This window comes from Triticum aestivum, chromosome 5D, assembly GCF_018294505.1.
Source record: "Triticum aestivum cultivar Chinese Spring chromosome 5D, IWGSC CS RefSeq v2.1, whole genome shotgun sequence".
NCBI classification, from domain to species: Eukaryota; Viridiplantae; Streptophyta; class Magnoliopsida; order Poales; family Poaceae; genus Triticum; species Triticum aestivum.
Window position 1 is genome coordinate 255400311 of NC_057808.1, and position 72089 is coordinate 255472399.

Here is a 72089-nt window from a genome sequence, read left to right on the forward strand (position 1 = left end):
AGTAAAAACCGCCCTTGCACACTGCTGATGTGACCAAAAAAACTTGTTGTAAGTTAGAAGATCAAAACTTAGGGGCTTCCGGTTCGAATACGACCAGAGAACCGTCCCAAAGGGGTTAAGCTAAGATTCGAATGCGATCATATAGCCCCCAGTGGCTTTGGCGATGCCGATCAAGAGGGTACCGACAGCTATGTTCTCTTTGGTTCGAATACGACCCATGTTTGAACAGGAAGCCCCCAAATGACCTTAAGAGTTGTTTAACGACGCTGATTCGAATACGATCCACGTCGGTTCCCAAAGGGGGTTGAGCTATCATTCAAATATGATCAAAGAAAACTCCCCAATGAGCTCGGCAATTTGCCAATCAAGTGGGTATCGACAGCTATGTTCTCTTTGGTTCGAATACGACCTATGTTTGAACAGGAAGCCCCCAAATGATCATATTGTTTACGGCTAGATTCGAATACGATCATAAGCCGGATCCACCTCCAGGAGACCATGTGATGTTGTAATGGAAATAACACGTTTACCTTTGGAGGAGAAAAGGACAGAGGTCCTGCTTTATTATTTATCATAATATATACATGGCTATAGAAATATGTACATTATGAGAGCCGGTGGCTCAAGTGTAATAAGGCCGAAGCTGAGCTATGTTCCACGGCCGACGGGTTTCTTCCTCCGACTTGCGTGAATCTTTGTGCTCCCGAACGTCGATAAGGTAGTATGACCCGTTTTGCAAGTTCTTACTGACCACAAAGGGCCCTTCCCAAGGCGGGGATAACTTGTGTGCATCTGTTTGATCTTAGATGAGCCGGAGCACCAGATCACCTTCCTGGAAGACCCGGGACTTAACCCGGCGGCTGTGATAACGGCGCAGATCTTGTTGGTAAATCGCCGAGCGAGCTGCTGCCACATCACGCTGTTCGTCCAACAAATCAAGAGCATCCTGGCGCGCCTGCTCATTATCCGCCTCCACATAAGCCGCCACTCGCGGTGAGTCATGACGGACGTCGCTGGGGAGGACTGCTTCCGCTCCATAGACCATGAAGAACGGCGTGTAACTCGTAGACCTGTTAGGAGTAGTATTGATGCTCCATAACACGGAGGGTAACTCCTCCACCCAACAACCCGGCGTCCGTTGCAAAGGGACCAAAAGCAGGGGCTTGATGCCCTTCAAGATCTCTTGATTAGCTCTCTCAGCTTGACCATTGGATTGAGGGTGAGCCACTGATGAAACATCAAGTCGAATATGCTCTCGTTGACAAAACTCCTCCATGGCGCCCTTAGACAGATTGGTACCATTGTCAGTTATAATGCTGTGTGGAAAGCCAAAGTGAAATATCACCCTTTTCATGAACTGAACCGCCGTGGCTGCATCACACTTACTAACTGGCTCTGCTTCAACCCACTTTGTGAATTTGTCAACTGCCACCAAGAGGTGGGTCTTCTTATCCTTGGACCTTTTAAAAGGCCCAACCATGTCAAGCCCCCAGACCGCAAATGGCCAAGTGATTGGTATCATCCTCAGCTCTTGAGCCGGCACATGAGCCCGTCGCGAGAACCTCTGACAACCGTCACATCTACTAACCAAGTCCTCCGCATCAGCATGAGCCGTCAGCCAATAAAAACCATGACGAAAAGCCTTGGCCACAAGAGATTTTGAGTCGGCATGATGGCCACAATCCCCCTCGTGAATCTCACGCAAAATATCTTGGCCTTCCTCAGGGGAAACACAACGCTGGAAAGTTCCAGTAACACTGCGGCGATGTAGCTCACCATTGATAATTATCATTGACTTAGACCGCTGGGTTATTTGTCTGGCCAAAGTTTCATCCTCAGGCAACTCTCCCCGGGTCATGTAAGCCAAGTATGGTACTGTCCAGTCTGGGGTGATGTGAAGAGCCGCCACCAACTGTGCCTCCGGGTCAGGGACAGCCAAGTCTTCCTCTGTAGGCAACTTAACAGAAGGGTTATGCAAGATGTCCAAGAAAGTATTAGGCGGCACCGACTTTCACTGAGAGCCCAGCCGGCTCAATGCATCAGCCGCCTCGTTCTTCCTGCGATCGATGTGCTCTACTTGGTACCCCTGAAAGTGTTCAGCAATGGCATCAACTTCACGGCGATAAGCCGCCATGAGAGAGTCCTTGGAATCCCACTTGCCTGATACTTGTTGAGCACTAAATCTGAGTCGCCAAAGCACCTTACCCGGCTCAAGCTCATCTCCTTAGCCATCCGAAGACCGTGGAGCAAGGCCTCGTACTCAGCCGCATTGTTAGTGCAGGGAAACATCAACCGTAGCACATAACGAAACTTGTCACCTTTAGGGGAAGCCAATACAACTCCAGCCCCCGAGCCCTCCAATTGCCTAGACCCATCGAAGTGAATAGTCCAATACGTATTATCCGGCTTTTCTTCGGGCACCTGTAGCTCTGTCCAATCGTTGATGAAATCCACCAAAGCTTGAGATTTAACAGCAGTGCGCGGTACGTATTTCAGACCATGAGGCCCAAGCTCTATAGCCCACTTAGCCACTCTTCCTGCGGCTTCTCTGTTTTGGATGATATCTCCAAGGGGAGCAGAACTAACCACAGCGATAGGGTGACCCTGGAAATAATGCTTAAGCTTCCGGCTTGCCATGAACACACCATAAACAAGCTTCTGCCAATGTGGATACCGCTGTTTGGACTCGATGAGCACTTCACTGACGTAGTAAACCGGCCGCTGAACCGGGTACTCCTTACCCTCTTCCTTGCGCTCCACCACCACAGCCACACTGACAGCTCATGTGTTAGCAGCTACATATAGTAATAAGGGCTCCTTGTCAACCGGAGCAGCAAGGACTGGGGGCTCAGCCAGCTGTCTCTTCAAATCCTCAAAAGCAGCATTAGCAGCATCATTCTAGATAAAGTCATCAGTTTTCTTCATCAACTGGTACAGTGGCATGGCCTTTTCACCCAAACGGCTTATAAACCGGCTCAAAGCAGCAATGCGGCCTGCTAGACGCTGGACGTTGTTTATACACACCGGCTTAGCCAGAGAGGTGATTGCCTTAATTTTTTCCGGGTTAGCTTCAATGCCTCTGTTAGAAACCAGGAAACCCAAGAGCTTGCCTGCAGGAACACCAAAAACACACTTGGCCGGGTTAAGCATCATCTTGTAAACCCGGAGATTATCAAAGGTTTCTCTAAGGTCATCGACCAGGGTCTCCTTCTCCCTGGATTTAACCACGATATCATCCACATAGGCATGAACATTGCGCCCAATCTGGTTATGAAGACAATTCTGCACACAACGCTGGTAAGTCGCCTGTGCGCTCTTGAGTCCAAAAGGCATAGACACATAACAGAAGGCTCCAAAGGGAGTGATGAACACCGTCTTCTCCTGGTCCTTAACTGCCATTTTAATCTGATGGTATCCAGAATAAGCATCCAAGAAACTTAAGCGCTCACAACCCGCCGTAGCATCAATGATTTGATCAATACGGGGGAGAGCAAAAGGATCAGCTAGACACGCTTTGTATAAGTCCATGTAGTCCACACACATCCGCCAGGTGCCATTCTTCTTGAGCACGAGCACCGGGTTAGCTAACCATTCTGGATGAAACACTTCGACAATAAACCCGGCCGCCAAGAGCCGGGCCACCTCCTCACCAATGGCTTTCCGCCTTTCCTCATTAAACCGCCAAAGGAATTGCCTGACCGGCTTAAATTTTGGATCAATATTGAGAGTGTGCTCAGCGAGTTCTCTAGGTACACCTGGCATGTCAGAAGGTTTCCATGCAAAAATGTCCTTATTCTCACGGATGAACTCGATGAGCGCGCTTTCCTATTTTGGATCCAGATTGGCACTGATGCTAAACTGCTGAGATGAGTCACCTGGAACGAAATCAACAAGTTTAGTCTCATCAGCTGACTTAAATTTCATTGCCGGCTCATGCTCCGTGGTCGGCTTCTTCAGAGATGTCATATCTGTTGGGTCAACATTGTCCTTGTAAAACTTCAACTCCTCTGTTGCACAAACAGATTCTGCATAAGCCGCGTCACCTTCCTCACACTCCAAGGCTATCTTTCGGCTGCCATGAACTGTAATGGTCCCATTGTGACCCGGCATCTTGAGCTGTAAATATACGTAACACGGCCGTGCCATGAACTTGGCGTAAGCCGGCCGCCCAAATATGGCATGATACGGACTTCTTATCTTGACCACCTCAAAGGTCAATTTTTCCGCCCTGTAGTTGTACTCATCTCCAAAGGCCACTTCCAGCTCGATCTTACCAACTGGATAAGCCGACTTACCAGGCACCACACCATGGAAAACAGTATTGGACTGGCTGAGGTTCTTATCAATCAACCCCATACGACGGAAGGTCTCATAATAAAGGATGTTGATGCTGCTGCCCCCATCCATGAGCACCTTAGTGAACTTGTATCCTCCCACCTGAGGAGCCACCACCAGGACCAGGTGACCCGGATTATCAACCCGGGGAGGGTGATCCTCCCTACTCCACACAATAGGCTGCTCAGACCATCTTAAATAGCGTGGAACCGTCGGCTCAACAGCATTCACAGCCCTCTTATGAAGCTTCTGATCTCGCTTACACAGACTGGTGGTAAACACATGATACTGTCCACCATTGAGTTGCTTTGGATTGGTCTGGTACCCCCTGTTGCTGTTGATGACCCTGGCCGGACTGCTGATTAAAGCCCCCTTGAACATTCTGAGGATTGAAATTTGAGCCGCCGCCCGGGCCATGAAAGCCGCCAGCGCCTGAGCCGCCGCCCGAGCCATTGTTGCCATTAAAGGCATTGGAATTCTTAAAGGCCTTCATGATTGCGCAATCTTTCCGTAGATGAGTAGCTGGCTTCTCCCTAGAGCCATGCCTTGGACAAGGCTCATTCAACAACTGCTCAAGCGTTGGGCCTGAACCGCCGGCTCGGGATGGTGGCCTCCCCTTACGTCGCTGGTTGTTACCCTGTGAGCTGGCATTGGCCACAAACTCCATGCTGCCATCAGCCTTACGCTTGTTACCTCCTTGGTTTGCCGGGTTATGCTGAGGACCCTTGCCATTGCCGTTCTTCTTTCCCTTCCCTGTCCTTTCATCATCTGACGCGGGGTCCTTGGTACTATCAGAGTCGGCGTACTTGACGAGAGCCGCCATCAGCGTGCCCATATCATTGCAATCGCGCTTGAGCCGCCCGAGTTTCATCTTCAGGGGCAGGAAACGACAATTCTGCTCCAACATTAAGACTGCAGAGCCGGCATCCATCTTATCAGATGAATGTATTATCTCTTTGACCCGGCGAACCCAATGTGTCGTAGACTCACCCTCCTGCTGTTTACAGTTAGTCAAATCCACAATTGACATAGACTGCCTACAGGTATCTTTGAAGTTTTGGATGAACCGGGCTTTCAGCTCAGCCCAAGACCCGATAGAATTCGGTGGCAGCCCTTTCAACCAAGTGCGGGCCGTCCCATCTAACATCATGGTGAAGTACTTGGCCATCGCCGCTTCGCTGACCTCCAGCAATTCCATGGCCATCTCGTAACTCTCAATCCAGGCTCCGGGTTGTAAATCAGCCGTGTAATTAGGCACCTTCCTAGGCCCCTTGAAATCCTTGGGCAGACGTTCATTGCGGAGAGCTGGCACTAGACAAGGGACACCTCCAGTCCTCGTAGGGATACCCACGTCGATGGAAGCCGTCGGATAAGCCAGGGGTGGCTGGTAAGCCGTCAACTGAGGCACCTGCTCCGCCTCTTGCCGTGCTCTGTCTTGGTCTGCTGCGTGAAAGGCTCCGTTATGAGCCGGGCTGTGGCCAGGTGGCAAGTTATGGCGTCGGACATTACTTGAGCCGGTCGCTGAGACCATGTGTCTGATGTAACTCAGGCTCCGGCCTGGACGAGGGGTTGAATGAATCCTGTCCCGGCTATAAGAATACACCTCTTGCCGCGCCAGAGCCGTCTGAAGGAGTTCTCTGACCCGGCGGGTTTCAACCGCCGTTGGAGAGTCACCATCAATTGGGAGAGCCGCCAGCCGTGCCGCCGCGGCGACCATGTTTTCCAACGGGTTGGCATAATGACCCGGTGGTATTGGCACGTACTGAGGCGGGGCAGGGTTCACCCGGGGAGGTCCCATCACTTGGGGCTGAATTGGCGTCCCAGCCCCGGGCACTATGATCTCCGGCGGGTTACTAGATCCTGCACCCGGCGTGTTGAAGAGGTTTCGAGGATCGTAAACCGGAGGGAGTCGAGATTGGGCCTTTTGATGCCTCCTTCTCATGACCTCATTGGACGCGTTCTGATCCATCGTGAGCCGGAAGGACTGTGCCTGAATCAACTGAGTCTGGGCGTCGAGAGCCGCCCTCTCTGCAGCCATCCTGATCCCCTCCGCCGCCAGATCCTCCTTGGCCTTTGCTAGATCCAACTTTAACTGTGCCACCTCCGCGTCATGTTGAACTTGATCCGCCGGAGCCACCGTAGCGGTCAACAGGACCGTCATCTTGTTTGTGAGATCCATCAGCACCTGAGCCGGCGAAGGCACCGGGCTTCCTGACCCGAAGGCGGGGTTTTGAACAGGTTGCGCGCCGGCCATGAAGATTCCAACCCGGCTCGGCGGTTCAAAGGGGTCCGGAATGCTGTCGCCATCGAAACAACCCCTGAGCCTGCCATCTTGAAGTTGATACAACGAGTTTGACTCATCCGTAGACGACTCGCCGTTAGAGCCGGCGGCCGTCTCATCACCAGATCCAGATCCTTCAGAGAGTCCTCCATGGACACATCCCACGAAAGCATGCTTCAAGGCAGGTAGAGCCCGGGCGGGTCGTGCACGCTGAGCCATCTCAATGAGATCGGCGCAGAGATCCGGCTCAGGGCCCGGCTCACCAATCTTGCCAATGAAGACATGAATTCTGCTGAAGGGGACCCGGTACCCGTACTCAATTGAGCCGGCGTCGGGGCCCCAGTTTGCATCGTCGATGTAGAGCTTGCCGCGACGACTCTTGGTCATCCGGCCCACAGCGTATCCCTTGAGCCCTTCGAAGCTGCCCTTCAAGAACTCAAATCCACCGTGCGCTGGCCCCACGGTGGGCGCCAACTGTCGTGGAATTGTCACGGCAGATGTCCTCGTGCAAGGACTTAGTCGTGGAGCCATTGCAGCTAGGAAGCTTAAAGGGGTTAAACGGGACAAGGAACACGAGGGTTATACTGGTTCGGCCCCTTACGGTGAAGGTAAAAGCCTACGTCCAGTTGAGGTGGCATTGATTAGGGTTTCGATGACCAGGAGCTAAACCGTCCTGCCTGGTTATCGATCTTGTCTTTCTTGTCCCTAAACCGCCGCCGGGTCGTCCCTTTATATAGAGAGGTTGACGCCCAGCGGCTCTCAGAGCCCCGGCCGGCTCATAATAGTGTCCGGCTCGGACTCTTAGCTATTCTTGCCTTACACTACAAGTCTTGTCGTACGACGGTTTATCACTATGGGCCTTAAGCCATCTCCGGGTCTTAAGCCCATTATTAACCCGCCGTCTTCAAGCTTGGTACTGGGCTTTACGTGATGACCATTATGCCATAACCCGGCCCCTCCTGGGCGGGTGACTCCAATGGTTATATCCTCAACAGGTCTCTAGTGTTCCGAGGCCATGTCTGTACATGCTAGGCTCGTCAAGTTTAACCCAAGTATTCCGCATGTGCAAAACTGTCTTGCGCTCGTTATATGTGAACGTAGAGTCTATCACACCCGAACATCACGTGGTGTCTTAACACGACGAACTGTAGCAAGGGTTCATACTCAGGGAGAACACTTTTACCTTGAAATTTAGTGAAGGGATCATCTTATAATGCTACCGCCGTACTAAGGAAAATAAGATGCATAAAATATAAACATCACATGCAATCAAAGTATGAGACATTATATGGCCATCGTCATCTTGTGCTTTTGATCTCCATCTCCAAAGCATTGTCATGATCTCCATCGTCACCGGCCCAACACCTTGGTCTCCATCGTTGCGTCATGGTTGTCTCGCCAACTATTGCTTCTACAACTATCGCTAATGCATAGTGATAAAGTAAAGCAATTACATGGCGTTTGCATTTCATACAATAAAGAAACAACCATAAGGCTCCTGCCGGTTGTCGACAACTTACAAAACATGATCATCTCATACAATAACATATATCACATCATGTCTTGACCATATCACATCACAACATACCTTGCAAAAACAAGTTAGGCGTCCTCTACTTTGTTGTTGCAAGTTTTTACGTGGGTGTTATGGGCTTCTAAAAAGAACCGTTCTTACCTACAGCAAAAACCACAACGGTGATTCGTCAAATTTACTATTTTAACCTTCTTCAAGGACCGGCCATAGTCAAATTCGATTCAACTAAAGTAGGAAAAACAGACACCCGCCGGCCACCTTTATGCAAAACTAGTTGCATGTCTGTCAGTGGAACCGGTCTCATGTGCGTGGACATGTAAGGTTGGTCCGGGCCACTTCATCCCACAATACTGCCGAATCAAAATAAGACGTTGGTGGTAAGCAGTATGACTATCACCGCCCACAACTCTTTGTTTTCTACTCATGCATATCATCTACGAATAGACCTGGCTCTGATACCACTGTTGGGAATCGTTGCATGGAAAATCGTTGCATAGCAACGAGGTAAGAGTGTGTCTACGTACCCTTGTAGACCGTAAGCGGAAGCGTTTCTTAATGCGGTTGATGTAGTCGAACTTCTTCACGCTTCAACCGATCAAGTACCGAACACACGGGACCTCCACGTTCTGCACACGTTCAGCTCGGTGACGTCCCTCACCTTCTTGATCCAGCAAGACGTCAAGGTAGTAGATGAGTTTCGTCAGCACGACGGCGTGGTGACGGTGATGGTGAAGTGATCCTCGCAGGACTTCGCCTAAGCACTACGAAAATATGACCGGGGGTGTAAACGGTGGATAGGGGCACCGCACACAGCTAAACAATTGTCTGGGGCCTGCTAGGTGCTCCCCCCCCCCAATATATATAGGTGGGTGATAACCCACAAGTATAGGGGATCGCAACAGTTTTCGAGGGTAGAGTATTCAACCCAAATTTATTGATTCGACACAAGGGGAGCCAAAGAATATTCTCAAGTATTAGCAGTTGAGTTGTCAATTCAACCACACCTGGAAAACTTAATATCTGCAGCGAAGTATTTAGTAGCAAAGTAGTATGGAAGTAACGGTAACGGCGGCAAAGGTAACAGTAGCAGTTTTGTAGTAATTGTAACAATGGCAACAGAAAAGTAACTAAGCAAAGATCAATATGTGAAAAGCTCGTAGGCATTGGATCAGTGATGGATAATTATGTCGGATGCGATTCCTCATGCAACAGTTATAACATAGGGTGACACAGAACTAGCTCCAGTTCATCAATGTAATGTAGGCATGTATTCCGAATATAGTCATACGTGCTTATGGAAAAGAACTTGCATGACATCTTTTGTCCTACCCTCCCGTGGCAGCGGGGTCCTATTGGAAACTAAGGGATATTAAGGCCTCCTTTTAATAGAGTACCGGACCAAAGCATTAACACTTAGTGAATACATGAACTCCTCAAACTACGGTCATCACCTGGAGTGGTCCCGATTATTGTCACTTCGGGGTTACCGGATCACAACACATAGTAGGTGACTATTGACTTGTAGAATAGGATCAAGAACTCACATACATTCATGAAAACATAATAGGTTCAGATCTGAAATCATGGCACTCGGGCCCTATTGACAAGCATTAAGCATAGCAAAGTCATAGCAACATCAATCTCAGAACATAATGGATACTAGGGATCAAACCCTAACAAAACTAACTCGAATACATGGTAAATCTCATCCAACCCATCACCGTCCAGCAAGCCTACGATGGAATTACTCACGCACAGTGGTGAGCATCATGAAATTGGTGATGGAGGAAGGTTGATGATGACAACGGCCACAGATTCCCCTCTCCGGAGCCCCGAACGGACTCCAGATCAGCCCTCCCGAGAGAGATTAGGGCTTGGCGGCGGCTCCGTATCGTAAAACGCGATGAATCCTTCTCTCTGATTTTTTTCCTCCCTGAACGTGAATATATAGAGTTGGAGTTGAGGTCGGTGGAGCCTCAGGGGGCCCACGAGGCAAGGGGCGCGCCCTCCACCCTCGTGGACAGGGTGTGGGGCCCCTGGTGTTGATTCTTTCGCCAGTATTTTTATTAATTCCAAACATATTCTTCGTGAAGTTTCAGGTCATTCCGAGAACTTTTATTTCTGCACAAAAATAACACCATGGCAATTCTGCTAAAAACAGCGTCAGTCCGGGTTAGTTCCATTCAAATCATGCAAGTTAGAGTCCAAAACAAGGGCAAAAGTGTTTGGAAAAGTAGATACAATGGAGAAGTATCAGTGGGAGGGGAAGGGGAGAGGCCAGGAGGCGCCCCAAGTAGGATTGAATCCTACTTGGACTCCTCCCAATCCCCCCCTCCCCCCGCCGCCGCCGCCATATATATCGGAGGGGGAAGGAAAGAGGGGGAAGGGGGAATCCTATTCCCTTTCTTTCCTTTCATCCTTCTCCACCTTGGCCGGCCCATATGAGGGGCGCACCAGCCCCTTGTGGCTGGTGCGTTTCCCCTCTTGGCCCATAAGGTCCATATCTTTTGCCGAGGGTGCCCGGAACCCCTTCCGGTGATCCGATATGTACCCGGTACCCTCTGGAACACTTCCGGTGTCAGAATACTATCGTCCTATATATCAATCTTTAACTCTCGACCATTTAGAGACTCCTCGTCATGTCTGTGATCTCATCCGGGACTCCAAACAACATTCGGTCACCAAATCACATAACTCATATAATACTATATCGTCATCGAACGTTAAGCGTGCGGACCCTACGGGTTCGAGAACTATGTAGACATGACCGAGACACCTCTCCGTTCAATAACCAATAGTGGAACCTGGATGCCCATATTGGCTCCTACATATTCTACGAAGATCTTTATCGGTCGAACCGTTATGACAACATACGTAATTCCCTTTGTCCATCCGTATGTTACTTGCCCGAGATTCGATCATCAATATCTTCATACCTAATTCAATCTCGTTGCCGGCAAGTCTCTTTACTCGTTCCATAATCCATCACCTCGTGACTAGCTCCTTAGTCGTTTTCTTGCAAGCTTATGATGTGTATTACTGAGAGGGCCCAGAGATACCTCTCCGATACTCAGAGTGACAAATCCTAATCTCGATCTATGCCAACTCAACAAACACCTTCGGAGATACCTGTAGAGCATCTTTATAATCACCCAGTTACGTTGTGACATTTGATAGTACACAAGGCATTCCTTTGCTATCCGGGAGTTGCATAATCTCATAGTCGAAGGAATATGTATTTGACATGAAGAAAGCAATAGCAATAAAACTGAATGATCATTATGCTAAGCTAACGGATGGGTCTTGTCCATCACATCATTCTCCTAATGATGTGATCCCGTTATCAAATGACAACTCATGTAAATGGTTAGGAAACCTTAACCATCTTTGATCAACGAGCTAGTCAATAGAGGCTCACTAGGGACATGGTGTTTGTTTATGTATTCACACATGTATTAAGGTTTCTGATACGTCTCCAACGTATCTATAATTTTTTATTGTTCCATGGTATATTATATTCTGTTTTGGATGTTTAATGGGATTTATTATGCACTTTTATATTATTTTTGGGACTAACCTATTAACCGGAGGCCCAGCCCAAATTGCTGTTTTTTTCCTATTTCCGTGTTTCGCAGAAAAAGAATATCAAACGGAGTCCAAACGGAATGAAACCTTCGGGAACGTGATTTTAGGAACAAACGTGATCCAGAGGACTTGGAGTCTACGCAAAGTAATCAACGAGGAAGGCACGAGGCAGGGGGCGTGCCTACCCCCCCCCCCCAGGCGCGCCCTCCACCCTCATGGGCCCCTCGTTGCTCCACCGACGTACTTCTTCCTCCTATATATACCTACGTACCCCCAAACTATCAGATACGGAGCCAAAAACCTATTTCCACCGCCGCAACCTTCTGTACCCGTGAGATCCCATCTTGGGGCCTTTTCCGGCGCTCCGCCGGAGGGAGCATTGATCACGGAGGGCTTCTACATCAACACCATAGCCTCTCCGATGATGTGTGAGTAGTTTACCTCCGACCTTCGGGTCCATAGTTATTAGCTAGATGGCTTCTTCTCTCTCTTTGGATCTCAATACAAAGTTCTCCTCGATCTTCTTGGAGATCTATTCGATGTAATCTTCTTTTGCGGTGTGTTTGTCGAGATCCGATGAATTGTGGGTTTATGATCAAGATTATCTATGAACAATATTTGAATCTCCTCCGAATTCTTTTATGTATGATTGGTTATCTTTGCAAGTCTCTTTGAATTATCAGTTTGGTTTGGCCTACTAGATTGATCTTTCTTGCAATGGGAGAAGTGCTTAGCTTTGGGTTCAATCTTGCGGTGTCCTTTCCCAGTGACAGCAGGGGCAGCAAGGCACGTATTGTATTGTTGCCATCGAGGATAAAAAGATGGGGTTTATATCATATTGCATGAGTTTATCCCTCTACATCATGTCATCTTACTTAAAGCATTACTCTGTTCTTATGAACTTAATACTCTAGATGCATGCTGGATAGCGGTCGATGTGTGGAGTAATAGTAGTAGATGCAGAATCGTTTCGGTCTACTTGTCGCGGACGTGATGCCTATATACATGATCATACCTAGATATTCTCATAACTATGCTCAATTCTATCAATTGCTCGACAGTAATCCGTTTACCCACCGTAATACTTATGCTATCTTGAGAGAAGCCACTAGTGAAACCTATGGCCCCCGGGTCTATTTTCCATCATATTAATCTTCCAACACTTAGTTATTTCTATTACCTTTTATTTTACTTTGCATCTTTATTTCTCTTTATTATAAAAATACCAAAAATATTATCTTATCATATCTATCAGATCTCACTCTCGTAAGTGACCGTTGAGGGATTGATAACCCCTTTATCGCATTAAATGCGAGGTTCTTATTTGTTTGTGTAGGTGTGAGGGACTCGTGCGTGATCTCCTACTGGATTGATACCTTGGTTCTCAAAAACTGAGGGAAATACTTACGCTACTTTACTACATCACCCTTTCCTCTTAAAGGGAAAACCAACATAGTGATCAAGAGGTAGCAAGAAGGATTTCTGGCGCCGTTGCCGGGGAGATTCGCGCCAAGTCAAGTCAAGTCAAGACATACCAAGTACCCATCACAAACTCTTATCCCTCGCATTACATTATTTGCCATTTGCCTCTCGTTTTCCTCTCCCCCACTTCACCCTTGCCTTTTTATTCGCCCTCTCTTTTCCGTTTGCTTGTTTCTCGCTTGCTTCATCGTTATGGCTAGTCCTTTATCTACTCCTTTATCTCCCGAGAATGAAGTTCTTAATTTTAAACAAAGGGAGGGAGAAAATCTAAAAGATGCTTGGTATAGAATCTGCAATGCTCAAAATAGATCTACCCGAAAGCAATCTACTACCATTCTTTTTCGCAATTTTTATGTAGGTGTCACTCCTTGGTATAGATATATTCTTGATACCATTACCAGAGGGAATTTCTTGGGTAGCCATACTTTCGATTCTTATAATGCTATGATAGATTTGTTTGGCTCACCACCTCTTTTGGTTAATGGAACTATGTTAACTTTGGAACATGTGATGCAAAGGCTTGAAATTATTGAAAATAAAGTTGCCACTACGGAATTGATTGAGAATTTGGATAAAAAGATCCATAATCAAATTAATCAATATGGATCTAAGGTAGGAGTCACTTTGAATTTTTTTAAAGAGAAGGAACCCATAGTTAATTGAAGAATAGTTCAAGATTCTACTAGAATTGATAAGCTTGAGGGTATTATTACCAACTTGGGGTCCGCCTTTTCTTCCGTTAGAAATACTCCATATACTTCAACCAAAATTGCCAAGCTTATGTATGTTCCTAAAAAGTGAATCCTCTAGTAAGGAAACTGCGGATCTCAAATCAATAAGTGTTCATCCCAATCTTTTTGCTATCATTAAGGAACCATTTGCTACAAATGATTTTTTCGAGTTCGTTCCTAAAAGTTTGATAACTAATAGAAAGAAAGGAACTCCTAAAGGTTATAAGTGTCTTATTGAAGAATTGCCTACCAAAGAAGGCAATACCTAGATCTATCCTTGCTTTTATGCCTAGCTAGGGGCGTTAAACGATAGCGCTTGTTGGGAGGCAGCCCAATTTTATTTTAGTTTTTTGCTTTTTGCTTCTGTTTAGGAATAAATATTTGATCTAGGCTCTGGTTAGATTTGTTTTTATGTTTTAATTAGTGTTTGTGCCAAGTTAAACCTATAGGATCTTCTTGGATGATAGTTATTTGATCTTGCTGAAAATTCCAGGAACTTTCTGTTCACGAAAACAATTGTTAAAAATCACCAGAACGTGATAAATACTGATTCCAATTGCAGTAGATCAATAAACAAATTGTCTAGGTCTTCCTATTTTGGTAGATTTTTTTGGGTTCCAGAAGTTTGCGTTAGTTACAGATTACTACAGACTGTTTTGTTTTTGACAGATTCTGTTTTTCGTGTGTTGTTTGCTTATTTTGATGAATCTATGGATAATAAAATAGTTTATAAACCATAGAGAAGTTGGAATAAAGTAGGTTTAACACCAATATAAATAAATAATGAGTTCATTACAGTACCTTGAAGTGGTGTTTTCTTTTCTTTCGCTAACGGAGCTCACGAGATATTCTGCTAACTTTTGTGTTGTGAAGTTTTCAAGTTTTGGGTAAAAGATTTGATGGATTATGGAACAAGGAGTGGCAAGAGCCTAAGCTTGGGGATGCCCATGGCACCCCAAGATAATCTAAGGACACCCAAAAGCCAAAGCTTGGGGATGCCCCGGAAGGCATCCCCTCTTTCGTCTTCGTCCATTGGTAACTTTACTTGGAGCTATATTTTTATTCACCACATGATATGTGTTTTGCTTGGAGCGTCTTGTATGATTTGAGTCTTTGCTTTTTAGTTTACCACAATCATCCTTGCTGTACACACCTTTTGAGAGAGACACACATGATTCGGAATTTATTAGAATACTCTATGTGCTTCACTTATATCTTTTGAGCTATATAGTTTTTGCTCTAGTGCTTCACTTATATCTTTTAGAGCACGGTGGTGGATTTGTTTTATAGAAACTATCGTTCTCTCATGCTTCACTTATATTATTTTGAGAGTCCTATAAAACAGCATGGTAATTTGCTTTAATTATGATAGGCATCCAAGATTAGTAAAAATATTCTTATGAGTGAGTTGAATACTATGAGAAGTTTGATGCTTGATAATTGCTTTGAGATATGAAGATGGTGATATTAGAGTCATGCTAGTTGAGTAGTTGTGAATTTGAGGAATACTTGTGTTAAAGTTTGTGATTCCCGTAGCATGCACGTATGGTAAACCGTTATGTGATGAAGTCGGACCATGATTTATTTATTGATTGTCTTCCTTATGAGTGGCGGTCGGGGACGAGCGATGGTCTTTTCCTACCAATCTATCCCCCTAGGAGCATGCGCGTAATACTTTGCTTTGATAACTTGTAGATTTTTGCAATAAGTATATGAGTTCTTTATGACTAATGTTGAGTCCATGGATTATACGCACTTTTCATCTTTCCACCATTGCTAGCCTCTCTAATACCGCGCACTTTTCACCAGTATCATACACCCACCATATACCTTCCTCAAAACAGCCACCATACCTACCTATCATGGCATTTCCATGTTCATTCCGAGATATATTGCCATGCAACTTACCACCGTTCCGTTTACTATGACACGCTCCATCATTGTCATATTGCTTTGCATGATCATGTAGTTGACATCGTATTTGTGTTAAAGCCACCGTTCATAATTCTTTCATACATGTCACTCTTGATTCATAGCATATCCCGGTACACCGCCGGAGGCATTCACATAGAGTCATATTTTGTTCTAAGTATTGAGTTGTAATTTTTGAGTTGTAAAGAAAATAAAAGTGTGATGATCATCATTATTAGAGCATTGTCCCAAGTGAGGAAAGGATGATGGAGACTATGATTCCCCCACAAGTCGGGATGAGACTCTGGACGAAAAAGAAAAAAAGAAAAAAAAAAGAGGCCATAAAAAAAGAGAAAAGGCCCAAATAAAAAAAATGAGAGAAAAGAGAGAAGGGACAATGCTACTGTCCTTTTTTCCACACTTGTGCTTCAAAGTAGCACCATGATCTTCATGATAGAGAGTCTCATATGATATCACTTTCATATACTAGTAGGAATTTTTCATTATAGAACTTGGCTTCTATATTCCAATGATGGGCTTCCTCGAAATGCCCTAGGTCTTCGTGAGCAAGCGAGTTGGATGCACACCCACTTAGTTTCTTTTGTTGAGCTTTCATATACTTATAGCTCTAGTGCATCCGTTGCATGGCAATCCCTACTCACTCACATTGATATCTATTGATGGGCATCTCCATAGCCCGTTGATACGCCTAGTTGATGTGAGACTATCTTCTCCTTTTTGTCTTCTCCACAACCACCATTCTATTTCACATATAGTGCTATGTCCATGGCTCACGCTCATGTATTGCGTGAAGATTGAAAAAGTTTGAGAACACCAAAAGTATGAAACAATTGCTTGGCTTGTCATCGGGGTTGTGCATGATTTAAATACTTTGTGTGGTGAAGATAGAGCATAGCCAGACTATATGATTTTGTAGGGATAACTTTCTTTGACCATGTTATTTTGAGAAGACATAATTGCTTAGTTAGTATGCTTGAAGTATTATTATTTTTATGTCAATATTAAACTTTTATCTTGAACCTTTTGGATCTGAACATTCATACCACAAATAAGAGAATTACATCGAAAATTATGCTAAGTAGCATTCCACATCAAAAATTCTGTTTTTATCATTTACCTACTCGAGGACGAGCAGGAATTAAGCTTGGGGATGCTTGATACGTCTCCAACGTATCTATAATTTTTTATTGTTCCATGCTATATTATATTCTGTTTTGGATGTTTAATGGGCTTTATTATGCACTTTTATATTATTTTTGGGACTAACCTATTAACCGGAGGCCCAGCCCAAATTGTTGTTTTTTTCCTATTTCAGTGTTTCACAGAAAAAGAATATCAAACGGAGTCCAAACGGAATAAAACCTTCGGGAACGTGATTTTCGGAACAAACGTGATCCAGAGGACTTGGAGTCTACGCAAAGTAATCAACGAGGAAGGCACGAGGCAGGGGGCGCGCCTACCCCCCCCCCCCCGGCGTGCCCTCCATCCTCGTGGGCCCCTCGTTGCTCCACCGACGTACTTCTTCCTCCTATATATACCTACGTACCCCCAAACTATCAGATGCAGGGCCAAAAACCTATTTCCACCGCCGCAACCTTCTGTACCCGTGAGATCCCATCTTGGGGCCTATTCCGGCGCTCCGCCAGAGGGGGCATTGATCATGGAGGGCTTCTACATCAACACTATAGCCTCTCCGATGATGTGTGAGTAGTTTACCTCCGACCTTCGGGTCCATAGTTATTAGCTAGATGGCTTTTTCTCTCTCTTTGGATCTCAATACAAAGTTCTCCTCTATCTTCTTGGAGATCTATTCGATGTAATCTTGTTTTGCGGTGTGTTTGTCGAGATCCGATGAATTGTGGGTTTATGATCAAGATTATCTATGAACAATATTTGAATCTCCTCTGAATTCTTTTATGTATGATTGGTTATCTTTGCAAGTCTCTTCGAATTATCAGTTTGGTTTGGCCTACTAGATTGATCTTTCTTACAATGGGAGAAGTGCTTAGCTTTGGGTTCAATCTTGCGGTGTCCTTTCCCAGTGACAGCAGGGGCAGCAAGGCACGTATTGTATTGTTGCCATCGAGGATAAAAAGATGGGGTTTATATCATATTGCATGAGTTTATCCCTCTACATCATGTCATCTTACTTAAAGCATTACTCTGTTCTTGTGAACTTAATACTCTAGATGCATGCTGGATAGCGGTCGATGTGTGGAGTAATAGTAGTAGATGCAGAATCGTTTCGGTCTACTTGTCGCGGACGTGATGCCTATATACATGATCATACCTAGATATTCTCATAACTATGCTCAATTCTATCAATTGCTCGACAGTAATTCGTTTATCCACCGTAATACTTATGCTATCTTGAGAGAAGCCACTAGTGAAACCTATGGCCCCCGGGTCTATTTTCCATCATATTAATCTTGCAACACTTAGTTATTTCTATTGCCTTTTATTTTACTTTGCATCTTTATTTCTCTTTATTATAAAAATACCAAAAATATTATCTTATCATATCTATCAGATCTCACTCTCGTAAGTGACCGTTGAGGGATTGATAACCCCTTTATCGCGTTGGTTGCGAGGTTCTTATTTGTTTGTGTAGGTGTGAGGGACTCGTGCGTGATCTCCTATTGGATTGATACCTTGGTTCTCAAAAACTAAGGGAAATACTTACGCTACTTTACTGCATCACCTTTCCTCTTTAAGGGAAAACCAACGCAGTGCTCAAGAGGTAGCAGTTTCCGATCAATACAATTCTAGCATGAACAATAAACTTTTATCATGAATAAGGAAATATAAAATAACAACTTTATTATTGCCTCTAGGGCATATTTCCTTCATCAAGAGGTGTTGCGGCGCCGACGAAGAGGTCATTGCCGCTGAGCGCGTGGTGGCAAACGGCGAAGAAGGGGTTGCAGGCCTCCTCGAAGCCGCCAAGAAGGAACATGAGCTCACGGTGGCGCTGCGCAAGTCCGCCGTCAAGCATTAGCTCGACTACGATGAATAAGCCCGGCGGTGAACTAGGGTTAGGGTTACATTTTAGTATGTAGTCATTTCGGTATGTTAGTAGGAACTCTATTTGATGAACTCGTCTCCGTTTGTGTGAGTTGTGTTTGTGATGAACTGCCGCGTGATCTTGAACAAATTCTCGCGCGAAATTGTTTTTCGAATTATCCAGTACCTTTTTGCGTACTTGTTCTGGCTGAAGAATTTTGCAACTCGTAAAAACTAGTTTCAGGGCTACGGTTTGGGATTTTAGCGGATTTGTGCTACAGATGCTCTCAGAGAATGGAAGCTGTAAAAAAACATCGTGTGGAGGACGTGTGGAGTATCTACTCGGGAGCTCATATGCTCCTAAATGAACAGTAAATTCAAAAAAACTGATTTTTTTTGTGGCAAATTCTAAGGAATGTTTGGAGTGCATGTAAAATTTCATCATGAAATCACATTGATGGAAGGCATTGCAAAGAAAACAAAATCAATGCTCTGAAAATGGTACTTTCAAATGCATTTTGGAGCTTGATTTTTGTTTGTCACGACTTTCACCAATGTTATTTCGTGATGAAACTTTGCATGCACTTCAAACATTACTTAAATATTATCACACAAAAATCATAAAATTTTTAATATTTCTTTTATCTTTTTTTATTTTACTGTTTACACCAGGAGCATTTGAGCTCGGGCTTAGAAAGATACTTCCGTCGTAGCAACCCGGCCCGAGTAGATTAATTTACCAAGGAGGCGGTGAGTATAGTTGTGGACGTCAACGTCGTCGTGTGAATTTTGTGCATGCATGGGACGATTGTCACTCATCGATGGATGGATGGATATCCCTCCATCTCCCTGCTGGGAGTGAAGTGCTTCTCCTTTTTGGCAAAGCTATCAATCAGCCTAGTTTGCAGCAACGCTCAATTAGACACCACAAGCAAGGGAAGGGCTTGCACGATCGTCGACACATTGCTAAAAGTAACAACCAAAGGTCCTCGTTGCCAAGTAGCTTAGCTATCTGGCTTTTCCAAACGTGATGGATGCGTGGATGCATGGCATTGATTGCTCTGACCAATTGATCGATGCATCATCATACCATATCATATCATATCAGTAATATCATCCGTTAATACCATTTTTCGGATACATATAAATTTTTTTCAAAAAGAAAGGAAGTTGAAATTATATGTGCCAGCGGTTGGTCACAAAAGCAGCTTCAAGATTTGGTGGCTATTGATTTCAAAAATAAATATTGGTGGCTATTTCTAAGTGAGTATTTTTTTATATAATATATATTTTTGCGAGTGGTTTTTTAATGATAATAACTGCCTCTCTATGTCAGCAGACAGCACATATCAGGTGAAATAAGACACAAATTTCCATTATCATCAGCAACATCTCACATGCATGCAGATTCTCAATTTGTTTGGTTGGCCCTCTGGCAAGCAGTACCAGTTTTCTAGCTAGCTCAACTCCTGATAGCTAGGTCTTGATGCCATGGTCTAGAGACAATATCTTATCTTGCAGTATTTCCAAACGCAACTCCTTGAACTTGAAGGTGGTCGATCGTCCTGGCAAGCCCGGCCATTAATTCACGAACATGACTACCGACCCAAGAAAAACCATTGCTTCATGCTTGGGATACATATTACATACATACATGTTCAGATTGAGCTATCTTAGCTTGTAAGGGTGCATGCATGATGCAGAACACTCAACAATGATTGTGACGCCTCACATGTACACCCTAGCCTGCCTGCTCCTGCTAGCTTTGGCCATGCTTAAAGCTCAAGACACCACCACAAAACACACACTTGCTTGTGGTTTCATTCTTTCCTGTCCCTTTTAATCCTCTCTCTTTTCACACAGAGCCATGCATGCATGGTATATGATGGAATTGGAACGGAATCATGCATGGATCCATGTTGCTGCTCATGTCCCTCCTTTCTTTCTTTTTGGTCACGTACGTACGTGAAATGCCTTTACTTTTAGCTCACTGGGCTCAGCATGAACGCATTCGGGAAAAGTTGAGAGACGAAAAGATCGACAACAGTACGTACTCGCTAGCTGGGACGCCAGGGAACAATGATAGAGCATGCTTTTACTATATGATAAAGTTGTTACCGAATCTGTATTTTTTAGTTACATTCACGTTCGATCATTGGTCATTTCGGTTCAACAGGCAGATCTGTCGTACGTGCTACACATGGATGAAATTATCAAGTTGGTATACTAGCTTTGGCAAGCTTGTACGTACGAAGGTTGATGATGGAGTTTGTTGTCCGCCGTACCATGCATACATGAAACGTGTACGGATTAGCTCAATCTATGCACTTTGAACTACGTACTAGCCCACGAACCTACAAGGCAACCACTCGTCTGATGAGCATTTATTTTTCTCGCTGATTTTTTTTCTTGTGAAAAGGAGGTTAAACCCCGGGCTCATGCATTACTTGATGCACACATCCATTCTTATCAATTAGTCTTAAGCATAGTACAGAACAAACTTTAATCATAGCCAAACCATTACAAGATGTGAAATAAACACTGACGACTAAGTCGAATTTCTTCCGTAGCAACGTCTTCAATGAGGGGTAAAGGTCCTCGCGGCATCATCGTAACATCCGACCTGAGGTGACCTAAGACAACGATTTTCATACTGGTTGCCATGACCACTCAATGAAAATCGACACAATAGCAAGTAGACAATGCCTAACAAAGCAAGTTTGTCACTGCTGAGCTTGACCAATAAAAGACAAGAGATGGGTTTTTTCACCCCGGACAAGACTTATCTCTTAGATTATGCAACACACATTCCTACAAATGTAGTCGAAAAAAATATATAACTGTGCTCAAAAGAATAATGTGGAGACTACTATCAACTATGTCTGATTTCAATCTTGCACCTCAAGCCTCTGCTCTAGAAAACAATACAAAATCTCAAAAACGGTTTTTGCCAGCCTTCCCACATCTCCATGTATCATCCTCTTTCGTGCGTTGTAGTCATGTTGCGCCAAAACCTATAGTACACACCAACAAATGTACTATATCGTTATCATTCATGGGTACGTTTGGCTATCAAGTAAGCTGTAGAGGATCATCAGACCGTTCTCTCCAATTTGTATCGCCCCATATTGTGGCACCTACTTTTTTCCGTTGTGGAGTGGGAGTGAACCGGAAAGTAAAATAATCGACTCATGGCCTGGTTAAAACCCGACACAATGAAAAGTGTATTGAGAGAAAAGGCATATATATTCTTAAAAATCGTCTGGTATGCCTCTAGATACGAGAAGCTAAATTATAAAACCGAGCCTAATCCCAACCCTCTTATATATGCACTATGCATTCCTGTCCGTTCATAACTACGGCGGAGAGGAAGGTTGCTTCTGAGGGATTCTCGTGGTTAACCATTTGATACTTTGCTCACTAAAGGAGATTTGGGTTGGTTCTTTTTTTCCTTTAAAATCTCCCATTGAAGACTATGAAAGTATAGTAGTAGTAAAAAAGAACACCCTAGCTACTACCACATGGTAGCATCCACCACAAGAAGGGCCACAAGACGGTCCACAGCGCTCCTCCCACACAGTTCCAAGAGAATTAGTGCCGCCTACCCTTTTGCTTTGGGTTGCCAGCGGCGGTGGGCCCGACCTGTCAGCCGCACCTTTCTCCCCAGGTGGGGCTCCTTTCGTCTTTCTTTTTCACTGTCTTCCACACTGCCTTTTCTCCACTGAGACGGGCAGACAGACGCACTCTCTCGCCGCCCGCCCCTAATCCCTCCTCCTTTTGTCGATTTTTGAACAATCAAAGCGCCCCACTCCGTTGATTTGTTCCTCCCCAGCAAAAGGGGCACCAGCATACGGATTACGGCGTGTGCTCATCCTCTTCTTCTAGCTTTGTGTTGCGCTGTTCCCACTTCCCAGACCCAGGAACCAGAGGAGGAGCCGCCACAAGCAGAGCCTTTCCCCGCTCGCAGTCGCTGGCAGCACCTCGGCGGAAACAATGGAGTGAAGGAAGGATACTAGAGGCTGCCGCTGTGCTCCTCCTCTCCTCCTGCGCCTGGACTGGGATGAGGATCCGTCCGGTTTTGACCCCTTGATGCTCGAGTCGAGAGGGTGTCTGCTCAAGATCGACGGACCACCAGCAGCAGCAGCAGCTCAGGTTGCCTAGCTGCTTCTCTTCTTTGCTTGCCTCCGTGGGAGTGAGGTCTCGAGAGGGAACCCCATGGCGTCCGCCGCCGCGCTTCTCCTCCAGCTCCAGCTGCTGCTGCTCCTCTCGCTCTCCGCTGCTCAGCCTGGTGAGTCGCCCTTTCCTTCTCTTCTCGCGAGATTCTTGGGCCATGGAGGATTGGCGCACCTGCTTAGGTTAGAATCCATAGCCTTAGATGCCGAAAGAGTCCAGATTTCTAAGGAGATTTGCGCAGCGTATACATGTTCATGTACTAGTTGATAATTCATTCAGATTTCATCTTCTTGGGCAACACATTTATGCTATACTACTTGCTAAGTTATGTATGCTACTATTATACTTTCTAAGTTTAGGGGACGAGCAAATCCCAAATAAAAATAGCAAATTTGCTTGCGTGCAGGTTTCATCAGCTTGGATTGTGGGGGAGCTGATGATTACACAGATGGCATTGGCATCCAGTGGACTTCTGATGCCAAGCTGGTCTTCGGTGGGCAGGCCACAAACCTGCCGGTCCAAAACCAGCTCCAGAAACAATATTCAACTCTGAGGTATTTTCCAGCAGACACCAGCAAGTATTGCTACACGATGAATGTGAGGACCAGGACACGCTACCTCGTCAGAGCTAGCTTCCTCTACGGCAACTTCGACAACAGCAACGTATACCCCAAGTTTGATCTCTCCCTGGGAGCCACTCCCTGGTCCACGGTCATAATCGATGATGCCGACACGCCGGTTGTAGAGGAGGCGATTATCTTGGCTGCCGCTCCCACACTCAGTGTCTGCCTCTCCAATGCCAGCACAGGACAGCCGTTTATCTCTACACTCGAGCTTCGCCAGTTTAACGGTTCACTCTACTATACTGACTATGAGGCACAGTTCTTCCTTGCACTGTCTGCAAGGATAAATTTTGGTGCTGATGGCAATAAATCAGTCAGGTACTGTATACTACTCCCTCCATTCCAAATTACTTCCTCCGTCCCATAATATAAGAGCGTTTTTGGCACTACACTAGTACCAAAAACGCTCTTATATTATGGGACGGAGTGAGTATAAGATGTTCTGACTTTTTTCTGAATCAGATGTATATAGACGCGTTTAGTGTGTTTGGTCACTCATTTCAGTCCATATGTAGTCTATATTGAAATATCCAGAACATCTTATAATTCGGAATGGAGGTAGTACACGATATGAACATTGCCAATAGCTTCATATGAACATGTGTTTGTTCTTGCAATCTTCTGTCCTATACTTAGGTTTGCAGTTATATTGTACCACTAGAGTGTCTAACTGCGCCATACTGCCACAAAAAGTTCTTCCTTTTTTGGGAGGTTACATAACAAAGTTCTGATCGTGCTTCACTTAGTATCATGTGTTTTTAGTTTTGATATAAAATGCCTTGTTCAATAAAAATATATAGTTGAAGGGAGCTCTTCCTTTGAATTTCTCAGGTACCCTGATGATCCATTTGATAGAATATGGGAATCCGACTCTTTGAGGAGAGCGAATTACCTTGTTGATGTTGCTCCAGGGACTGAAAGAATAACAACCACAAAACCTGTATTCGTCGGTACTGAATTAGAACCACCTGAAAAGGTCATGCAAACAGCAGTGGTTGGCCAAAATGGATCCTTGAACTACCGGCTTGATTTGGAAGGGTTCCCGGGAAATGCATGGGCAGTCTCATATTTTGCAGAAATTGAAGATTTGGCCCCAGATGAAACTAGGAAATTTAAGTTAGTGGTTCCTGGCATGCCATTATTCAGTAAACCAACCGTTGACGTGGAGGAGAATGCGCAGGGGAAGTATCGTTTGTACCAACCAGGTTACACAAATGTGACACTTCCATTTGTTTTCTCTTTCGAGTTCAAGAAGACAAATGATTCTTCAAAGGGACCTATTTTGAATGCTATGGAAATTTACAAACATGTTCAGATTACCATGGGATCTCAAGATGGTAAGCACTTGTCCACATTGTTGTTATCATTTTTTTCCAGATCAAGCTAACTGTGTAGTCTCTCTCTGATGTGAAAAAAAATAATACTTTTTGACTAATTTAGTCGTTCCATTATATTGACAGCAAACACCATGTCTAGCTTGGCCTCACGGTATCCTCAAGCAGGTTGGGCGCAAGAGGGTGGCGATCCATGCTTACCAGTGTCATGGACCTGGGTGCAATGCAGTTCAGAAGCAGCACCCAGAGTTCTTTCGATGTATGATAAATTTAATCTGCAATTCTGCCTTCACTTTGGATTTATTGATTAATTCCTTGTTATAAAACCTAAGAATTGTCCCTCACAGCACATTGTCAGAGAAGAACATCACAGGAAGTATCCCTGAGGAGTTGACAAAGTTATCGGCATTGGTCGAGTTGTAAGCTCAGATAGTTCATTCTTTCCATCCTTTTTTTTTTTTGCTTTCTCTTGTCTGATCTACTTATTTCTGTAAATGCAGAAGACTCGATGGTAACTCATTTTCTGGTGGAATCCCTGATTTTAGTGGATGCAGAAATCTGCAGTATATGTGAGTTTGCAGTTCTTGTCATAGAGCAGCATTCTGCAGGATTTATTGAACTAATCCAACGTGGTTTTATATATATGCAGTCACCTTGAAAACAATCAGTTAAACGGCGCGTTGCCATCCTCTTTGGGAGAACTACCTAACCTCAAAGAGCTGTAAGTTCTTCATAATTTTGTGCACTTTGTTTATGCACCCCTTACTATGGAGAATAGAAGTTGATACAGTGGTCCAGACTGTCCTTCCTCTCTTTGTCTCCTGATGTTCTGTGCTCAATTTTTTGTCGATGCTATTAATTTTATCTTTCTGGAATAAATGCATTTGATCAAGAGTCTTTACAGAAACAGAACTTCTGCACTTACTGATTCCCAACCATTTGCAGGTATATTCAGAACAATAGGCTTTCCGGACATATTCCAAGGGCACTTTCCAAGAAGAGCATTATTTTCAAGTCAGTACTTTCTCTTTAGGCAGATGTAGCTAGCATATTTTAAATTAATTAATGTAGAATATTGTGCTTGAGAACACTACTGTGGCTGGACAAGCTTCACTTAACTTTGGTGACATATTGTGGTAACATACGTCGAGAGCAACAATGGTCCTTCAGGGCCAAGCGATAGTATTAGCCACAATGATATTGTTCTTTAGGATGTTCCTTCTGTTCTAATTTCTTACCTGCTGCAGCTCGTCAGGCAACAATCTTCAGGGGCCAAGTGATAGTATTAGCCACGGCACCATCATAATCATCGTATGTGCTGTGGTTGGGGCCATCTTGTTACTTGCGGTTGCTATTGGATGCTGTTTGTGTACACACAAGAGAAAGAAAAAACCTTCACGTGGTATGTGTTCTTTGGCTCAGTGGATGTTTCTGGTACTGTGTAAGAACATGCAGTGATTTATTTTTGCCATCTTGTAGAAACTGTTGTTCTTGCAGCACCAGCGAAAAAGCTAGGGTCATATTTCAGTGAAGTAGCTACAGAAACAGCGCACAGATTTGCTTTATCAGAAATTGAAGATGCTACTGACAAATTTGAGAGGAGGATCGGCTCTGGGGGGTTTGGCATAGTATACTACGGAAAGCTGGCAGATGGGAGAGAGATCGCAGTCAAGCTTCTCACAAATGACTCCTATCAGGGCATCCGAGAATTCTTGAATGAGGTCTGCTTCTGTTTTAGCCTTGTTTATGTTTCTACTCCAAGTGTAGCTCTATGGCAGTACATACCTTTTTCACCGTTGAAGAGATAAACACAGCACGTTTACTTGTTTCTGCTTTTAGTATGGCTTGGTAGATCGACGCCCTGTTGTGAAGCAAGAACCTGATATGTCGACCATGCTACTTTTTCTTAATCTAATGACCTGTTAATGTGCTGTGAGCATGTGACAATTTTTGCCTCAATTATACTTATAGTCTTAGCTTAGATCAGTCAGATGTAATCCTTCTCTATGTTTCTGCAATTTCGGTTCCTGGCGCTTGCCTTTTAAATATCCTTGCATTCTGTGTCTACACATCCCTCTTGTAGTCTGCTGTAAAGGTCTACTGAACATCCATGTCATGATATGGTTGCACCATTGCATGCAAGATGTACCATATGCTCATGCATTTCTTTCTTCCAGATGTGTCCTGATGAGTTAGCTGGCTTATTGTTTCAGGTGGCGTTGCTTTCGAGAATACATCACAGGAACTTGGTAACCTTCCTTGGTTACAGTCAACAAGACGGGAAGAACATACTTGTGTACGAGTTCATGCACAACGGAACACTAAAGGAGCACCTTCGTGGTGAGTGCCCTTAGCTGATGTTAATTTTGTTTGGTGGGATTAACAGCATACTATACTGTTGGCATATGCACATAATGTTTCTTTAGCGGCAAAACTTTGTCTGGGGAACTGTATTTAGGATCTTGTACAACATGTTTAGTTGGTTGACCTCAGACTTGTACTTGGATCAGCTTCTTTTTAAGGATAGATCAGCTTTTTGTTCTGTGTGGACAGGCCGCCAGGCCTGACATTGCTGATTTTTGCCCTTAAACCAAAAGTTGCCGTGAACCATTAAGAAATTCCAGTAGTACACAGAAAATTTAGTAAGTATCTGAATTTTGAGGTCTATTCTTCAGACTTGAGCCGAGGACCGACATGAACTGTTAGATTAATGTGCTCCTTACTCCATAGAATAGAATAACATATAAAATATTAAACCTCTGAATTCTGACGATGTTCACAGGAGGACCTAATGATGTGAAAATAACTAGCTGGGTTAAGCGCCTTGAGATAGCAGAAGATGCTGCGAAAGGTCTGTCTCAGTTTCCCTCCTACTCTTCTACTAGCATGCAATCTGAAGATTCTGAATCTCTCTTTTTTTGTCTTGAACATTGCAAATATCAGGTATAGAGTACCTCCATACGGGATGCTCTCCAACCATAATTCACAGAGATGTTAAGAGTAGCAACATTTTACTTGACAAGAATATGCGGGCAAAAGTCGCAGACTTCGGCCTATCAAAACCTGCAGTCGATGGGTCTCATGTATCAAGCATAGTTCGTGGGACGGTTGGGTATCTTGATCCAGAGTAAGACCATCTTTCCTGAGCTCATAGTGTTTGTTTTCTTTGCCATGGTTTAGTGATTTGTAGTGTTTGCTATCCTGGTAGCATCTGAGGTATAGTTTTCATTTTCTTCTTTTGATGGCGAGTAGGTACTACATCTCCCAGCAGCTAACTGAGAAGAGTGACATATACAGTTTTGGTGTCATCCTACTTGAGCTAATCTCTGGCCACGAGCCGATCTCTAGTGACAACTTTGGGCTCAACTGCCGTAACATTGTGGCGTGGGTAAGTATCTGGCGATCTGTTAGCTTTCTGCGTTTGGTTTAAGCTGATATTGATGAGCAATGCTGCCGATGAATGAACTGGAATTGGCAGGCTAGGTCGCACATTGAGAGTGGGAACATTGACGCCATCATTGACGCATCACTGGATACCGGCTACGACCTGCAGTCGGTGTGGAAGATCGCGGAGGTGGGCATCATGTGCGTGAAGCCAAAGGGCGCGCAGAGGCCGACCATCTCCGAGGTGCTCAAAGAGATCCAGGACGCCATCGCCATCGAGGTGCAGCGGGAGGCGCCCCAAGTCCAGCAGCTCATGTCCAAGAGGTCCATGGGTTCTGTCTCGATCAACACCGACAACAGTGTGGATTTGGAGCAGAATGCGTCGTTTGATGAAATGCTCATGCGGCCGGGCCTCAGATAGAATCAGGATTCACCAAAGTCGCTTTTCGTGTAAGCAAGGAGGAGAGGTTCATGTGTTAGTTAGGCTTTCTGTTTGCTGGTAATTATTTGAAAGCTGTGGATGACATTAGTTTAGCTTGGAAGTACAAACTGGGAATTTGATGGTGAAAGACTGGTGATCTGGAACTGTTGTTTTATTTGTTTTTGTGCTTCAGATTGGTTCCAAACTTTTAAGATGTCAGGTGGGCGCCAAGGAGATGGGGCAAATAGAAAACGTGACAGTATGGGGGTTTGCAATCAAAATCACACGCCAAATAAGATGCAGCTGCCGGATTCAATTTCATAACGGCCGAGGAATGTTCATCTCAAAACTAACAGAACCACGTCTGATCAATCGTTATCATTACTAATAAGATGATACAAAAGCTTGCTTGAGAAGAGCACGTAATAGCTAGTAACAAACACCAAATGTAGTCAAAAACTTTCTTCAGTCTGAAGCCAAACAATTGTCAGTTGAACTATAGATGATTGTCACATTTGCTTTCAAGTTTTTGGTTCAACAAACCCCACACCAAAACATGAGCTTTCTATGCACCACAAGACCTACCAGCGGCAAGTTACAAATCATGTACAAAGGAGTCTCTCGATTCCCCAAGGCAAGAAAACATTTACACAGCTACAATGGCGAAATAGAACAGACGCTAAATGGTGTCTCTCTTCTCAAGCCAGCTTCCATCGCACCCAAACCATATGTATCAATATACTTCAAGGACCACCTGTTTCATGTATGACTTCGCCTAGAAAGGATCCTGATGACCAAGCAAAGGAACAAGCAGCGGTCATTAATGTGCCGGCACATCCAGCAATGTCCACAACACTACACAAAGCAAGATTATAATCACACAAGGACAAAAGGGGACACACACACGTATATATCAAATTAGTGGATAAAATGATGGAAACACATACCTTGTGCTTGGAAGATCTAGTTCAAACTCAGGATCGTGTCAGCCCATTTGCATCAACTGCCTTTCAGAAGAACTTTCACGTACCAGCTCATAAGCACAACCATTAGACAAGCACTGTGCAACCAGTTACTTTCAGAACAAGAGACACGCCCAAAATAGACGCGGAGAGGTCAATATTCACCTTCAAAGACAATTAAAGTCCAAAGGTTCTGTTATACTCATTTGAACCCAGCATGTGAAAGTTGTTAGCTTCAGTTGGATATAACATCCTCGACATGTCCGACATGGGAACATTATTCCCCCGTCTCAAATCACTCCAGCCATCCCAGTGACCATTTGCAAGCTGTGAGTTTCTAGGTTGTTGGAGTGACATCTGTGCATAAGGGGATAGAGAACCATGGTTCTGTGGCAGAAGTCGGGATGCCAGATAATTATCATTCTGAATAGGGTTGAATGCATCTTGAACATGGTCAGTATATCTGAGGTTTTGATGAGAGGGCATGCTCTGCTGCATGAGTAGTTGAAGTCTTGGATCATTATTTGATGTCTGCAATTGTGCTGGAAAAGGAGCGTTTTTCAAATCCAACCCTGAATCACTAACTCCTGGCATCCGCCCTTTGCCCACGGCCAATATAGCAGGATCAATAAATTCTATGTCACTCGTGTGTCTAGATATCTGAGGTTGATACTGATTGGTGTGGCTACCAAAAAGATTATCAAGTAGACGAGTTTCTGCCAAGCATCACAAATGTATGAGAAACTGAAATTATGATTGGTTTTGGAGAAGTAAAAGGGATAGGGGAAGTAAACAAACCTGAGAATGTGGAGCCATATGCCTGGTTAGACCCATTCTGGGATGAAAACCCAGCAGAAAACGCAGAAGAAAACCCAGGAGGGATATTGTTAGACCCATCCTGGGATGAAAATCCAGAATTAAATCCGCGAGACGGGTTCGACCCAGCCTGAGATGAAAATCCGTGAGGGGGATTAGATCCAGCCTGAGATGAAAATCCATGAGGGGGATTAGATCCAGCCTGAGATGGAAATCCATGAGGATATCCATGAGGGTGATTCAACATATCCTGAGATGAGAATCCTGAAGAAAATCCAGGTGGGGGATTCAACCCGTCCTGAGATGAAAATCCAGGAGGCGGGACTCTAGCTGGTGCCGCGAATCCAGGAGGTGCAGATATTTTAGACCTTGAAGACCCTGGGAATGAAACACATCAGCAACGAGCCATTGCACATACAAATATAATATATGGTATTGCCAATAATCAATAACCTATTTACATGAGTTGCAAGGTTTACCCATGCTCAATGAAAAATACTGCAGTGCACATTGTATATTCCTTTAATATGCAAGTGACAACACTTGAAATAAATCAAAATATAAATCTATTAGAAAGAACTTCCAACTGCGGCACAAAAATACGTGAAATACAGAACGCGCAAGTATCATACTCACCAGCAGTTGCTATATCTGACATGGCAAGAGGATTGCTCTTTGAAAAATCTTCCTCCAGCGATTGGAATGCAACACCATTCTGATAGCTGTTGCCATGAGAATTCTGGGATAGCAAGCTAAAATTCTGATCACTGCCACAATTTCTGAAAGATGAATCTTGGAAGTTCCGTTGGTTATCCTGTCTAGCAAACGAAAATCTAGACTCATTACTGGTGCCTTTTGATTTCCATGAAGGTGCGTTGAAAAGTGCATCGTTCTTTTCAGATTCATTAAGCATCTTAACAAAATTGTTCGCAGTTGAATATGACTCATCCCATGGATCAAACTCAAAAGACAATATATCAGAAATTATGCTGCCCTCGTCTTTATTTCCACTTACAGCGTTGCCAAAACTGCCTATGTTATCATTTCTTGCTGCATCCAGTGCTCTATGCTGGTGGTTTCGCATACCAGAATGTTCAGAAACCATATCAGGTGTATACATAGGTCCTAGCCCCTCTCGACGTCCATTCAACATGGTAGAAGCATTGTCAGTTGAAGATAACCTGGTTTGCAGCATGGTGCCAGAAGTTCTACCATCACTTGTCGAAGTAGGGTTAATTTCTTTATCACTCCACAAAGAAATATGTGATGTGTTAGCAGTGGCATGGGGTTTATCAGTGGCCACAGAAGAATTCCATATGTCATTCAAAGGAGAAGCCACACGACAACTTTGCAGCTCTGAGCTCCAGTCAAGATGCTTATCAGAACTAGATTGACAAGAAAGTACAGGGTCCTTATTTTCTGATGATGAAAGCCCAGCAAGCTTCAAATGAGATTGTTCCTTCTTCAAACTTTGACTCAAAGGCACCACGACGGAAGTGTTGGGAACTGCACCCAGCTGTTGGCTTTCTGCCATACTATGAACTGTATCTTTGCTATCTAAAGTTACTGAAGTTACCCCAACAGACAACTTCTCGGCTTCTGTGTACCCAGGTCTACTCTCACCATCATCCCTCTTTAAAACAGAACCAGATATTGCTGAATGTGGCACACAATCTGCAAGATTTTGCTTGGAACTGTTTACGGCTTCGCCATTCTTTGGTGATGTTGATGACTTAGACCCAATCTGGCCCGGTTCCGTTGGTTTTGAGGATGCTGAAGGAATAAACTTTCCATTTACAACTTGCTTTTCCTCACTTCCTTTTGAAGTCTCATCTGATGCTACAACTTCATCATCATTCCAGGCTGAAGGTATTGTAGAAAAGTCTATGTCCAACGAAGACTCCAGTGATGTCACGGCTTGGGTTTCCTTTGCAATACCAGGTCTATATGGCTTCAAGGTTTTAGACAAACTATCTCGTTCTGATACTTGCCGTCCTTCAGTCATTTTCAGTACTGTGCTTGTATCATCATTCCATGAAGAAGGTAGTCTTGAATTCGAAATCATAGAAGAACTTGAAAGTGAATTACTATGCGCCTCTGATTTTGATTTACTAAGAGATTGCGAGGACGCCACCTCAGTCGCGGTTGTCCTTGTGTTCAAATCACGATGCCCCCTGTACACACCCAAATTTAGCAATACATTGCATTTTAAATGTGGCAGAACAGTCTAGGGAGGAAGCATACCATGAAGTAGCTGGTGGAAGCGTGGACCTCCCTGAACTACTGTTTGGAGGTGAAAGTCTTGACTGGCCTGTGGTATTCTGCACAGAAAAAGAAGGCCATTAGTGTAGCAACATAGTGTAAACCAACAAAAACAGAATTATCAACAAAAGATCTAGGTAGGAAAGCAGAACGAAATCAAGAAAAAATATGTTCTAATGGTCCAATATTAAAACATACAGTTGTTCCATTCTTGATTGTATGTTTGGCTGAAACCACCGCACTGTAAGAGAAGTCCTCTGCTGGAGGAGGCAATACAGTTCCTGCACGTCTTTGGGAAACACTAGACGCCATTTGAGGAACCCTACTCCTGATAGAAATATCAGAGAATGAGTTGAAACGACAACTGAATCTACTAATTTAGTTAATTATGTCTAACTGAGACAAGAGCTCATATGAAACCAAACTACCAAAAGTAAGTAGTAGTACAACATTAGACATCCAAATCCAAATCCAACGAAAGGCAAAACTTCCTACTAGGCCATTAGTGTAGGGAGACGCCGAACATTAGACCAGGAGCTTCTTCTAAAATAAAGAGAAAAATATATATAGCAAGAATGCAAAATTGCAAATAAAATAAAATATATATAAGCATTATATAGGCCAGGATTTGCATGCTTAGAGCAAAACAAATGGAGCAAGCAGAACAAGAACTGTGGTTCCACATTGCAAGTTAAAAGGAAGTCAAGTGTTACCTGGTATATGCTGAGATTATCTCATCTTTAGTGAAACTATCCTCCTGACTGCCTACGTCATGCAAATAGAGACAATCTGGATTCCCACATGTCTGAGAAAAAAATGGCGAAGCACTGAGAAAGATAGCAATAGGTAGAGTACTGGTAAAAGCTGTCAGAATGAAGCATCAATTGTACCATGTTCCGCAGCCATGCATGGCAATATTTCGTGGTGCCAAAGCATGCTCTGCAACAATAGAAAACCATTAGAATAACAATATTGTGCAAAACTGCTAGAGATGGGACAAGGTATAAGGCTAACCTTAGCACTTTCCCTTCCAAGACAAAATTGTGTACAGCCTGAATACACCGGATGGCCTCTTCTTCTTTGGCATAAGTAATATATCTGAACACATATCACAGTAATAAGTAATAACTAATGAGCCAGCATTTGAACACATCTAATGGTGCCCACAATTATGGAGAGAATAGGAACCATACATCTGTATTGGTTTTCCATTAAGAGTGAGCTACTAAATAGCTCTGGGTAGACATGATGGACACAGTCCACCAGAGTTTTCACTCGTGGGTCTCCTTATTTTCAGGAAAACTGATGTTTCCTTTAAGCCTTTTTTTGTTTCTAAGAGTTATTAGATATATAAACTGAATAAAGGTGTACTTCATTCAACAGCCTCAAGTTATTCCAAAGTCCACGTTTTCCATATTTTTAAAATCATTAGGACCATATGACTAGGTACATCAAGCCAGTGCTATATGACTCCTGAGAGAAACATGGAGTACCCAAAAACAAACATGAAACTTTGTACTCACCGAAGAACTACAATCTACCCTGAGGAAACTGGTAGTTTCAGAAGCAATAACTGAACTGGCATCAGTAAACATGGGAAATGTCTCATCCAAAATAATTTGGTCAGTAAATTCATGCCAAGACTGAAACAGGCACTTCTATATTTATTATAAAAGATTACTGGATTTTATGACACTAGACAGCTACATCTTTCATGTGGCCTATAAAGCTATCAAATGTTCTTTACACATGCTATAATATTCTAGCAGCCCTCAGTCAAAATTCAGATTAGATTAGCCTGAAATTGACAGGGTTGTATCAAGGACATGTCATGTTAGAATCGGCAATTATTTTAGCCTATAAAGCTATCAAATATTCTTTACACATGCTATAAAATTCTAGCAGCCCTCGGTCAAAATTTAGATTAGATTAGCCTGAAATTGACGGGGTTGTATCAAGGACATGTCATGTTAGAATCGGCAATTATTTTAACTTACTTTTGATGGAAAACCACCTAATACGCAACCAAACTCCCACTTTACTTTCTGAGTCGCATATGAAAAATTATATGGCTCAGGCAGGTATTAAAGGCTACAGGCACCATATAGTACACAAAGATAGGATAGTAGTCACTCGATATATCAATGTGATTGTAGCATCGGACAATACGTATGCATATTGAAAAGATCATCAGTGTTGTTTGTAGACATACACGCTGATACCGTTGTTTGTTGCTGTCTGCTGGGAAGGAGCCCCAGTTGGACGAGAAACTGAAACCTTCAAAACTTTTCCATACTGACCAAAGTATTCCCTGCGCTCAAGTACCTAAAAAACAAAGGATAATAGTAACATTGGCGTCAGAGCTACAATTTACAGTGTCACTCGGCATAACAGAATCTAAATCTTCTCTAAGAAAAAAGAATCCAGATGCAAGGAAAGAATAGTGTTCTCACACTCTCATTGCATAAATTTGCAGGTAGGCCAATTATGTAGACCAGGTTTCTCTGGATAACTCTGACACTAGCCAGATGCTTCTTAGCTTCCACAGTCAGTGTCTTTGACTTAACCTTTTGGGTCTTCTGCTTCTTGTCTGTATTTTTATCTGCTACCGTTCTGTATCCATGGAATGAACGTAAGTTGCAAGGCTATCATCGTGATACATGAGGAAAGAGTTTGCGCGTGCTGACTAATCCAGAAAAGGAATCTCCGGTTGATGGCGTAAGCATGGCAGCCCTCGGAGGCAGAGAATGCATATAAAGTGAAAGTTCAAGACGGGGATTACCTGTCACACGTGGCAGCCATCTTAACAATCCTGTCCTTGTCATAGCGTGTGCGGCAGGCAGGGCAGCGCCCCTCTGTGTCCTCTTTCTCAGCCATGTCAATGATGTGGTGCCAGCACCAGACACAAATCTGCAAAGTCGCATATATACACAAACAAAAGAATGAAAGAGCGTCCTGGTTGTTGCGCAGGCAGGGCAGGGTGGGAGTCACTGATGAGGATAGTACCTCGTAGCCACATTTGCAGGGCTTGAGTTGCTGGTCAGTGATGTCCATCTCCTCGGCGCAGAGCGGGCAGGTGCGGTCTCCGTCATCGCTCATCGTCATCCTGCGGTTCCAGCATGGGGAGAACCCACAGAAACGTCAAATTTCCAAGAGGACCAAAAACAAAATCCATATAGCGACAATCCCATAGCTACAGGAAGCCTGAGATCTCGAATATTCACATAAACCGAACGCGTGGGTAAGGTCAATCTGCGGGATTCTAACAAATCGGCCCTCCAGTCTATCCGCAAAGCCGTCTAGGGTCCGAAATTCCGAGCTGGATTGCATCGGATTGCACATCAAATTAATAAACGCAGGGGCGGCCTAAATTTCCGATCGGATTGAACCAAATCTGCGGGGAAGATTATGGGGGAATCGCAGGGGAGGAGGGATCAGGCGAACTCACATTGGAGGTGGATCCGATTGGGCGGCGCGAGAGGCGAAACCCTAGAGGGGATTGACTGGTCGAGGTCTGGTGGCGGAGGCGGTGGCGGGGCTCTCTCTGATCGAATCAAGCGAACGAGGGAGAGGGGGGGATTGGTGGTGGGCGATGGGTGGTGGATTGGGAGCGAAAAGGTTGGACTTTCGGTGGAGGAAGAGGGAAGTTGAGTCGATGTGTATGTATGTATGTGCTGCGTCGGGCTTGTGTTGGGGAAGGGAAGGGAACACGAAGGAAGGCAAGGAAGGAGATGGCGACGCAAAGCATAGGTAGGGCGGAGAAGGGATTGCCGCACCGCGCACCACCACTCGCTCCCTGGATCGCCTCCTCCTGTGCCCTACCATGTGCCCGCTTCCTTGCCTTCTTTAGGTCTTCCTTTGATTCTCTCCCATTCCCATGATTCAAACCGAAACATAGAAATAGAACTAGATCATGCAGATTGGATGCCATGGTATGTTGAACCTGCAATCGAAGTCATTTTGTTGCAAACGTCCCATGCGTTATGTAAAGAATTAGGTGTTTATTATAGTTTTCAACATAAACAAACGAAAACAACGCATTGGCGGGTATCCATTTAATTTGTTGTTTCCGACCGATCTTCGCGTCAAATGATAGTTTTCGGCTTCCAGTGCCTTTTCTTATATTTGTCGCCCTCCAATGGGTGATTGGTTATATCGGTTTTTCTCTCGGTTGACTAATTGATGATGTTGCTACGAGGTCGAGGCCGGCGAATATTGGTTGCGTCGATGCTATTGAAATTATCATATTTATATTTATATTCCTTTCGCTTCATCAGTTTCTTCATCGAACCTTGTGTTTGTGTGTGTCACCGCCTTCGTGGTTGCTTGACGCCAGAGAGAATTGGATTGATGGACATTCGAGATATGGAATCCTTTAACATTTTCTTTCTTGTGGACTTTTCTTTCCCTCTTTACCTCTGGCCTCTTCTCTACAACTTATGCATATTGGGTCTAATGGATTTTCTAGAACCGGAACATAATGAGTTTTCTTTCTCCTAGATTTTCATTAAGAAGAAAAGAATTGCTCAGTTAATTGGAGAAAAACCGAGCGAAAACCAGATTACTTGGTTAATTATGGAGAACCGGGCGAAAACCATCACAACCGCTGAGAGACACACATAAGATACCCCACGCACACCGCGCCAACGCGGGCCTCGTCGAGACAGCACGCAGGCGTCATCATCATCACTCCTCCCCTAGAAATGTCATTGCCATCCCTAAACCCTAAGCAAACGACTCCAACTTCGCTGTAGGTGATCGTCAACCCAACCCACACTAAAGAGGTTGTGTGGAGATGCATGAAAATCCGTGCCAAAACTCAGCCACCTGCGACTAGGCAGCACGGCTCCGACTCTGAAGGAGAACCATGAATAAGAACTAGGCACGGCTGGCACCGCAGAAGATCATCTAACGAACCACCAGTTGCCCGTCATCGTATGCCACCAGGCCCCGCCACCGCAGCTTCGACTTCGCAGCAACAAACCAGCTGAGGCAATTCTGTAGACACGTCGGAGAAGAGACTGAGTACCTCAACCATAGTCACGGCTCCAACATTGCTCTCCCCATCATCGTTGCCACAGAAACCTCAACGCCAAAACCATTGTCATCCGCTGATCCCGCTCGCCAATACCCAGCTCCAAAGAAGAAGCCCCCAAGGGGGGATACAACACCAAGGCATTGCCATCGTCCGATCAAACAAGATCAAGGGTTTCCCCCGGTGTTTGTAGTGATCCGTGCGGAAGGGGTGCGGCAACAATACAGCGATGCCTCCAAGAAGGTACGCGACGGCTATGGCCACCGCCAGCGTTGGTCATGGCCACGACCATGATAGGGTTTTCACCCAAGCACCCGACACCACCTCATCTGCACATCATCTCACGACGACGCCTGATGGTGTCCTGGATCAGGGGGTGCCAACCTAGTCAGCCCATGTTCCTCGGTCTGGGTTGATGGGCCCTCATTCTTCTCAAGATGGACCCCGGAAGCTGCACGCTAGAGGCAAGATCGAGACTGCATCTACCGAAGACTTGCCGTGTACTCCAAGACTTCTCCTGCCGCCTTCGAGCTAAGATACCGACCTTGTAACCCTAGGTACCCTAACTGGCGTGTATATAAGCCATTGGGTTTAGCTTGTAGAGGGGACATCAACACAATCTCATTCCCCTAGCCATAGAGTTAGGACACATCTGACGATCTCGAGGTAGATCAACTCTGTACTTGATACATCTCCATCAATATAAACAAGAGCGGGACATAGGGTTTTACCTGCATTAAGAGGGCCCGAACCTTGGTAAACATCGTCTCCTTGTTCTTGTTACCATTTGTCCAAGATCCACAGCTCAGGACCCCCTACCCCGAGGTCTGCCGGTTTTCACACTAACACTGGTGCTTTTATTGAGAATTACACTATGAGATTGACAGAAGGATCGACGGGGTCCTCGTTTAATGACTCCAAACTCACGGGCATGATTCCCATGACCGGAGCTCCTGTCACGAAAACGCATTTCCTGCTTCACGAGCTTGAGGTGACCCATGACCCCTCTCTCGCCCCTACCGAACCCTCCTTCGAGGATGAAAGGCTGAGGAACTTTTTAGAAAGCGACTCAGATAGCGGCTGGCAAGAGGTAGTCGACGAAAATGATATCTGAATCAGCTCGGCCGAGCCGGCGGCCACAAACTTGACACGGGATGAGGATGTTAGGGCTTCGGGTCCGCGGTCCCTAGAGATCGAAACTCACCCGCCCACCTCCCACATCGAGTATCACCCTGATCACTCAGGCCCTCCAGATGTCTGGGATCTGGCTTACGTACAAAAATTCCCCGACGAGACAATCAAACAGTTCTGGGCAGGTTCTTATCTGCCAAAAAACAAGATACCAAACTACCAAGACTCGAATATCATAACAGCCTTCCAGCGCGGATGCAAGGATAAAGGCGTTTCGAATGCCCTCGCTCGCCGTTGCGTCCAGACACTCCTAGAATTGTCCGATTGGGTGTCCAGATTTTGCACCATCGAAGATGCTTGGCTAGCCGGGGAAAGCACAGATTCAATTTGTGAACACAATTCAAAATGCGACAGACCCGCACCTCGGCGCAAGTCCATTAAGAGAAATGAACCAGCTGAGCGGACCTTGGAAGAAGAAAAAAACCTCTGGCCACCCCGAGACTACCCTTGATGGCCTCCTAGATAAATCATGCCCAATACATGTTATTCTGCTTAATTTCTGCCCAACTCACAGCCTTCACAACTGCTAGGTGGTGAGGCAAGTGGCCAAAGGAGGGCCCGCCCTTTTGGCAGGCACCCCAAGCTACATAGAATAGTCCTAGGACGAAGACGAGGTCATGATGATTTATGAGACCTTCGCGTCCAACAACCAGCGCAAACCAGCCCTGTGGGAAATCAATTCTATCCGACAGGTGCCAACTCGGGGCGCGTGGATAGACACGTCGATCACCTTCGATCATAAAGATCAGCCGAGGTCAACCCCGAACAGGTGCCCCACCGCGTTGGTACTCAACCCAATTGTGGGAAGCTGCCAGCTTCGGAAGGTACTTATGGACAGAGGCAGCAGCTTAAATCTGATATATGCAGGCACTCTGGACAAAATGCACATCGATAAATCACGCATAGAACGGAGTGGTACCACCTTTAAAGGTATAATACCCGGGCGAGAAGCACGCTGCAGCAGAAAAATAACCCTGGATGTGGTCTTCGGAACACCAGACAATTACTGCTCCGAAGAGGTTACGTTCCACATCGCCCCTTTTAAGAGTGGATATCATGCCCTCCTGGGACGGGACCCCTTCTTTAAATTCCAAGAAGTGCCGCATTACGGCTACATGAAGCTCAAACTGTCGGGCCCAAACGGGACCATTACTATCTCAAGCGACCCCGAAAGAGCACTCAAAGCCGAGAATAAAACGACGTCGCTCGCCCTCGAATCCTTGTCCAAAGCCCTCGCGGTTGAGGATCTGATCACACTACGTGCCGAAGTCGATCGAGATGATGTCATCCTCGATAAACGGTTGAAGTCTACTTCATTCAAGCCGGTTGACGAAATAGTCAAGTTCCAAGTACGCCCCACGGACTCAGCTAAAACGGCGTCCATTGGGGCAAACCTCGATACGGAGATTGGCGGTGCTCTACGCAATTTCCTAAGGGAAACCTGGGATATATTCGCCTAGCACCCTTCGGACATGCCAGGGATACCCCGCAGACTCGTAGAACACAGCCTAAACGTATTAAAGGGCTACACTACAAAAAAAGACACATCCGTGACATTATGGCCCGAACGAAAAAAAATCGGTCATGCTTATGACACTTCTATGACGATAATTGTGACAAAAACACATATCATCATAGATGTGGTGGGCTCCTACTTCTATGACGAAAATCATGACAGAAATTGGGCTTTTCGTCCTCGGCAGGCCAGAGACGCACCTGCATGTCATTCTTTGGGTCATCCATGACGGGAAATCATGGTAGAAGCGAGAGGGAGGAAAATATCGGGGAGTTCCCAGTTACCATGGGTGGTCGGGGCTGAGCGATGCACTGTGGTTTGCGCATTTCTCTCATACGCGTGTGTGTGGAAGGTGTTGGAGCGAGGCGTTCGCTTACTGAACCCGAGCGATTGCACTAGCTACATTACTGAACTCGAGCGATCGATCCCTTGGCTGTTAACTGAACCGGAGCGATTCCTTCGCTGCTGACTGAACCCGAGCAATTCCTTCGCTACTGCTGCTAACTGAACCCGAGTGATCGGTTGCTAGCTGCTGCTGCTTACTGAAGCCGATCGAACCCCCGTGCGAAATGTAGCTAGCCGGTGTTGGGTTGCCTCTCAATGAATAGTGACCGTTACTACCGTGCATGCATGATACGTCTCCAACGTATCTATAATTTATGAAGTATTCATGCTGTTATATTATCATTCTTGGATGTTTTACAATCATTTTATAGCAACTTTATATCATTTTTTGGGACTAACCTATTAACAAAGTGCCCAGTGCCAGTTGTTGTTTTTTGCTTGTTTTTTACTTCACAGAAAATCAATACCAAACGGAGTCCAAATGCAGCGAAACTTTTTGGAGATTTTTTTGGACCAGAAGACATCCAGTGGGCCAAAGAAGTGCCAGAGGGGAGCCCCGAGGGGGGCACAACCCACCAAGGCGCGCGGCCTAGAGGCCCAGGCGCGCCCAGGTGGGTTGTGCCCACCTCGGTGGCCTCCCGCGCCACCTCTTCGCCCTATAAATTCCCAAATATTCCAAAAACCCTAGGGGAGTCGATAGTTCGGAACTTCTTCCGCCGTAAGTCTCTATATCCATGAAAACCAATCTGGACCCTGTTCCGGCACCCTGCCGGAGGGGGGAATCATCACCGGTGGCCATCTTCATCATCCCGGCGGCCACCATGATGAGGAGGGAGTAGTCCACCCTCGGGGCTAAGGGTTTGTACCAGTAGCTATGTGTTTAATCTCTCTCTCTCTCTCTCTCGTGATCATGAGATGTCACGATCTTGATGTATCGCGGGCTTTGTTAATATAGTCGGATCATACGGTGTTTTCCCCTCTCAATCTTGTTGTGAATTGAGTTTTCCCTTTGAGATTTCATTTTATCGGATTGAATACTTTTATGCATTTTAGAGCACTTGATATATGTCTTGCATATGAATACCCTGGTGACAATGGGGTATTATATTGATTCACTTGATATACGTTTTGGCATTCAACTCACGGATTCCCGATGTGACATTGGGGTAATCCATGCATAGGGGGTTTTTTTTGAAGGTGAACGACAGTGGGAGAGGCTCCCACTGACTTTGTATTACTCACAAAGGAACAGTTACATAAGCGTTACAAAGGGTTTTTGTGGCCCCCCCCCGGCCATGCAAACTATCTACAACCCTAGTGACCCAAATTTACAATGTAGTTAGACAAGAAGGGGCGAAGTTCCTCTCTGCAGTTATGTGTTAGCAGCTCCAAGAGATGCTTGAATCTAGCCAGCCATGCTCCGAAGGAATGCTGAATCCCTCTGAAGTGTTGGTTGTTTCTCTCCATCCATAGACTCCAAGCAGCCAAAAGAAATATATCCATGAAAAGAGGTTGCCTCCAGTTATCCCTACCCCCACGCAGCAGAGCCAATCTGTTGGCATGTATCGGCCACGCCATTCCAACTTTATTCCAGCAGTGTTGAGTAAAGGGGCAGTTAAAGAACAGATGTTCCACAGTTTCCTCGGGAGGGTTTTGACAGAACATGCATGTGTAGTTGCCCCCCGCGACAGCAAAATGTCTGCGTTTGAGCATATTCCTGGTATTCAGACGATCAACTAGGAGTAGCCACCCGAACATCTTGAATTTGATCGGGCTCTTGGCTTTCCAGAGCCAACCGAACGCCTCATCTGCCACAACCTGCTTGTAGCAGTGGTTATAGAATTTCTTGGACGAGAAACGTCCGAGCGTGCATTCCCAGATGTCACAACGATCGTGGGCCACACGAATTTGCGTCGACCCCTGCTGGATCTCTTTGATTTCCTCTCTCGCCTGGATCGAGAGAGGTAGACTGAAGATCATGGCTGGATCAGTTGCAGTAAGAACCTTAGCAATGGAGTCGTCTTCATTCAGGCAAAAAGAGAAAGCCCGTGGGTACATGTCCATGAGTGGGGAATCCTGGCTACTATCAAACCAGACATCTTTCCAAAATAAAGCGCTAGAGCCATCCCCCGGGGTGACTTTGGTGATCCCCCGGAAGACCCCACTGAGTTGCATCACGTCCTTCCACCAGAAAGAGCCCACTGCATCAGTTGCATGCGGTATTCTGTTTCTGTAGTAAGCGTCCCAAACCAGCTCTATCCAGGGGACATCTTCACGATTATAGAATTTGAAGAGATGTTTCAGGAGGAGGGCAACATTCTGTGTTTTGATATCAATAACACCAAGGCCTCCGCAGCGTTTTGGTCGGCAGACAAGTTCCCAGGCCGCAAGGGAGTTGTTCTTGACCCCATCGTCAGAGTTTTTTGCCCAGAGGCAATATCTACGTAGTTTGTCCAGATGCTCGATCACTTTTGGGTGCAATTTGATTGTGCACATTGCATATATCAACATCAGAGTCACAACAGAATTGACTAAGGTCAGTTTGGCCCCGGATGACATCAGCGACAACGCAGTGGACGTCTTTCTCTCGACAGCATGTACCAGCGGCATAAGATGAAGAACACTTGGCCTCGTCGTGCCCATTGGGAGGCCGAGGTAGGTGAAGGGCATGGAACCAACAGAACAACCAAAAACCCCAGCCAATTCACAAGCACGCTGGTGATCAATGTTAATGGGTATAAGAGTTGATTTCTGGAAATTGATCTTCAGCCCAATTGAAACAGCATAATCCTCCAAGATAGTTTTCATACGGGCAGCCTGTTCAGGACACGCCTGCATAACCAAAATCGTGTCATCAGCGTATTGAACAACGGGGAAGTCACCCGCACTGTCATGAGGGAGAGGAAGCTCAACTAGTCCTCGAGCGAAAGCATCATTAATTGCTGCTTGGAGAAGGTCAGCCGCAAGGACGAAGATCAACGGTGAGAGAGGGTCACCCTGTCGCACACCACATTTACAATTAAATTTCCGACCAGGAACTCCATTAAGGAGTACAGAAGAAACCCCCGAACCAAAGATCGTTTTCATCCATCCGAGCCATTTGTCATCAAAACCCATGTGTTTCATGATCTCCATCATGGGGGCGTGCTCAATCGTGTCAAACGCCTTAGCAAAGTCTAACTTGAGGAGGATGTTTTCCCTCGCTGAGGTATGGCATTGATGGATGTATTCAAACGACCACGCCAGTCAATCTTGGATAGTCCTCCCTTTGATGAAACCGCACTGGTTTTTGTGGATGATTTTGAGTATGACTTTCTGCAGCCGGTTAGCCAAGATCTTTGTGATGATTTTCAGACAACAATTCAGTAAAGTAATTGGTCTATAATCATTCGCAATTTCTGGAGAAGAGTTCTTAGGGACAAGGTGATATATCCCTCACTAATGCTGGCGATATCTAGCCCTCCAGCATGAAAGGCATGACACAGCTCATAGAAGTCCGACTTGATGATCTGCCAGCAGCTCTTAAGGAAGCAACCATTGAAGCCATCAGGGCCCGGAGCCCTGTCACTCGGCATTTCCTTAATTACGGTATCAATCTCTTCATTGGAAAAGGGTGCCGACAATTGATCCAGTCCCTCAATCCGACGAATGATTCTAGAAAGATCAAAACGCATGTTAGTGGGTTTAGAAGAACCCAAACGTTCCTTGTAGGTTTTGAACAACACTCCTTCCTTTCCAACATGATCATGGATTTCCACAGCACCATCGCGAAGCATGGCAATAGAATTGTGTCTATATCTCTCAGTGGCCAGAGATTGAAAGAGCTTGGTGTTTTCATCAGCAAATCTGAAATACCTGATCGTGCATCTTTTCCTCCAGTACTCATTCTGAAACTTGAGCAGTCTCTGCAAGTGAGATTTCAAAATCCTCCATGAATAGGGGTTGATGCACGTTTTCGTCCTTATTTCTTCGATAGAAATCTTGGGGCACTCTTTGAGGTTCTTTGTGTTGGATTGTGTATCATGAATCTGAAATTGTTTGATGCATATCGCATAATCAACTCACGGATACTCGCTGTGACATTGGAGTATCTAGGTGACATTAGAGTTGGTTGATGTGTATCATATGGTGTTATTTTAGTATGAACTCTTGGTTAGATCGATCGGAAAGAATAGCTCGGTGTTATTTTAGTATGAACTGTAGGATAGATCGATCGAAAACAATAGCTTTGAGGTGGTTTCGTACCCTACAAACAATTTCTTCTTATGTTCTCCGCTAGATAGGAACTTTGGAGTGATTCTTCATCGCACGTTGAGGGATGGTTATATGGTCCAATTATATTAGCATTGTTGAGAGATTGCACTAGCGAAAGTACGGACCCTAGGCCTCATTTTCAAGCATTAAAATACCGTTTGTGCTCCGTTTTATCAATTGCTACCTTGCTGTTTTTTATTGTTCCTATTACAAAAATCAATATCTACTATTATTACTACGCTTTTATTGTTGGGAAACATTGCATGGAAAATAAAAAAATTCTACACACACGCAAGATCTATCCATGGAGATGCATATCAACGAAGGGGGAGAGTGTGTCTACGTACCCTGATACGTCCATTTTGCATCATGCTTTTATATCGATATTTATTGCATTATGGGCTGTTATTACACGTTATGCCACAATACTTATGCCTATTCTCTCTTATTTTACAAGGTTTACATGAAGAGGGAGAATGCCGGCAGCTGGAATTCTGGGCTGGAAAAGGAGCAATATTAGAGACCTATTATGCACAGCTCCAAAAGTCCTGAAACTTCACGGAAGTCATTTTTGGAATTAATAAAAAATACTGAGCGAAGAAACTACCAGAGGGAGGCCACACCCTGGCCACGAGGGTGGGAGGCGCGCCCTACCCCCTGGGCGCGCCGCCCTGCCTCGTGGGCCCCCTGGCAGGCCTCTCGTGCCCATCTTCTGCTATATGAAGTCTTTCGTCCGAGAAAAAAATCATAAGCAAGCTTTCGGGAAGAGACACTGCCGCCACGAGGCGGAACCTTGGCGGAACCAATCTAGGGCTCCGGCAGAGCTGTTCTGCCGGGGAAACTTCCCACCGGGAGGGGGAAATCATCGCCATCGTCGTCGCCAACGATCCTCTCACCGGGAGGGGGTCAATCTCTATCAACATCTTCACTAGCACCATCTCCTCTCAAACCCTAGTTCATCTCTTGTATCCAATCTTTGTCCCAAAGCCTCAGATTGGTACCTGTGGGTTGCTAGTAGTGTTGATTACTCCTTGTAGTTGATGCTAGTTGGTTTATTTGGTGGAAGATCATATGTTCAGATCCATTATGCATATTAATACCCCTCTGATTATGAACATGAATATGATTTGTGAGTAGTTACGTTTGTTCCTGAGGACATGGGAGAAGTCTTGCTATTAGTAGTCATGTGAATTTGGTATTCGTTCGATATTTTGATGAGATGTATGTTGTCTTTCCTCTAGTGGTGTTATGTGAACGTCGACTACATGACACTTCACCATTGTTTGGGCCTAGAGGAAGGCATTGGGAAGTAATAAGTAGATGATGGGTTGCTAGAGTGACAGAAGCTTAAACCCTAGTTTATGAGTTGCTTCGTAAGGGGCTGATTTGGATCCATATGTTTCATGCTATGGTTAGGTTTACCTTAATACTTTTTTTGTAGTTGCGGATGCTTGCAATAGGGGTTAATCATAAGTGGGATGCTTGTCCAAGAAAGGACAGCACCCAAGCACCGGTCCACCCACATACCAAATTATCAAAGTAACGAACGCGAATCATATGAGCATGATGAAAACTAGCTTGACGATAATTCCCATGTGTCCTCGGGAGCGCTTTTCTCTATATAAGAGTTTGTCCAGGCTTGTCCTTTGCTACAAAAAGTATTGGGCCATCTTGCTGCACCTTATTTACTTTCATTACTAGTTACTTGTTGCCAATTACCTTATCACAAAACTATCTGTTACCGATAATTTCAGTGCTTGGAGAGAATACCTTGCTGAAAACCACTTATCATTTCCTTCTGCTCCTCGTTGGGTTCGACACTCTTACTTATCGAAAGGACTACGATAGATCCCCTATACTTGTGGGTCATCATACCCTCGTAGACCGTAAGCGGAAGCGTTTAACAACGCGGTTGATGTAGTTGAACTTCTTCACGCTCCAACCGATCAAGTACCGAACGTACGACACCTCTGTGTTCTGCACACGTTCAGCACGGTGACGTCCTCCGCCTTCTTGATCAACAAGACAGCGAGGTATTATATGAGTTCCGGTAGCACGATGGCGTGGTGATGATGAAGTGATCTCCGCAGGGCTTCGCCTAAGCACTACGAAAATATGACCGGGGGTGTAAATGGTGGACGGGGGCGCCGCACACGGCTAAGACAATGTTGTATCTTTGTGTGGCGCCCCCTCCCCACATATATATAGGTGGGAGGGAGGGAGGAGCAGCCAAAGGAGGCACCCAAGTAGGAGGAATCCTACTTGGGGTCCCTCCCAAGCCGCGCCCCCACTTTCCTTATTTGGAGTGCAAGGAAAGGCAGGGGAGGGTGGCGCCCCTGATACGTCTCCATCGTATCTACTTTTCCAAACACTTTTGCCCTTGTTTTGGACTCTAACTTGCATGATTTGAATGGAACTAACCCGGACTGACGCCGTTTTCAGCAGAATTGCCATGGTGTTATTTTTGTGTAGAAATAAAAGTTCTCGGAATGACCTGAAACTTCACGGAGAATATTTTTGGAATAAATAAAAAATACTGGTGAAAGAATCAACGCCAAGGGGCCCACACCCTGTCCACGAGGGTGGGGGCGCGCCCCTGCCTCGTGGGCCCCCTGAGGCTCTACCGACCTCAACTCCAACTCTATATATTCACGTTCGGGGAGGAAAAATCAAAGAGAAGGATTCATTGCGTTTTACGATACGGAGCCGCCGCCAAGCCCTAATCTCTCTCGGGAGGGCTGGTCTGGAGTCCGTTCGGGCCTCCGGAGAGGGGAATTCGTCGCCGTCGTCATCATCAACCTTCCTCCATCACCAATTTCATGATGGTCACCGCCGTGCATGAGTAATTCCATCGTAGGCTTGCTGGACGGTGATGGGTTGGATGAGATTTATCATGTAATCGAGTTAGTTTTGTTAGGGTTTGATCCCTAGTATCCATTATGTTCTGAGATTGATGTTGCTATGACTTTGCTATGCTTAATGCTTGTCACTAGGGCCCGAGTGCCATGATTTCATATATGAACCTATTATGTTTTCATGAATATATGTGAGTTCTTGATCCTATCTTGCAAGTCAATCGTCACCTGTTATGTGTTATGATCCGGTAACCCCGAAGTGACAATAATCGGGACCACTCCCAGTGATGACCATAGTTTGAGGAGTTCATGTATTCACTAAGTGTTAATGCTTTGGTCCGGTACTCTATTAAAAGGAGGCCTTAATATCCCTTAGTTTCCAATAGGACCCCGCTGCCACGGGAGGGTAGGACAAAAGATGTCATGCAAGTTCTTTTCCATAAGCATGTATGACTATATTCGGAATACATGCCTACATTACATCGATGAACTGGAGCTAGTTCTGTGTCACCCTATGTTATAACTGTTGCATGAGGAATCACATCCGACATAATTATCCATCACTGATCCATTGCCTATGAGCTTTTCACATATTGATCTTTGCTTAGTTACTTATCCGTTGCCACTGTTACAATTACTACAAAACTGCTACTGTTACTTTTGCCACCCTTACCGTTACTTCCATACTACTTTGCTACTAAATACTTTGCTGCAGATATTAAGTCTTCCAGGTGTGGTTGAATTGACAACTCAGTTGCTAATACTTGAGAATATTCTTTGGCTCCCCTTGTGTCGAATCAATAAATTTGGGTTGAATACTCTACCCTCGAAAACTGTTCCGATCCCCTATACTTGTGGGTTATCAAGACTATTTTCTGGCGCCGTTGCCGGGGAGCATAGCTCTATTCTTTGAGTCACTTGGGATTTATATCTGTTGATCACTATGAGGAACTTGAAAGACGAAAAAACCAAGATTTATCCCTCAACTACGAGGGGAGGTAAGGAACTGCCATCTAGCTCTGCACTTGATTCACCTTCTGTTATGAGTAAATTTGCGACACCTGCACCTGCTATTGATTCTGATATGTCGCATGTTATTGATGATGCCACTTCTGCTATGCATGATGCTTATGATGAAACTACTTCTATGCTTGATAATACTGTGCCATTAGGTGAATTTCTTGATGAACAACTTGCTAGGGTTAGAGAGAATGAAATTATTGAAACTGATAATATTGATGAAAGTGATGGTGAAGATTCTCCCCCTAGATATGAATTGCCTGATGTGCCTGAGGGTTATGTTATGGATGAAGAAACTGCTAGAGACCTTTTTGCTTGCAAAGATAGATATGATCTTAAGAAACTGTTAGCTAAGCTGAAAGAAAAGTCTTTGAATGCTAGAATGAAATATGACCCTGCTTTTGCTACTTCACCCATCTGTATTTCTGATAAGGATTATGATTTCTCTGTTGATCCTGAGTTAATTACTTTGGTTGAATCTGATCCTCTTTATGGCTATGAGTCTGAAACTATTGTGGCATATCTTACTAAATTGAATGATATAGCCACCCTATTTACTCATGAGGAAAAAATTCGTTACTACTATATCCTTAAGTTATTTCCGTTCTCATTAAAGGGTGATGCTAAAACATGGTTTAATTCTCTTCATCCTGGTTGTGTGCGTAGTCCCCAGGATATGATTTATTACTTCTCTGCTAAATATTTCCCCGCTCATAAGAAACAAGCTGCCTTAAGGGAAATATATAATTTTGTGCAAATTGAAGAAGAGAGTCTCCCACAAGCTTGGGGGAGGCTTCTCCGATTACTTAATGCTTTACCTGATCATCCTCTCAAGAAAAATGAAATACTTGATATCTTTTATAATGGACTAACTGATGCTTCCAGAGACCACCTGGATAGTTGTGCTGGTTGTGTTTTCAGGGAAAGAACTGTTGATCAAGCTGAATTGCTATTGAATAATATGTTGAGCAATGATAATAATTGGACACTTCCTGAACCAACTCCTAAGCCAACTCCGAAGAAAAGGAGTATTCTATTTCTCAGTCCTGAAGATATGCAAGAGGCAAAGAAATCTATGAAAAAAGGGTATTAAAGCTGAAGATGTTAAGAATTTACCACCTATTGAAGAAATACATGGTCTTGATAACCCGACACAGGTAGAAAAGGAAATTCCCTCTATAGATTTGATGAAGGTGATATTCCTCGTTATAAGTCTGCTAGCCAATGCTTATATGAGTTTGATAATTTTATTGTTAAACAAGAAAACTTCAATGCTTATGTTGGTAGACAATTGAAACGTAATGCTTATATGATTGAACACTTGAGTGATTATATGTCTAGAGTTAAAGGTGAACTTAAACTTATTAGTAAACATGCTTCTATGGTCACCACTCAAGTAGAACAAGTGCTTAAAGCTCAAAATGATTTGCTCAATGAATTAAATAATAAGAAAAATGATAATGTTGTTAGAGTTATGACTAGAGGGGGTAAAATGACTCAGGAACCTTTCTATCCTGAGGGCCACCCTAAGAGAGTTGAGCAAGATTATCAGAGAACTAATGTTGATGCACCTAGTCCTTCTAAGAAGAAGAAAAAGAAAAATGATAGGACTTTGCATGCTTCTAGTGAACCTGTTGTTGACACACCTGAGAATCCCAATGATATTTCTATTTCTGATGCTGAAACACAATCTGGTGATGAACATGAACCTAGTGATAATGTTAATGATGATGTTCATGTTGATGCTCAACCTAGCAATAACAATGATGTAGAGATTGAACCTGCTGTTGATCTTGATAACCCACAATCAAAGAATCAACGTTATGATAAGAGAGACTTCGTTGCTAGGAAGCACGGTAAAGAAAGAGAACCCTGGGTTTAGAAACCCATGCCTTTTCCTCCTAAACCATCCAAGAAAAAGGATGATGAGGATTTTGAGCGCTTTGCTGAAATGATTAGACCTATCTTCTTGCGTATGCGTTTGACTGATATGCTTAAAATGAATCCTTATGCTAAGTATATGAAAGATATTGCTACAAATAAAAGAAAGATACCGGAAGCTGAAATTTCCACCATGCTTGCCAATTATACTTTTAAGGGTGGAATACCTAAGAAACTAGGAGATCCAGGAGTACCAACTATACCATGCTCCATTAAAAGAAACTATGTTAAAACTGCTTTATGTGATCTTGGAGCCGGTGTTAGTGTTATGCCTCTCTGTTTATATCGAAGACTTGATTTAAATAAGTTGACACCTACTGAAATATCTCTCCAAATGGCCGATAAAACAACTGCTATACCTGTCGGTATTTGTGAGGATGTGCCTGTTGTGGTTGCAAACGTTGCTATTTTAATGGACTTTGTTATTCTTGATATTCCTGATGACGATAGTATGTCGATTATCCTTGGCAGACCCTTTTTGAATACTGCAGGGGCTATTATTGATTGCAACAAAGGCAATGTCACTTTTCATGTTAATGGTAATGAGCATATGGTACACTTCCCGAGGAAACAACCTCAAGTCCAAAGTATCAATTCTATTGAAAAAATTCCAATGATTACTATTGGAGGTTTTTAATTTCCTCTTCTTACTGTCAAGAAGAAATGTGATATTCTTATTGTTGGGGACGTGCATATCCCCGTTGAGGTAACCTAGTGTTATTCAAAAATTCTCCGGTTTCATGCGATTCGGAAAGAGTTTGTTAACAAGACTTGATCAACCTTGTTAGTGGATTCCTTTTGATGAGCATGAGATGGATGAAGTTAGAAAGCACAACTCTTTGTACCCTCCTTTTACTTTCTGTTATTTAGATTAAATAAAGCAAAAATAGTATTTTCTGTCTGTTTTCTGAGTTATCGTTGCAATAAAAAAATACCCCGAAAATAAAAGTTCTCCAAATGTCCTGAAATTGAAATATGATTTTTTGTAGAATATTTAAGAATATCTGGCACTGAGAACACACCAGGGGGACCCACCATATGGTCACGAGGGTCCAGGGCGCGCCCCCTGCCTCGTGTGCCCCACGTGGCCCCCCTCCACTTATTCCAGCACCCACTCACTTCGTCTTCCTCCAGAAAAAATCCTCCCATAGCTCAAACCCATGTTCTAGCTCATCTTGCTGCCATTTTCGATCTCCTTGCTCAAAGCTCCATTCACAAAACTGCTTTTGGGGGATTGTTCTTCAGTATGTGACTCCTCCAATGGTCCAATTAGTTTTTGTTCTAGTGCTTAATTATTGTAAATTTTTGCTGCTTAGGTGACCCTGTTCTTGAGCTTGCATGTCAAATTTATATGGTCCCAAGTAGTTCTAATGCATGATATAGCCTCTAGGCACTTGTGGGAGTAGTTGCTATCAATCTTGTTGAGTTTGGTTCACTTTTATTTTGAGTCACTAAAAATTTCAGAAATTTTTCAGAGGAAGAAATATGTTTAGGAAAATGTACCAAGGTGGTTCCTCAAGGAAGCAAGGCCCAAGGCTCGCGATACGTGAGCTGGACAATGAACTACCAAGGGAAGCTCAAGTGCGGCCTTGTGAATGGCCGTCAGAAGAGTTTATGGTCCAAGCAGGTATCAAGGATGAATTTGACGCGTATGTGCGTAATGCTGATCTTCAGGGCTTCGTGTCAGATAAGTGCCCGCAATACCGTTACCTAACTGATTCCTTTGTGAGAAGGTTTAAATTTAGATCCTCGCGCAATTCTCACACTGTTTTATTTGATCTTTATGATAAATCATATACCATGGATTTAGAAGATTTTAATATTGCTTGTAAACTCCCGCAGTGGGGCAATGTTAGTGAACCTCGCAAATCTGAATATAAAGACTTTCTTGCTAGTATCACTATGGGGGAATCTAGAGAAATCACACAAGCTACCATAGGGCGCATTCATTTTCCTTCCGTACATTATTTTGCTCTCTTTATAGGTAGATGCATTAACGGTAAAGATGAAGCTTGTCACATGTGCATTCCAGATCTTTGTGTCCTCAAGAGTGCGGTATTAGGAGATAAACAATTTAACCTGGGGGCTATTGTTGCACGAAGGTTGCATCATAACGGTACAAGTGGAGATTTCTTTGGTGGAATTTATGCAACTCGTGTAGCTAATTATCTTGATGTACCCATACGTAGAAATGATTTGGAGTTACCTCCTGCTTATCTAGATTATAACGCTATGGTCCACCATCAGTTTGTCGAGAGGAATGAACAGTTCCTCCAGTACCGACTAATCCTCGACAGACGTCGCACTATCCATGTTTCTCTCCCTGCTCCTACTTTCTTTGACTTTCAGGCAAAAAGGAGATACGTTATAACCAGGGAGGAGGCGGACGAGTATGAAAGGAGGACGGAGGAAGCTCGCCTCCAAGCTGCAGCTCGTCAGGCAATAACCGTTGCATCTCAGTACGACCCCAGCTACAACTTTGGATATCCGCCAGGCCAGCCATGGCCCTAGACCAACTTAGGCCAAAAGCCTAAGCTCGGGGGAGTACGTATTTCTCACCAACATTACATTCATGTTCACACACTCATTTTAGTTGTCGGTGCTCATACTTTTTCATTGTACTATCCATGGTAGTTTATTTTCTGTTTTAAGCCTTCTTCTTGTGTGTTTGAAAAACCTTAAGAAAAAAAAATAGTTGTAGTTTCTAGCTAGTTTACTTTCCATGCCTGTAGTAGTAATAATAATAAAAAACAAAAAGATTTCTCATTCTTCTATTGCTTGTTGGGAGCTTTCCCGTGTAAATAGTTTTATTTCTTTTCTTTGGGGGTCGAGAGGAGAAGACCATGATGAAAATGTTGAGTGGCTCTTATATGCAGTATTGTTGATTTAACAAAGAGCCCATATTACCTTGTCTTCTCCTGTGTATTAAATGCTTGCAGATTCCAGCTTAGTCCAATTGCACGTGCACTATTATTATTATCCACACCGTTCGGTCGTGCAAGTGAAAGGCAATAATGACGATATATGATGGACTGATTGAGATGGGAGAAGCTGGTATGAACTCGACCTATCTTGTTTTTGTAAATATGATTAGTTCATCATTCCTGATTTAGCCTATTATGAATGAAACATATTTGCAATGACAATTAGAGATTATAGTTGCTCATGCCATGCTTAATTAGCTAGGAGTTTATAATGGTTTACCTTGCGTGCCAACATACTATTAAAATGGTTGTGGTGTGGTATGATAGGGTGGTATCCTCCTTTGAACGATTCGAGTGGCTTGACTTGGCACATGTTCACGCATGTAGTTGAAACAAAATCAACATAGCCTCCACGATATTTATGTTCATGGTGAATTATATACTACTCATGCTTGCATTCAGTGTTGATTAATTTTAATGCAAGTTCATGACTGTTGTCGCTCTCTAGTTGGTCGCTTCCTAGTCTCTTTCTAGCCTTCACTTGTACTAAGCGGGAATACTTCTTGTGCATCCACTTCCATAAACCCCAAAGTTATTCCATATGAGTCCACCATACCTTCCTATATGCGGTATCTACCTGCCTTTCCAAGTAAATTTGTATGTGCCAAACTCTAAACCTTCAAATGAAATTCTGTTTTGTATGCTCGAATAGCTCATGTATCAACTAGGGCTGTCTATATCTTCCATGCTAGATGGGTTATTCTCACGAGGAGTGGACTCCGCTCCTCATTCATGAGAAAATGGTCGGTAACCGGGATGCCCAGTCCCATGCCTAAACCAAATCAAAATAACTGCAAACAAAACTCCCCCAGGACTGTTGTTAGTTGGAGGCACCCGTTGTTTCAGGCAAGCCATGGATTGATGCTTGTTGGTGGTGGGGGAGTATAAACTTTACCATTCTGTTTGGGAACTGCCTATAATGTGTGTAGCATGGAAGATATCGAGATCTCTCGGTTGTTATGTTGACAATGAAAGTATACCACTCAAAATATTATTTATCTCTGTTTCAAAACTCGAGCTCTGGCACGTCTGCAAATCCCTGCTTCCCTTTGCAAAGGGCCTATCTATTTACTTTTATGTTGAGTCATCACCCTCTTATTAAAAAGCACCAGTTGGAGAGCACCGCTGTCATTTGCATGCATTACTATTAATCTACATTGAGTATGACTGTGACTGGATCTCTTTTACCATGAATTACAATGTTTAGTGAGTCCTTGATCTTCAAATTAAGGTGCTCTGCATTTATGTTTTGCGATCTCAGAAAGGGCTGGCGAGATACCATCTTGTTATATCATATTATGATTGTTTTGAGAAAGTGTTGTCATCCGAGATTTATTATTATTGCTCGCTAGTTGATTATGCCATTGATATGAGTAAACATGAGACCTAAGTGTTATTGTGAATATGGTTAGTTCATAATCTTTGCTGAAAACTTGAATGCTGGCTTTACAACAAGAGCAAACAGAGTTTGTAAAGTTTTTCTTTATCACATTCAGTTTGTCAACTGAATTGCTTGAGGACAAGCAAAGGTTTAAGCTTGGGGGAGTTGACACGTCTCCATCGTATCTACTTTTCCAAACACTTTTGCCCTTGTTTTGGACTCTAACTTGCATGATTTGAATGGAACTAACCCGGACTGACGCTGTTTTCAGCAGAATTGCCATGGTGTTATTTTTGTGCAGAAATAAAATTTCTCGGAATAACCTGAAACTTCACGGAGAATATTTTTGGAATAAATAAAAAATACTGGCGAAAGAATCAACGCCAGGGGCCCACACCCTATCCACGAGGGTGGGGCGCGCCCCCTGCCTCGTGGCCCCCCTGAGGCTCCACCGACCTCAACTCCAACTCTATATATTCACGTTCGGGGAGGAAAAAATCAGAGAGAAGGATTCATCGCGTTTTACGATACGGAGCCGCCGCCAAGCCCTAATCTCTCTTAGGAGGGCTTATCTGGAGTCCGTTCGGGGCTCCGGAGAGGGGAATCCGTCGTCGTCGTCATCATCAACCTTCGTCCATCACCAATTTCATGATGCTCACCGCCGTGCGTGAGTAATTCCATCGTAGGCTTGCTGGACGGTGATGGGTTGGATGAGATTTATCATGTAATCGAGTTAGTTTTGTTTGGGTTTGATCCCTAGTATCCATTATGTTCTGAGATTGATGTTGCTATGACTTTGCTATGCTTAATGCTTGTCACTAGGGCCCGAGTGCCATGATTTCAGATCTGAATCTATTATGTTTTCATGAATATATGTGATTTCTTGATCCTATCTTGCAAGTCAATAGTCACCTATTATGTGTTATGATCCGGTAACCCCGAAGTGACAATAATCGGGACCACTCCCAGTGATGACCATAGTTTGAGGAGTTCATGTATTCACTAAGTGTTAATGCTTTGGTCCGGTACTCTATTAAAAGGAGGCCTTAATATCCCTTAGTTTCCAATAGGACCCCGCTGCCACGGGAGGGTAGGACAAAAGATGTCATGCAAGTTCTTTTCCATAAGCATGTATGACTATATTCGGAATACATGCCTACATTACATCGATGAACTGGAGCTAGTTCTGTGTCACCCTATGTTATAACTGTTGCATGAGGAATCGCATCTGACATAATTATCCATCACTGATCCATTGCCTACGAGCTTTTCACATATTGATCTTTGCATAGTTACTTTTCCGTTGCCACTGTTACAATTACTACAAAACTGCTACTGTTACTTTTGCCACCGTTACCGTTACTTCCATACTACTTTGCTACTAGATACTTGCTGCAGATATTAAGTCTTCCAGGTGTGGTTGAATTGAAAACTCAGCTGCTAATACTTGAGAATATTCTTTGGCTCCCCTTGTGTCGAATCAATAAATTTGGGTTGAATACTCTACCCTCGAAAACTGTTGCGATCCCCTATACTTGTGGGTTATCAGCCCCCCTTCCCTTTTCCTTTCTCCCATGAGAGGGAAAGACAGGAGGGGCTAGCCCTCCCGCTTTTCCTTCCCTAGGTCTGGCCAAACAAGGTAGGAGGCGCACCAGCCCCCTTGTGGGTTGGTTTGTCCCCTCATTTGGCCCATAAGGCCCATAACTTGCTGGGGGGGTGCCCGGAACCCCTTCCAGTGACCCGATTTCTTCCCGGTACATCCCGAAACACTTCCGGTGTCCAAATACCATCGTTTATATCAATCTTTACCTCTCGACCATTTTGAGACTCCTCGTCATGTTCGTGATCTCATCTGGAACTCCGAACAACATTCGGTCACCAAAACATATAACTCATATAACACTATATCGTCAACGAACATTAAGCGTGCGGACCCTACGGGTTCGAGAACTATGTAGACATGACCGAGACACCTCTTCGGTCAATAGCCAATAGTGGAACCTGGATGCCCATATTGGCTCCTACATATTCTACGAAGATCTTTATCGGTCGAACCATTATGACAACATACGTAATTCCCTTTGTCCATCGGTATGTTACTTGCCCGAGATTCGATCGTCGGTATCTTCATACCTAGTTCAATCTCGTTACCGGCAAGTCTCTTTACTCGTTCCGTAATACATCACCTCATGACTAAACTCCTTAGTCATTTGCTTGCAAGCTTATGATGTGTATTACCGAGAGGGCCCAAAGATACCTCTCCGATACTCGGAGTGACAAATCCTAATCTCAATCTGTGCCAACTCAACAAACACCTTCGGAGATACTTGTAGAGCATCTTTATGACCACCCAGTTACGTTGTGACGTTTGATAGCACATGAGGCATTCCTCTGGTATCCGGGAGTTGCATACTCTCATAGTCGAAGGAATATGTATTTGACATGAAGAAAGCAATAGCAATAAACTGAACGATCATTATGCTAAGCTAACAGATGGGTCTTGTCCATCACATCATTCTCATAATGATGTGATCCCGTTATCAAATGACAACACATGTCTATGGTTAGGAAACCTTAACCATCTTTGATCAACGAGCTAGTCTAGTAGAGGCTCGCTAGGGACACGATATTTGTTTATGTATCCACACATGTATTTAAGTTTTCGGTCAATACAATTCTAGCATGAATAATAAACCTTTATCATGATTTAGGAAATATAATAATAACCATTTTATTATTGCCTCTAGGGCATATTTCCATCAGTCTCCCACTTGCACTAGAGTCAATAATCTAGTTCACATCACCATGTGATTTAACACCCATAGTTCACATCACCATGTGACCAACACCCAAAGAGTTCACTAGAGTCAATAATCTAGTTCACATCGCCATGTGATTAACACCCAAAGAGTACTAAGGTGTGATCATGTTTTGCTTGTGAGAGAGGTTTAGTCAATGGGTCTGTCACATTCAGATCCGTATGTATTTTGTAAATTTCTATGTCTACAATGCTCTGCATGGAGCTACTCTAGCTAATTGCTCCCACTTTCAATATGTATCCAAATCGAGACTCAGAGTCATCCGGACCGGTGTCAAAGCTTGCATCGACGTAACTCTTTACGACGAACTCTTTATCACCTCCATAACCGAGAAACATTTCCTTAGTCCTCTTTAGGTACCTAAGGATAATTTTGACTGTTGTCCAGTGATCTACTCCTGGATCACTATTGTACCCCCTTGCCAAACTCATGGCAAGGCACACAACAGGTCTGGTACACAGCATGGCATACTTTATAGAAACTATGGCTGAGGCATAGGGAATGACTTTCATTCTCTCTATATATTCTGTCGTGGTCGGGTTTTGAGTCTTACTCAACTTCACACCTTGTAACACAGGCAAGAACCCTTTCTTTGACTGATCCATTTTGAACTTCTTCAAAGCTTTATCAAGGTATGTGCTTTGTGAAAGTCCTATCAAGCATCTTAATCTATCTCTATAGATCTTGATGCCCAATATATAAGCAGCTTCACCGAGGTCTTTCATTGAAAAATTCTTATTCAAGTATCCTTTTATGCTATCCAGAAATTCTATATCATTTCTGATCAACAATATGTCATCCACATATAATATCAGAAATGCTATAGAGCTCCCACTCACTTTCTTGTAAATACAGGCTTCACCATAAGTCTGTATAAAACCATATGCTTTGATCACCTCATTAAAGCGTACATTCCAACTCTAAGATGCTTGCACCACTCCATAGATGGATCGCTGGAGTTTGCACACTTTGTTAGCACCTTTAGGATTGACAAAACCTTCTGGTTGCATCATATACAACTCTTTTTTAAGAAATCCATTAAGGAATGCAGTTTTGACATCCATTTGCCAAATTTCATAATTATAAAATGCGGCAATTGCTAACATGATTCGGACTGGCTTAAGCATCACTACGGGTGAGAAGCTCTCATCGTAGTCAGCTCCTTAAACTTGTCGAAAACCTTTCGCAACAAGTCGAGCTTTGTAGATGGTGACATTACCATCAGCGTATGTCTTCTTCTTGAAGATCCATTTATTCTCAATGGCTTGCCGATCATCGGGCAAGTCTACCAAAGTCCACACTTTGTTCTCATACATGGATACTATCTCAGATTTCATGGCCTCAAGCCATTTATCGGAATCTGGGCTCATCATAGCTTCTTCATAGTTTGTAGGTTCGCCTTGGTCTAGCAACATGACTTCCAGAATAGGATTACATACCACTCTGGTGCGGATCGTGCTTCGGTTGACCTACGAGGTTTAGTAGCAACTTGATCTGAAGTTTCATGATCATTATCATTTGCTTCCTCTCTAGTTGGTGTAGGCATCACTCGAACGGTTTTCTGTGATGTGCTACTTTCCAATTCGAGAGAAGGTACAATTACCTCATCAAGTTCTACTTTCCTCCTACTCACTTCTCTCGAGAGAAACTTCTTCTCTAGAAATGTTTCATTCTTGGCAACAAAGATCTTGCCTTCGGATCTGTGGTAGAAGGTGCACCTAATTGTTTCCTTAGGGTATGCTATGAAGACGCACTTCTCCGATTTGGGTTCAAGCTTATTAGGCTGAAGACTTTTGACATAAGTATCGCAACCCCCAAACTTTAAGAAACGACAGCTTTAGGTTTCTTGCCAAACCACAGTTCATACGGTGTCGTCTCAACGGATTTAGACGATGCCCTATTTAACGTGAATGCGGCTGTCTCTAATGCATAACCCCAAAATGATAGTGGTAGATCGGTAAGAGATTGTAGAACGCACCATATCTAATAAAGTACGGTTACGATGTTCGGACACACCATTACGTTGTGGTGTTCCAGGTGGCGTGAGTTGTGAAACTATTCCACATTGTTTTAAATGAAGGAAAAACTCGTAACTCAAATATTCGCCTCCGCGATCAGATCGTAGAAACTTTATTTTCTTGTTACGATGATTCTCCACTTCACTATGAAATACTTTGAACTTTTCAAATGTTCCAGACTTGTGTTTCATTAAATAGATATACCCATACCTGCTCAAATCATCTGTGAAGGTCAGAAAATAATGATACCCGCCGCGTGCTTCAACACTCATCGGACCGCATACATCGGTACGTATTATTTCCAATAAGTCATTAGCTCGCTCCATTGTTCCGGAGAACGGAGTTTTAGTCATCTTGCCCATGAGGCATGGTTCGCAAATATCTAATGATTCATAATCAAGTGATTCCAAAAGTCCATCCACATGGAGTTTCTTCATGCGCTTTACACCAATATGATCTAAACGGCAATGCCACAAGTATGTTGGCATCAATATTATGAATATGTGTATCACTACGATCGAGATTCAATAAACCATTCACATTGGTGTATGACCATAGAAGGTTTTATTCATGTAAATAGAACAACAATTATTCTCTGACTTAAATGAATAATCGTGTTGGAATAAACATGATCAAATCATATTCATGCTCAACGCAAACACCAAATAACATTTATTTAGGTTTAATACTAATCCCGAAGGTAGAGGGAGTGTGCGATGGTGATCATATCAACCTTAGAATCACCTCCAGCACACATCGTCACCTTGCCCTTAACTAGTCTCTGTTTATTCTGCAACTCCTGTTTCGAGTTACTAATCTTAGCAACTGAACCAGTATCAAATACCCAGGGGCTACTATGAATACTAGTAAGGTACACATCAATAACATGTATACGAAATATACCTTTGTTCACTTTGCCATCCTTCTTATCCGCCATGTATTTGGGGCAGTTCCGCTTCTAGTGACTATTCCCTTTGCAGTAGAAGCACTCAGTTTCAGGCTTAGGTTCAGCTTTGGGTTTCTTCACGGGAGTGGCAACTTGCTTGCCATTCTTCTCGAAGTTCCCTTTCTTTCCCTTGCCCTTTTCTTGAAACTAGTGGTCTTGTTAACCATCAACACTTGATGCTCTTTCTTGATTTCTACCTTCGCCGATTTCAGCATCGCGAAGAGCTCGGGAATCGTCTTCATCATCCCTTGCATATTATAGTTCATCACAAAGTTCTAGTTGCTTGGTGATAGTGAATAGAGAACTCTATTAATCACTATCTTATCTAGAAGATTAACTCCCACTTGATTCAAGTGATTGTAGTACCAGACATTTTGAGCACATGCTCACTGGCCGAGCTATTCTCCTCCATCTTGTAGGCAAAGTCGAGGTCTCATACCTCTCAACACGGGCATGAGTCTGAAATACCAATTTCAGCTCTTGGAACATCTCATATGCTCCGTGGCACTCAAAACGTTTTTGAAGTCTGGTTCTAAGCCGTAAAGCATGGTGCACTAAACTATCAAGTAGTCATCATATCGAGCTTGCCAGACGTTCATAACGTCTGCATCTGCTCGTGCAATAGGTCTGTCACCTAGCGGTGTATCAAGGACATAATTCTTCTATGTAGCAATGAGGATAATCCTGAGATCATGGACCTAGTCTGCTTTATTGCTACTATCATCTTTCAACTTAGTTTTCTCTATGAACATATCAAAAATAGGGGGCTATATCGCTAGCTATTGATCTGCAATATAGATATGCAAAACTATAAGACTAAGTTCATGATAAATTACGTTCAATTAATCAAATTACTTAAGAACTCCCACTTAAATAAACATCCCTCAAGTTATCTAAGTGATACATGATCCAAATCAACTAACCCATGTCCGATCATCACGTAAGATGGGGTAGTCATCAATGGTGAACATCTCTAAGTTGATCATATCTACTATATGACTCATGTTCGACCTTTCCGTCTCCAGTGTTCCGATACCATGTCTGTACATGCTAGGCTCGTCAAGTTTAACCCAAGTATTCTTCATGTGCATAACTGTCTTACACCCATTGTATGTGAACATAGAGTCTACACATCTGATCATCACGTGGTGTCTCGAAACGACGAACTGTAGCAACGATGCAAACTCAGGGAGAACACTTTTATCTTTGAAATTTAGTGAAGGGATCATCTTATAATGCTACCACCGTTCTAAGAAAAATAAGATGCACAAAGGATAAACATCACATGCAATCAAAATATGTTACATGATATGACCATCATCATCTTGTGCTTTTGATCTCCATCTCCAAAGCATCGTCATGATCTCCATCGTCACCGTCATTCTAAGCAAAATAAAATGCATATAAGATAAACATCACATGCAATCAAAATATGTAACATGATATGACCATCATCATCTTGTGCTTTTGATCTCCATCTCCAAAGCATCGTCATGATCTCCATCGTCGCCGGCTTGACACTTTGATCTCCATCGTAGCGTCATGGTCGTCTCGCCAACTATTGCTTCTACAACTATTGCTAACTCATAGCGATAAAGTAAAGTAATTACATGGCGTTTACATTTCATACAATAAAGAGACAACCATAAGGCTCCTGCCGGTTGCCTGATATGTTACAAAACATTATCATCTCATACAATAACGTATATCACATCATGTCTGAACCATATCACATCACAACATACCCTACGGCAAAAACCACAATGGTGATTCATCAAGGTTGCTGTTTTAACCTTCTTCAAGGACCGGCCGTAGTCAACTTCGATTCAACTAAAGTAGGAGAAACAGACACCTGCCAGCCACCTTTATGCAAAACTAGCTGCATGTCAGTCGGTGGAACCGGTCTCATGTGTGTGGACATGTAAGGTTGGTCCGGGCCGCTATATCCCACAATACCGCCGAATTAAAATAAAACATTGGTGGTAAGTAGTATGACTATCACCGCCCACAACTCTTTGTGTTCTACTCATGCATATCATCTACGCATAGACCTGGCTCATGATGCCACTGTTGGGAAACGTTGCATGGTAAACAAAAAATTTTCTACGCACACACAAGATCTATCCATGGAGATGCATAGCAACGAAGGGGGAGAGTGTGTCTACGTACCCTCATAGACCGTAAGCGGAAGCGTTTAACAACGCGGTTGATGTAGTCGAACTTCTTCGCACTCCAACCGATGAATTACCGAACGTACGACACCTCCGCGTTCTGCACATGTTCAGCTCGGTGATGTCCTTCGCCTTCTTGATCCATCGAGACGGTGAGGTATTAGATGAGTTCCGGCAGCACGACGGCGTGGTGACGGTGATGGTGAAGTGATCTACGCAGGGCTTCGCCTAAGTACTACGAAAATATGACCGGGGGTGTAAACGGTGGACGGGGGCGCCGCACACGGCTAAGACAATTTTGTATCCTTGTGTGGCGCCCCCTCCCCACATATATATAGGTGGGAGGGAGGGAGGAGCAGCCAAAGGAGGCACCCAAGTAGGATGAATCCTACTTGGGGTCCCTCCCAAGCCGCACCCCCTTCCTTATTTGGAGTGCGGGGAAAGGCAGTGGAGGGTGGCGCCCCCCTTTTCCTTTCTCCCATGAGAGGGAAAGGCAGGAGGGGCTAGCCCTCCCCATTTTCCTTCCCTAGGGATGGCCAAACAAGGGAGGAGGCGCACCATCCCCCTTGTGGGTTGGTCTATCCCCTCCTTTGGCCCATAAGACTCATAACTTGCCGGGGGGTGCCCGGAACCCCTTACGGTGACCCGGTTCCTTCCCGATACGTCCTGAAACACTTCCGGTGTCCAAATACCATCATCCTATATATTAGTCTTTACCTCTCGACCATTTCGAGACTTCTCGTCATGTCCGTGATCTCATCCAGAACTCCGAACAACATTCGGTCACCAAAACATATAACTCATATAACACTATATCATCAACGAACGTTAAGCGTGCAGACCCTACGAATTCGAGAACTATGTAGACATGACCGAGACACCTCTCCGGTCAATAACCAATAGCGGAACCTGTATGCCCATATTGGCTCCTACATATTCTACGAAGATCTTTATCGATCGAACCATTATGACAACATACGTAATTCCCTTTGTCCATCGGTATGTTACTTGCCCGAGATTCGATTGTCGGTATCTTCATACCTAGTTCAATCTCGTTATCGGCAAGTCTCTTTACTCGTTCCATAATACATCACCTCATGACTAAACTCCTTAGTCATTTGCTTGCAAGCTTATGATGTGTATTACTGAGAGGGCCCAGACCTCTGCGATACTCGGAGTGACAAATCCTAATCTCGATCTATGCCAACTCAACAAACACCTTCGGAGATACCTGTAGAGCATCATTATGATCACCCGGTTATGTTGTGATGTTTGATAGCACACAACGTATTCCTCAGGTATCCGGGAGTTGCATAATCTCATAGTCGAAGGAATATGTATTTGACATGAAGAAAGCAATAGCAATAAACTAAACGATCATTATGCTAAGCTAACGGATGGGTCTTGTCCATCACATCATTCTCCTAATGATGTGATCCCGTTATCAAATGAAAACACATGTCTATGGTTAGGAAACCTTAACCATCTTTGATCAACGAGCTAGTCTAGTAGAGGCTTACTAGGGACACAATATTTGTTTATATATCCACACATGTATTTAAGTTTCCGGTCAATACAATTCTAGCATGAATAATAAACCTTTATCATGATTTAGGAAATATAATAATAACCATTTTATTATTGCCTCTAGGGCATATTTCCATCATTTATTACCATCTCTTCGCTGAACTAGTGCACCTATACAAATTACCATTGTATTTGGTGTGTTGGGGACACAAGAGACTTTTTGTTATTTGGTTGCAGGGTTGTTTGAGAGAGACGATCTTCATCCTAAGCCTCCCACGGATTGATAAACCTTAGGTCATCCACTTGAGGGAAAATTGCTACTGTCCTACAAAACTCTGCGCTTGGAGGCCCAACACGAGTCTACTAGAACAAAGTTGCGTAGTAGACATCAGCGTGATACGTAGAACGAGTTGAGACGTGGTGAGTCGAGCCGGTTTGTTGGTTGTGGATGAACAGTTCCCGGTGGGGGTTGGATGAATAGGACGCCGTGGTAGTAGGCCATTGCTGCTGGATGAACAGGACCCCAAGGAGGCCGCCACACCCCAGCCGGTTGGGGTGGATGAACAGGACCCCGTGGAGGCTGGATTAATAGTAGCCGGTGGAGGGTGGGTGAATAGTAGCAGGTGGAGGCTGGAGGAAGTTGTTGGTGGACACTACAGAAAAAATACACTTTCGTGATGATACGTGTTTGTCATAGTAGGTCAAATTTTCTGTCATGCATGTACATCGATGATGATTTTATGACAAAATCAAGATAGTCATACATGTGCTGTCGTAGAAGTGTTCCATGACAATACCAAAATTATCATCACGGAAGTGTCCACTTACATGACAATAAATGGCGCGTCATGGAAGTGTTTTCGTCAAGGGTAACCAACACGTGGCATCCATCATAATGGGTCGCCGTTAAGCTATCGGGTTCCGGTTTGGATCCGATAACCCGTTAACAACCCCGACCAATGGGGATTTTCCACGTGTAAAATTCTCATTTGCTAGATGATCCACGTGTCAGCTCATCATTGGGATAGATGTCATCCACTCATTGTACAAGAGGCGCCTATGATACGTTGGCAAGTGGCAAGGCCCAACAGTGGCCCATTTAGGTGAAAGAGGACGATCCAATCAAAATTAGCAGGCCGCCCCATATAGGGCCTACTGGTGTCTCGTCCATTTAAGCCCACGATCCATATGAGATGTGCCAATTCGGCCTGTCAACGGCCCATTAACTATTTGACACCATTGCAGCCCATCTTCAGTTCGAGCTTGTTAACAACCCGCTATATATTTGGGCTCAATATCGGCCCCATGTGGTTTCGGCCTGTTAACGACCCATTCAAGGGATGGGCCAATTTTTAGGATGTATGTCTTTCGGCCTTTTACCGACCCATTTAAGTGTTGGGCCAATTTCCAGCCCGGTCTGTCTTTCAGCCTGTTAACAGCCCATAAATGAGTTGGGCCATTTGCAGTCGGACCTGAGTTTTGGCCTCTTAATGGCCCATGCTCTTCATGACCAATACCAACCCGGTTTCGCTTTCGGCCTGCTGAAGGCCCACAACACAGTTGGGCCATATACAGTCTGACCTGACTTTCGGCCTCTTAGCGGCCCATGCTCTTCATGGTCCAGTACCAGCCCGCTATCACTTTCGGCCTGCTAAAGGCCCACAATACAGTTGGGCCATACATAGCCCGACCTTAGTATCGGCATGTTAACGGCCTATGAAATCAAATGGGCCCACTTATAGCCCGCTTCGATGTTGGTCTGTTAACGAGTCGAGAGGTAACAGGGCCGAGCATTAACTGTTGGCTTGTTTCAATTATAGCGGCCCAATAGAGCTTTCGGCCTGGTTACGGCCCATTAACATAATGGGCCCAGTAGAGTTCGAACATGTCTGTAGGCCTAATTAGATAACGTCGATGCTGGCCCAGCTATAATTTGAGCCCATTACGACGAGCAATTATGGACAGGACAAAAACCGATCAATCAATGGCCTATGAGAATTTTGGCCCATGCGAGCCCATTAGGGAAGCCCATTAAGGGCAGTGGGCCGCTTCCTTCATTTGGGCCCACGACTGTTCATGCTAACTAATAATTTCACTGCTTTTTTGCCTTCCTAGCAACCAGTTAGCGGGAATGCGAGGCGCGCTAAGCAAACGTACGGCATACAAGGAAAAACGTTGCACATCCAGCATATATTACAGGAAATTACATCCACTGGACAATCAAAGATTGATGACAGTGCAAATAAATGAACAAAACTTAACGATCTACAACCTCACAATCTGCAACCTCAGCGCGGATGACGCCCATAAGCATGTGAGCAAGTTCTTCCTTCTTTGCTACATTGTTTCTGGAAACATTGATCAGTTGTTGTTGCGCAAGAATGTGCACCTTTGGTTCCTCCACGATTTCCATGATTGCTTCAGCCAGTAATTCATTCACAAACATACATTTTTTCCATTGGATTCGAGACAAAGGAAACTCAACAGATTCAGATGGTGATTTTGGCAGGCTTGTATTATTGATAGTGGAGAGTGTCTCGACCACTGCATCATAACATAAATTAGGAGGGGAACCAAACAGATTAATCAAGAGTTATTGCCAGATTACCTGGCCTAGATTTATTAGAAAGAAACAATGGGGTTGCCTTGCTGTTTTCAGAGTTTGTGTTCTTATCTTCAGCAGCCTGCACCAAATTAACACACTAGCATTGCTATCATTGGTCAGGTCAGAAAAGCAACATTGACACAACGAACGTTTGGGCAACCAGACCACACCATCCTGCACCAAATTAACACAATATGGCACTGCTATCATCAGCCATGTAAGGTAATAGGAAAGCAACATTGACACAATGAATGATTGGGCAACCAGAACAACACTACAATTTAGTAATGTGCATGATATGAGATTGTACACTCATGTAGCCCAGTATACAAAACTACGAGGCAATTTTCCTTACAAAAATCAACATTGTCACATTTAATTATACATTTTGCTACAAGTAAATTTAGATCAGATAAAGGTTGGATTCACGCCGATTAACAAAATACATGCTGATGTAAAAATTTAGTGATATACAACAGGTACTTACATCGGCATTGGAGCACAAAGAATTATCGCAAGATACTTTCCTCGAACACGATCCCAAGTTTAGAAAGTCTTCTATCCTTTAAGATTATTTTCCAAAAGAGAGATGGGTAAGAAACATGTAGAAAGTATGATCTGAATGCTATAAAATTTCATGTTGTGACGATATGCACATGCTTTTTAGAATGGAGTTGACATACTTTTGCTGGACTGGAGCGGACTAGTTCTTTGGCCACTTGAATCTGCTTATTATCAGTAGGAATTGGGTTTCTCTGTGCTGGAGAAGTATCTATGAACACTGGAGTTGGTTTACTATCTCTTGGCGTTTCGATCTTTTGCAAAGAACTTGTTTGTAACCCTTCAGATTCTAAGATAGCTGTCTTCCCCTTGCATGCCTTATATAGAAGAATGGTGCTTTAGTTATAAAACATGCTACAACACAGAGATGGAATAGGTACTAAAGAATAGAAAGGCATGACATATTGACATGTATTCCCTCCATTCGGAAATAAATGGATGTGTCTAGGCGTATTTTAGTTCTAGATACATCCATTTTTATCCATTTCTGCGACATGTAATCCGGACGGAGGGAGTATGATGTAAGAGCTAGGGATACGACAAGACAACAGAGTAAAAAACACTAGTTGAATGTAAAACTGTATGATAACAGAATACATACGGAAAAACACTAAGGCAACATATGCTTGTATGATTGGGAAACTAAGATGGCATTGCAACAGACCACTAGAACAACACTTCAATGTAAAAAAACATGGTATGGTAGACAGACGAAGTACATACTGATGAATAACAATGCATAAGATTTTCAGAAGCATGATGTCCAAACTAAGCAGATGGCATTGCGACAGAGTAGAATGACAGTACCTGAATTTAAAAACATGTTATCATGAATGGAATAGGTATTGAAAAACAGGAAGGCATGACATATTTACTGTTGGAAATATGCCCTAGAGGCAATAATAAAATGGTTATTATTATATTTCCTTGTTCATGATAATTGTCTATTGTTCATGCTTTAATTGTGTTATCCGGAAATCGTAATACATGTGTGAATGCATAGACTATAACATGTCCCTAGTGAGCCTCTAGTTGACTAGCTCATTGATCAATAGATGGTTACGGTTTCCTGACCATGGACATTGGATGTCACTGATAACGGGATCACATCATTAGGAGAATGATGTGATGGACAAGACCCAATCCTAAGCATAGCACTAGATCGTGTAGTTCGTTTGCTAAAGCTTTTCTAATGTCAAGTATCATTTCCTTAGACCATGAGATCGTGCAACTCCCGGATACCGTAGGAATGCTTTGGGTGTACCAAACGTCACAACGTAACTGGGTGGCAATAAAGGTGCACTACAGGTATCTCCGAAAGTGTCTGTTGGGTTGGCACAGATCGAGACTGGGATTTGTCACTCCGTATGACGGAGAGGTATCTCTGGGCCCACTCGGTAATGCATCATCATAATGAGCTCAATGTGACCAAGTGGTTGGTCACGGGATCATGCATTACGGTACGAGTAAAGTGACTTGTCGGTAACGAGATTGAACAAGGTATTGGGATACCGACGATCGAATCTCTGGCAAGTAACGTACCGATTGACAAAGGGAATTGTATACGGGATTACTTGAATCCTCGACATCATGGTTCATCCGATGAGATCATCGAGGAGCATGTGGGAGGCAACATGGGTATCCAGATCCCGCTGTTGGTTATTAACCGGAGAGTCGTCTCGGTCATGTCTGCGTGTCTCCCGAACCCGTAGGGTCTACACACTTAAGGTTCGGTGACGCTAGGGTTGTAGAGATATTAGTATGCGGTAACCCAAAAGTTGTTCGGAGTCCCGGATGAGATCCCGGACATCACGAGGAGTTCCGGAATGGTCCGGAGGTAAAGATTTGTATATAGGAAGTCCAGTTTCGGCCACCGGGAAAGTTTTGGGGGTCACCGGTATTGTACCGGGACCACCGGAAGGGTCCCGGGGGTCCATCGGGTGGGGCCACCTATCCCAGAGGGCCCCATGGGCTGAAGTGGGAAGGGAACCAGCCCCTGGTGGGCTGGTGCGCCCCCCATGGGCCTCCCCCTGCGCCTAGGGTTGGAAACCCTGGGGGTGGGGGGCGCCCCACCTGACTTGGGGGGCAAGTTCCCCCCTTTGGCCGCCGCCCCCCCTTGAGATTGGATCTCTAGGGGCCGGCGCCCCCCCAGGGCCCCTATATAAAGAGGGGGGGAGGGAGGGCTGCGCACCCAAGCCCCTGGCGCCTCCCTCTCCCCCCGTAACACCTCTCCCTCTCGCTGAGCTTGGCGAAGCCCTGCCGAGATCCCCGCTGCTTCCACCACCACGCCGTCGTGCTGCTGGATCTCCATCAACCTCTCCTCCCCCCTTGCTGGATCAAGAAGGAGGAGACGTCTCTCCCAACCGTACGTGTGTTGAACGCGGAGGTGCCGTCCGTTCGACGCTAGGATCATCGGTGATTTGGATCACGACGAGTATGACTCCATCAACCCCGTTCTCTTGAACGCTTCCGCTCGCGATCTACAAGGGTATGTAGATGCACTCCTCTCTCTCGTTGCTAGATGACTCCATAGATTGATCTTGGTGATGCGTAGAAAATTTTAAATTTCTGCTACGATCCCCAACATTTACAAGCATGATCAACAGGCTAAGCACATGGCATTGCAACAGAGTAGATGCACTCCAGGACATTATATGCATGTTGTACCCATATCACGGTCCAAGTTAGAGCAAGGACCTTGTGGGGTGAATAGGATTCGGCATCTTTCCGCAAGTCTTCTGAAGAACTCCCTTTACATGTTCCATCATACTGGGTATCATTGACGTCAAGTTTGTTGGCCGTTACATTGCTCCGTGAGGTTCTTGTGGATATATCAGTGTGTGAAATTATATCTGACATGTATGGAAGACAACTAGTAGTTAGATTTATGTAATGAGTGCCTGTAGGAGACGACATAAATAGTAGGTCTGGGCTTAACTAGCAGCAACAGGTCTCAAAAACTAAAGGGAGAAAACAGATGAAAGCTACAGAATATGTATCGTTTGTACTCGAGATTAACTAGATGGCACACAAAAGTATTAAAGAACAACATAGGTAATACTAGAAGTGGTATAATCACCAGCATGTGGGATAACATTGGCTGATGGATGGTAACTATGGAACAACGTTACCTAAAGAACAAGTCTCTTATCTGAACTATGGAACAACGTTAACTCCTGAACAAGACTCTTAAGAGATCAAGATGAATATACAGTGAAATGTGATAATATATTTTCCATGCTTAGATAAATAACAAAGCCATAAATGTTGCATGCAAGTAAGATGAGGGTACAACCTATCTGGCCGCCATCCATAGGAGTGAGCATCATGTGTTGACTTGTCGATGGCCATGCAGTTGTTGTGGCTGTCCATGTCGGGCACGCACATTCGATGCAGGGAACTGTTGAGTGGGGACCATAGCACCCTTCTGGTGTATCCTTCCCTTGTTGGAGCAGCTGCGGTGAGAAGGAAGACCGTGTGGCTGAAGATGCAGAAAATGCAAAATGTTAAGAACGACACATATCTCTGATCTGAAGAAATACCTTAAGAGATCAACAGTAAGGTACGAGAGTGGTCACACATCTGTTGACTGAAAACTAAATTGGGGTCACACAATTTTATTTTATTTTGGTACTGTCTGATCTACGTCAGATGGCTTGATGGCCGTCTTATGCCTCCGAGCTGACACTATTCAAAATCTTCCCAGAAGAGCCAGCGACCACCGGTAGAGCAGCCTGCCTCCGCCGTCCCTGGCCGCGAGAGCTCCGACCAAAACCCCACTCCCCGCCCCACTGCACTACCGTGGTTGCGCCACCCCTGACTAATCCACAAAGACTCGCCGTCATCCAGATCCGCCGGCGGAAGTACCTTCAACCCACGCAACTCTAAGATAGCCACCTAAGCGCTGCTTTCGCGGTGAACTTGCGCCCCCGCACCCTTACATTAGACACCAGCCAACCGGTGGCCTAGGAGCTCCGCCGCCTTGAGGGGTGCTACTTCCCATTGGGAATCGATTGGCTCAGAATAAAAATTTAGACAACTGACGCCTAAATAAAGTGATTT

General features: G+C 44.2%; 2 protein-coding genes across 3 annotated transcripts; one reads left to right on the forward strand and one right to left on the reverse strand.

The window, feature by feature from the left end:
* The first annotated feature begins 22612 nt into the window (after window positions 1–22612).
* Window positions 22613–29025, forward strand: LOC123120566 (probable LRR receptor-like serine/threonine-protein kinase At1g67720). The gene is made up of 15 exons (XM_044540573.1): window positions 22613–23171; window positions 23463–23997; window positions 24511–25016; window positions 25140–25272; window positions 25361–25432; window positions 25514–25582; window positions 25663–25734; window positions 25959–26027; window positions 26261–26415; window positions 26493–26734; window positions 27227–27353; window positions 27796–27864; window positions 27957–28140; window positions 28266–28401; window positions 28492–29025. The coding sequence occupies exons 1-15, from the start codon at window positions 23099–23101 to the stop codon at window positions 28816–28818; spliced, it is 2769 nt and encodes a 922-aa protein (XP_044396508.1). The 5' UTR covers window positions 22613–23098; the 3' UTR covers window positions 28819–29025.
* Window positions 29026–29267: 242 nt separating this feature from the next.
* Window positions 29268–36601, reverse strand: LOC123120563 (uncharacterized). Of its 2 annotated transcripts, none has more exons than XM_044540572.1 (14): window positions 36307–36601; window positions 35865–35964; window positions 35641–35768; window positions 35312–35471; window positions 35071–35183; window positions 33873–33956; window positions 33749–33797; window positions 33572–33663; window positions 33057–33186; window positions 32841–32917; window positions 31233–32770; window positions 30579–30974; window positions 29766–30496; window positions 29268–29673 (listed from the first exon to the last, which is right to left on the reverse strand). In XM_044540572.1, coding segments are annotated over exons 1-13 (3408 nt in total). In that variant the 5' UTR covers window positions 36309–36601; the 3' UTR covers window positions 29268–29673; window positions 29766–29957. The 2 variants fall into 2 exon arrangements, with proteins under 2 accessions (XP_044396507.1, XP_044396506.1); XM_044540571.1 differs by having other exon boundaries at window positions 29268–29605; window positions 36307–36598.
* Between the last annotated feature and the right edge of the window lie 35488 nt (window positions 36602–72089).

Excerpts from the sequence above, each read along its gene's own strand:
- LOC123120566 (XM_044540573.1), top strand. The coding sequence starts at position 23,099 with ATGGCGTCCGCCGCCGCGCTTCTCCTCCAGCTCCAGCTGCTGCTGCTC. Across the intron at positions 23,172-23,462 it reads GCTCTCCGCTGCTCAGCCTG|GTTTCATCAGCTTGGATTGT; the intron begins GTGAGTCGCCCT and ends GCTTGCGTGCAG. Across the intron at positions 28,141-28,265 it reads GTTGGGTATCTTGATCCAGA|GTACTACATCTCCCAGCAGC; the intron begins GTAAGACCATCT and ends GATGGCGAGTAG.
- LOC123120563 (XM_044540572.1), bottom strand. Across the intron at positions 35,472-35,640 it reads ATGGCTGCCACGTGTGACAG|AACGGTAGCAGATAAAAATA; the intron begins GTAATCCCCGTC and ends CCATGGATACAG. Across the intron at positions 30,497-30,578 it reads ATATGGCTCCACATTCTCAG|AAACTCGTCTACTTGATAAT; the intron begins GTTTGTTTACTT and ends GATGCTTGGCAG.